The following is a 60,948-nucleotide window of genomic DNA, read 5'->3' on the forward strand; positions in this document are numbered from 1 at the left end:
GAGGAGAGGCATCTTACTGATCTCCAGGTCAGGCTAAACCTGCATTCCCTCATGGCTGACAATGAACTTGAAATTGAAGGTTAACAGCACAGGGCCAAAGCAGGTGCTCCCATACCAGGTTGCCTTATGCATGAGCCAAGAAAGAAAAAACAATCAGGCTACAAAGTACTGCTTTTGTACTTGGGTATCTTCAGTTGCATGTGTGTGACAAAGATGAGTCCTAGATAGAGCGAGAGCAGAGGCCTAATCTGCGGTTTCATTCTCCTGCTAGGGAAGAACCCTGCTTTGATTGGGTGAGGGTTAAATACACCAGAAAACTTAGTCACAGAGACCTACTGTTGAAAACGGGGAAGAAGAATTCTAAGCCTAGAGAAACCAAGAAAAGTATAGCTAGGGAGGTTCCCTTAGATATTTTGATAGTCTGTTGGAAAAAATACTGAGGAAAAAGTCTGAAAGTACTCTAAATAATGGCCCTTGTGTATGTGTGCATGCATGCATGTACATCAGTCCTGGGGCTTGAACTCAGGGCCTGGGAGCTGTCCGTGAACTTTTTGCCCAAAGATAGTGCTTTACCACTTGAGCCACAGCTCCCCTTCTGGCTTTTCTGTGGTTAATTGAAGATAAGAGTCTCACTGACTTTTCTGCCTGAGTTGTTTTGAACTGTGATTCTCAGATCTTAGCCTCCTGAGTAGCTAGGATTATAGATTATATACCAATGGCTGGGCCCAATTTTCAGTTTTTTTTCTTTTTTTTCCCAAAATACATAAAAAGGCTTTATTTGCAGGGAACCAGGAATTTAATCAGGCCAAATCCCATGTCATCATCTGACTCCTGGGATTCTTCCTTCTTCTCTTCTGCTGCAGCAGGGTCAGAACCAGCAGCAGGAGCTGCAGTCTGATGCAGCAGAAGCAACTACAGCCCCACCAGCAGGCATACTGGCAAGCTTGCCAACACTCTGGGCTATGACATCTTCCATGTTCTTCCCATTCAGCTCACTGATTACCTTGTTAAGCCGTTCATCATCCGCCTCAATGCTCACGCTGTCCAGGATCTTCTTCACATCTTTTTCTTCTTCTTCTTCTTCTCATCTTTGGCACTGGGGGAGGGAGGAGTTGCCCCCAAGGGTGGCCCGAAGGTAAAAGGTGAGTAGCGCATGTTGACAGGGACTGGTGGGCCTGAAGAGTGTAACGTGTAACCGAGGCGGAGTCAGAAAACCCTGGCCAGGGGTAAGGTTAACCCCAATTTTCAGTTTTGAGCCTACTTTCTAATCTCACTTTGCATGTCTAAACTAAAACTCATTATATGCGTGTGTTTGTATGTGTGAAAGCATCTTCAGAGTCATGGTATTTTTAATGAAAGTTACTAATTTAAAAAGATGGCTATCAGGGGCTGGGAAGTTGGCTCAGTGGTAGAGCGCTCGCCTTTCGTGCTTAACGCCCTGGGTTCAATTCCTCAGCACCACATAAGCAGAAAAAAAAAAGCCGGAAGTGGCGCTGTGGCTCAAGTGGTAGAGTGCTAGCCTTGAGCTGAAGAGCTGAAGGACAGCGCCCAGGCCAAGAGTTCAGGCCCCACTACCGGACCCAAAAAAAAAAAAAAAAAAAAGATGGCTATCAGGCAGTTATTGGTGGTTCAGGAGGCTGAGATCTGAGGATCCTTGTTCACAGCCAGGTAGCCATGAGACTCTTATCTCTAATTAACTACTCAGAAAAAAAAAAAAAAAGCCATATGTCCCGTTGTTCAAGTGGTAGAGTGGTAGCCTTGAGAAAAAAAAAGAATCTCAGCCAGTGCTCAGGCACTGAGTTCAAGCCCCAGGACCAGTATACACACAATGGCAGTATACAAACAGTGGGAGAGATGACATTAATCAAGATGCATGTCCTGACTTCTGGAATTGTAATGTTTTTGTACAAGTACTTCATGAAAAATTTTACAAAGACAATTATCAGATTTAACCAATACAGATATTCAGGAATTAACTAGCTCAAGCCAAAGGGTAAAAAGGTCAGTTTTAAACTCAAATGCTGACAAGGTCTTGAAATTTGGTTGTTTACAATGTACAGGTCTTAACCAATGTGCTTAATTGTTATTTCACAGAAAAAGTTCTTTTTTTTTTTTTTTGGGGGTCCGGTCGTGGGGCCTGAACTCTGGGTGTGGGCGCTGACCCTCAGCTCTCTAGCACTCTACCACTTGAGCCACAGCGCCACTTCCGGCTTTTTTCTTTTTGCTTATGTGGTGCTGAGGAATCGAACCCAGGGCCTCAGGCATGCGAGGCAAGCACTCTACCACTGAGCCAACTTCCCAGCCCTTCACAGAAAAAGTTTTAAGGTTGCTTTCCTTCCTATGTATTTTATTTTATTTAAAATGTTATCTGTAGATGGGAACCACCTGACCATGGTTGGCAACTTAATCAATCAGCTCAAACCTGCTGTTAACAAGGGTTTATCAATATCAAAAGAAAAGATACTATCATCAAGGAGTTTAGCATTCAAGTCTTGGAAAGTTGCCAGGATTGGCAACTAACTGCTAGGTCTCTCCTATACTTTCTTTGTGTTTTGTTTTGTTTTTTATGGTCAGTTGTGGGGCCTGAACTCTGGGTCTGGGTGCTGTCCCTCAGCTCTTCAGCTCAAGGCTAGCACTCTACCACTTGAGCCACAGCGCCACTTGTGGCTTTTTCTGCTTATGTGGTGCTGAGGAATCAAACCCAGGTCCTCATGCATGCAAGGCAAGCACTCTACCGCTGAGCTACCTTCCCAGTCCCTCTCTCCTATACTTTCTTGGGTTGGGAGGTGTGTGCATGCATGCATGTACCAGTCCTAAGGCTTGGACTCAGGGCTTGGGCACTGTCCCTGAACTTCTTTTGCTCAAGGCTAGTACTCAGTCACTTCAACCACAGTTTCACTTCTGGCTTTTTGGTGGTTAATTGAAAATAGTTTCCTGGACTTTCCTGCCTGGGCTGGCTTTGAACCTCAAACCTCAGATTTCAGCCTCCTGAGTAATTAGAATTACAGGTGTGAGCCACCAGAGCCTGACTAATTCTCTCCTCGAGTTACCACCTCATCTTCACTGACCTGGAAACTGATGTCCTGATAAAAGCCTAGAAGGAATAAACTCCATGCCATCTGGGAAAGATGAAATGTCCTGCTCACGACCAATACAACTGTTTGGCAGTGGAACAAGGTTGGAATCATTACACCTGAGTCAAGGTCGCTCCAGCTTCCTATGAAAAGGAACAATGGCCTATAGTCCTACACTCCAACCCTAAAACCTTCTAGAGGGGTGGTCCTGGTTCCTGTAAGTTACAGGTAAATTAAGGTGACCATCTTGGCTCTGAGACCCTTGATTGAGGCCTTAATCTCCACAGCTGACCTCCTGGGTAGACTCAAAATTCAGTGATAAATCCTATGAATACAACTTCCACCCTTGACTTGATGCTTTCTCCAATGCTCCCTGTTGTGGAGGTAACAGAGACCCAAGAAATTGAGACTGGATACAGGGATATTAATGGAATGGATTAAATATTATGTGTGTACATTAAATGCCCTAATGCCTGTGCATTAGGGCGACTCAATTGGTCCCACGCTCACTGGGATAGACCTCATAACCCTATGGCCATGGAATGCATAAGAGCCAAAAGGAAGATATGGCCTGAGCAAACTCCGACTGCAAGAGTCTGTCTTTGCTCCTCCTGACAACTAAGAACTTAAGACAAACTCTAAAACTGACCAGCCTCCCTTGTCTAAGGCCAACTACAGCCCTTACCTTTTTTGGGGGGGAGGGAAAGGAAAATTGGTGTTTCTGGGAAACTTGTCTGGAAGCAGTGAGGACCAATTTCTTTTTGTTTGAAATTATAAAGGTGATGTATACAGGGGTTACCGTTAACCTAAGTCAGGTTAAGAGTACAGTTCTTTTTGGACAATGTCACCCCTTCACTTGCTCTCTTGAAGTTTTTTCTTCTCACCCACAGGTTGTATAGTTCATTTTCAACATAGCATCCAGGGAGTATCATTGATGCATTTGTTTATTCTTTGTCCCTCCATTTCTGGGCCTCCCAAGAATAAGGAGAACAAACAGAACAAAAATAAAAGAAAAAACAGCAACAAAAACAACAACAAAAAAAACCCTGGTTTCCATTTCCTGGAGTTCATTTCAATATGATCAGATGCACATAAGCATTGAGCCTTTGTGTTTCTTTCAAGAATATCCTTCTTTGGTCTCACTGTGTGCGAATGTCTAGAGTCCTGTATAATTTATCATGTCCCAGAGTATTTTAGATCTAGCTTCTCATGTGAGACAAAACATGTGGCATTTGGAGGACCAATCCTTTGTGATGAACAGCACTAACCATAGCACTAACCAGAGCAGCAGATGGCTGCTAGTATGAAGGAAGATCACTTTTGGGGGGCCTTACTTGCTAACTGGAGTAGAATCTTCACATTGGCTCGATTAACCAGCTCTTTCACTCGTATTTTGTAGACCTGACCAGTCTCAAATGAACAAGGCAGGGTAGGGTAGGGCAAGGCAACTCCACCTGAGAAATTACACATCTTTCAAAATATCCAGTTGGTTTGCTCCCTAAGTATTACTCAGTCTTTTACTTGTCTATTAAGTATAAATGAACGAAACTGAATAAATGAATAAAACTGATGGACTCTGATACTAGCCAAGATTTTTCACTAATCCTCCTTCTTAAAAATTTTTTTAAATCCCTAGATATAACACAAGCTCAGAAAGACTCAGAAAAGTGAACCACTGAAGGACCTTGGGACTATGGAACACTTACTGGGGTTTCATTCATTTCCCAAGGGAAGAGGATAAAGGCAGGCTCAATAGGCCCTGTCTTGGCTACCCTTGAAGCTAGTAACTCTTAATCACAAACATACAGACCATGACAAAATTCCTCCAAATGATTGGCACATTCTTAAATTGCCTTTTTTTTTTTTTTTTTTTCTTTTTTGGGTCCCATCGTGGGGCCTGAACTCTGGGCCTGGGCGCTGTCCCTCAGCTTTTCAGCTCAAGGCTAGCGTTCTACCACTTGAGCCACAGCGCCACTTCCAGCTTTTTTCTTTTTGCTTATGTGGTGCTGAGGAATCAAACCCAGGACCTCATGCATGCAAGGCAAGCGCTCTACCACTGAGCCACCTTCCCATCCCTTAAATTGCCTTTTTGTTGTTGCTGCTGTTTAATCTTTTTTCATCGGTGGGGCTAGCACTTTGGGCCTGGGTGCTGACTCTGAGCTCTTTTGCTCCAGGCTAGTGCTCTAACACTTGGAGACACTTCCAGTTTTTGAGTGAATAATTGGAGAGAAGAGTCTCACAGAGGCTTTCCTGCCTGGGCTGGCTTTGAACCAGGATGCTCAGATCTCAGCCTTCTGAGAAGTTAGGATTATACATGAGCCACTAGTGCCAGGATCAAATTGCTTTTTTTTTTTTTTTTTGTATAATTCAATTTAGGACTATCAAGTGGATAGCCCTAAATGTCCCTAAGTGGATTTCAAAAAATGGAAAATAAGGAACTCTCCAAAAGATTTGAAATGTTAAGGAGGAGATGAAATTGAATACTGACGTTCAAGGCCCTCAGGTCCAGGAAGGAGGGGGTCCTTCCACATAGAAGAGTTGAGCATAATTCCTTCCCAATCCCCCACTGCAAGTGCAGAGCCTGCACCAGTCTTTCAGTAAAAGCCTCAGTCATACCATAAATAAGTCTGGTTTGGTCTGATCCTGTGTCTTAAATTTTTATCCCAAAAGTATAGTTTCCATGTCTCCCTTAATTCTAAGGCTTTTTTGAGGATTTGTTAGGTTGTGTCATGAGTTTAAGGAAAGGATGTTTGGTTCAATGCCAAAATACAGAGGGAAAAACACTTACTGTGGATAGGTCCAGCAGCAACTGCGCAAACGGCACAAGCTCCTGGTGGCCCATGGGATGAGCCTGAGGCTAGTTCTCACCACACTGCCCTTCTCTGGGAGTCAAGGGCTCAGAACTGGGTGGGAGTCAGCTAAACCTGAGAGTAAGGGCCTGCTGTGGATGCTGATTGTGGGTAGGCATAGGACTGCCATAAGGATTCAAGCCTCTCCAGTCTTTTTGCACTGACTGTCCCCTTGGCTCTCACTCCAGGCAGATGCCTAGGCACCCGGGCAGGGTTGCATGTGTACAGAGCAGAAGGGTTATCCAGACTGGGTCACACAAGGCTGGCAGCTGACTGGAAGCCATGCTGGAGATGACAAAGGCAAAATCCAGCTTCCCAAAATCCAATGAAGGCAGGGAGTTCTGGGGGAATCTCAAGAGAGGAAATTGATCTACAGATGCAAGAGTGGCCAACTTCATCCTTGTGAGCCCTCAGTAAGGTTCTGCTACTCTTCTCGTCTTTAAGGTGCACAAGTCTTGCCTTGTACACTATGGCAAGAATTTAGTTGTATCAGGAAATTTGATTGCAACACCATTTGCAGGATTAACACGCCTCTTTAGGTCTTTATTTTTCTGCCAGGTGGTTAAAGTAGGACCTGAATAAGTCATCTTCATACCACAGAGACCTGTCCTTGGATCTCAACCAAATGGGCTTAAAACAAGTACCAGGTCATGCTCCAAAGACAGAATAATAGGTTACACATCCAAATGCTGACACTTGGGGAAATGCATGTAAAATCTAGAACTTGCTTTCAGATATGTGCAGAGCCAGGTCCAGTGGTGTGTGCCTGGAGTCCCAACTACTTGGGAAGTAGAAGCATTAGGTTCCCTGGAACCTAGTAGTTTGAAGACAGTCTGGAAGGGACACAGGGGCGTAGGAACAGGAGGGGAGAGGAGAACACAGCAATCTATAGAATTATTTCCCATATGTTCCAATAGATTCTTAAGATTGAATTTGGGAGTGATACCCAAGAGGCCTTGCCAGGGAGTGGAGAAAGAGCAGGAGAAAACTCTATAGAGAGCGATGTGGAAGGCGGACTGGTAGAGATATATGTTCCATCCCTCAATATCCACCTGCCTCTACCCTTCACGGCCAGGGCCCTTTGCCTAAGCAAAGTGATCCCAGCAGTCTTGTTTAAGGATTTGAGAAGCTGAACTGGATTCTCATCTAGCACTGACACTATTATTTATTTATAGCCCTAACCATGAACCATTTGTTCAGCTCTTGCCATGTGCCATCCGTCATGCATGCTGTACGCATACTATCATTTCAACACTGCAAGCCTTATAAGAACAGAAACTATTATGCACTAGCCGGGCGCTGGTGGCTCACGCCTGTAATCCTAGCTACTCAGGAGGCTGAGATCTGAGGATCGCGGTTCAAAGCCAGCCCGGGCAGGAGAGACCGTGAGACTCCTGTCTCCAATAAACCACCAGAAAACCGGAAGTGGCGCTGTAGCTCAAGTGGTAGAGCGCTCTCCTTGAGCTGAAGAGCTGAGGGACAGCGCCCAGGCCCAGAGTTCAAGCCCCACGACCGACAAAAAAAAAAAAAAAAAAGAAACTATTATGCACATGTGTAACCTGACAAAAGCTGGGAGAGATTCCTTTATAGTCCCAGAGCTACGCTCAAGGCTCAAGACCAATCTACATTTGGTCTTTTTTTCTTTTTGTGCTGGTACTGGGGCTCAAACTCAGGGCCTGGGACCTATCCTTTAGCTTTTTCACTCAAGGCTGTCACTCTATCACTCAAGCCACAGCTCTACTTCAGGCCTTTTGCTAATTGGAGATAAGAGTCTCACAGACTTGCCTGTCTGGGTTGGCTTTGATCCTCAGATGTCAGCCTCCTGCGTAGCTAGGATTACAAGCATGAGCCACCAGTGCCAGGCTTCTTTTTATTTTTCCCTTTACTAGAAAATATATTTTCAGAAGTAGTATATAAAGAATATAAACATTTCTTAAAGAAATATAATTTATTTTATGTAGAAATAGTGTTTTGGCTATAAATGTTAGAAATATATTTATATGTATTTTGATTTATGTTTTTTTTTTTCTTTTAGTACTAAGAACCAGACCCAGAACATGTTAGTAAGGTAGAATACTTCTGAACTATAACTCCAACCCCTCTGTATGGAATCTTTTAGCAAATATTATGTCCTAATTTTTTTGTGTGTATGGCAGTACTAGGGCATGAACACAGATCCTGAGCACTGTCCCGTAGCTTCTTAAGTCAAAGCTAGTACTCTGCTACTTGAGAGTCAGCTCCACTTCCAGCTTTCTGGTGGTCAACTGGAGATAAGAGTCTCATGGACTTTGCTGCCTAGACTAACTTCAAACATGGATCTTTAGATTTCAGCCTCCTATCAAGGATTATAGGAGTTAGCCACAGCACCTAGCTAATGTCCTAATTTTAATGAAATAGAATTTACTAATAGTTTCTTTTATAGTTTGATCTTTTATGTCTGATTTAAAAAATAATATCTAATCCCAAAGTCATCTATGTTTTTCTGTATTGCTTTCCTAAAGGGTTTCTGGTCTGGCCTTTCACATTTATATCCAAAAAGCACCTAAAAGTTTTGTTTTGTTTTGAGATGATGTGTACTCTCATTTGTGAACTCTAAACTCACACAGTATAGCACAAACCAAACTTGCTCCCATCAATTCAATTTTATAAGATTCTAGTATCTACTGCCAATCTAAGAGAGGTCATGCATAAGAAAAACTAAAATAGAAACAAAGGAAATAATAGATTGCTAGTTTGGAATCATTAATGAATGTTCTGTTAAGAAGATCATCATCTCTTTTTTTTTTTTTGGGGGGGGGGTCCAGTTGTGGGGCCTGAACTCTGGGCCTGGGCGCTGTCCCTCAGCTCTTCAACTCAAGGCTAGCGCTCTACCACTTGAGCCACACAGCGCCACTTCCAGCTTTTTTCTTTTTTCTTATGTGGTGCTGAGGAATCGAACCCAGGGCCTCAGGCATGCAAGGCAAGCACTCTACCACTGAACCACCTTCCCAGCCCCATCATCTCTTTTCTTTTCTTTTCCTTTCTTTTTTTTGCCAGGCATAGGGCTTGAACTCAGGGCCTGGGCACTGTCCTTGAGCTTCTTTTGCTTAAGGCTAACACTCTACTATTTGAACCACTTCCAGCTTTTTCTGTTTATGTGGTACTGAGGAATCAAACCCAGAACTTCATGCATGCTAGCAAAGCATTCTACCACTAAGCCACATTCCCAGCCCCTCATCTATTTTCTTTTTCTTTTTTTTTTGTCGGTCGTGGGGCTTGAACTCTGGGCCTGGGCGCTGTCCCTCAGCTCTTCAGCTCAAGGCGAGCGCTCTACCACTTGAGCTACAGTGCCACTTCCGGTTTTCTGGTGGTTATTGGAGATAGGAGTCTCACAGTCTTTCCTGCCCGGGCTGGCTTTGAACTGTGATCCTCAGATCTCAGCCTCCTGAGTAGCTAGGATTACAAGCGTGAGCCACCAGCGCCCGGCCCCTCATCTATTTTCTATCTGATTCATTACTATCATATATAAAGAGACGTTTCTTCCAGGTGCTGGTGGCTCATGCCTGTAATTCTGGGTACTCAAAAGGCTGAGATCTAAGGATCCTGGTTCAAAGCCAGCCAAAAAGTCTATGAGACTCTTCTCTCTAATTAATCAACAAAAAGTCAAAAGTAGAGGTGTAGCTCAGATGGTAGAGTTTCAACCTTGAACGAAAAATAAAAATACAAGGCCCCAAGTTCAAGCCCCAGTACTGGCATGCACTCCCCCCCCCCCTTAAGTTTTTCTTTGTTCTAGGAGCCATGGGGGATTTCCAGACTGGTTTCCTTTGAAATGAGTCTGGTGAATGTGGGTGATTGTGCTGCTGTTGGCCTCACTTCTTCACATTCTATTTCGTGACTACCTTCACCACAGAGACATGCTGTGCTCAGACATTTTTTTTCTCAAGATTCTTCAGCAATCTTCTAGTTTTGAGACAAGAGTGGTGCCCCTGTGGCCAAATAGATCTAAAACTAGGTATGGGTCATATCTAAAACTAGCTGGGGTCATGTCTGAGTTAACAGGCATTAACAGTAGGCAGATAATAGCTTTTTACTGCCACTCCAGAAGAACCACTCAGTGCCAGCTAGTTGGGGACTTTCTGTCTCAGCCAATATGAAGAAATTCTTTTATTTTAAAGATATCATTGCATAGGGTTAAGTAGAGGCTTTGGAAATGCCTTTACAGTCCCAAGAAGCCAGACTCATTGCAATAAAAATGGTATAGCCAGCTATCCAGGCACTGGTGGCTCATGCCTGTAATCCTAGCTACTTAGGAGGCTGAGATCTGAGGATCGAGGTTCAAAGTCAGCCACAGCAGAAAAGTCCCCATGAGACTCTTATCTCCAATTAACCATCAGAAAACCACAAGTGGCACTAGCCTTTGGCTAAAGAGCTAAGGGACAGCACCCAGGCCCAGAGTTCAAGCCCCAGAATTTGTTTTTTGATGGACAAACAAACAAACAAAAAACCAGCCAGGTGCTGGTAGCTCACACCTATGATCCTAACTGTTTAGGAAGCTGAGATCTGAAGATCCTGTTCTGAAGCCAGCCAAGAAACTCTTTTTTTGGTTGGTTGTGGAGCCTGAACTCTGGGCCTGGGCACTGTCCCTCAGCTCTTCAGTGCAAGGCTAGTGCTCTACCACTTGAGCTTCAGCCCTACTTCCAGCTTTTTCTGCTTCTGTCGTGCTGAGGAATCGAACCCAGGGCCCCATGCATGCAAGGCAAGCACTCTACCACTGAGCCACCTTCCCAACCCCTAAAGCCAACCAGGAAACTCTTATCTCCAATTAAGCAACAAAACTCAGAATAGAATAGCTCAGATGCTCTCCAATAGATGAGTGGATCCAAAATGTGGACCTGTACACAGTGGAATTTTACATAGCCCTAGAAAGACCATTATGTCATTTGCAAGGAAATAGATGGACCTAGAATAAATCATAATAAGTGAGGTAAGCCAAGCTCAGAAACACAAATAGCACGTGTTTTCTCTCACACAGAAGCTATATCTAAAATTCATAATAAATTATACAGGACTCTAGGCATTCACATACAGTGAGACCAAAGAAGGATACTCTTAGGAGAAGAACACAAAGGCATATTGCCTATGTGCCTCTGATCATATAAAATAATATTTGTTGAAATGAACTTCAGGGAGGTTTTTTTCCTTTGTTGCTGTTTTTGTTTTCTTTTCTTTTTGTCTCATTTGTTCCTTTATCTGTCTTTGGGAGGGTGAGGGGAGGCACACAAATGGAGGGACAAAGAGTGAACAAATGCAGCAGTGGTACTCATTAGATACTTGTGGGTTGGGATGGAGGAAAAAAACCAGAGAGCAAGAGAAGGGGTGACATTGTCCAAAAAGAAATCTACTCTTTATATGACTTATGTAACTCTAACTTCTCTGTACATCACTTTTATAATAACAATAATTAAAAAAAACAGAAGCAGAGGTATGGCTCAAGTGGTAAAGCACCAGCCTTGAGCAGAAAAACATAATCAGGAACTCAAGGCCTTGAATTCAAGACCCTGTACCAGAATAAAAGAAAGAGAGAGAGAGAAAGAATGAAAGAAAGAACCAAAGGAAGAACGAAAGAAAGAATGAAAGAAAGAAAGAAAGAAAGAAAGAAAGAAAGAAAGAAAGAAAGAAAGAAAGAAAGAGAAAGAAAAGAAAAGAAAGAGAGGGAAAGAAAGAGAAAGAAAGAAGGGAAAGAAAAAGAGAGAGAGTAGCTCGGTGACCTAAATCTCACTCCGCAGAGTTGCCTTTGGTTCAGTATTTTTCATTTCATCTTGTAAGCTACAATTGGTAACTTCAGTGTATGTTCTGTTTTTGCTTAAATACCTGCAGGTAGAGATCTAGTAAGAAACTCATAAATGAAGATTTAGAATCTTGATGAACCTGACTTTTTTTTTTTTTTTGCAGCTTTTCTTAGAGCAAACAGTAAGTTTTTTCCTTTTAGCTTAAATTGAGATTTCAAGATAGAAAACAAAACACAAGGGGAGGTGGCTCAGTGGTAGAGCGCTTGCCTTGCATGCATGAGGCCCTGGGTTCGATTCCTCAGCACCACATAAGCAAAAAAAAAAAAAAAAAAAGAAAACAAAACAAAACACAAAGCCAACTCAGTTTTTATTAACAATCCCCTGACTGTGAAGTAATTTCAATGCCAAGTTCTTCTTTTTTTGGGGGGGGGGGTCCGGTCATGGGGCCTGAACTCTGGGCCTGGGCACTGGCCCTCAGCTCTTCAGCTCAAGGCTAGCACTCTACCACTTTGAGCCACAGCGCTACTTCTGGCTTTTTTCTTTTTGTTTATGTGGTGCTGAGGAATGGAACCCAGGGCCTCATGCATGCAAGGCAAGCGCTCTACCTCTGAGCCACCTTCCCAGCCCAATGCCAAGTTCTTCTAAGAACAATTTGGTTTGTTCCTCTTTTGCGGTTTATGTAAGTGCTTTTTAGCTATTGGAATAACAGAGTAAGAAGTATAGCTTGGAAGAATAGCTTCCTTCCTTCCTTCCTTCCTTCCTTCCATCCTTCCTTTCTCTCCCCCACCCCTCTCTTTCTTTTTGTACTAGTACTGGGGTTTGAACTCAGGACATGGGCACTCTCCCTTAGCTTGTTTTTCTGCTCAACACTGGCACTCTTCCACTTGAAACACAGCTACATTTTCAGCTTTTTGGTGGTTAATTGGAGATAAGACTCTCATGGACTTTTCTGCCTGGGCTGGCCTCAAACAGCAGTCTTCAGATTTCAGCCTTCTGAGTAGGTAGGATTATAGGTATGTGCCACCAGCACCCAGCTAAAGACATTGTCTTACTTAATGGCCTTTGTTTAAACCTGTGAAGTGACCATGTTATTTCCATTTCACAGATTAAAGGTAATCAAGCCTTAGTTTAAGATGTGTACATACAGATCAGGATCTCCAAGGCATTTGAAGAACTTACATTCCTAATGCAGGCTCTTTGGGTTCCAAATCTGCCTTCTTTGGGCCAGTGAGCTGTTTGGAACCATGATCCAATGGAACTCAGACCCACTGGTGGAGAGTCCAAGTCCTCTCAGCCTACCCTGACTTTACCTTCAGGACCCCTCAGATCTCCTTTCCTCCAGGAGTCCCTTGAGATCTTCCTTGTCCCAGTCTTCCCTCTTCTGAACTTCTAGTGCCAGATGTGTTCACCCCAGCAAAAGCGTCTTACCTTGCATCTTTAGGTTTACATCTATTAATCAAAAACCCAGAAGTGGAGCTGTGGCTCAAGTGGTAGAATACCAGCCTTGAGCAAAAAAGCTCAGGGACGGTGCCCAGGTCCTGAATTCAAGCTTCAGGACCAGCACAAAAAAAAAAGGAAAAAAGTTGCAAGGTGTATGTGTGTGTTTCTGTCTCCTTAGTTTAGCCTGAGTCCTACAGAGAGGACCTATCACTGAATACAGGCCCAGTGATGGGAGCCAAGCCAGGGCCAAGTCCTCACTGTTCCCCAGAGCAATGACTTGGAATAAAGCGTCCTTGTAGAAACTTGAAACTCTCTCACAAAATGAGCTTTGACTTAAATTTTTTTAAATGGAGATGTTACTGAGGCTACTGCAATGGTTCACATCTATAATCCTAGGAGATTGACAGCAGAGGATCATGGTTTGAAGTGGCCTGGGAAGACAAATCTTCAAGACTCTTATCTTCAATTAACTAGCGGAAAGCTGGAAACTGAGGTGTGGCTCAAGTGGTAGACCACTAGCCTTGAGCAAAAAAGCTAAGAAAGCATGCAAAGCCCTGAGTTCAAAAGTACCAACACACACACACACACACACACACACACACACACACACACACACACACACACACACACACAAATGCTGGAGTGTGTCCATTGCAGCAGTACCTGGCTTTGTTATCATCTCTAACACCAGGGCAGCTGGTTGGAAAAGTGATGTCCCAATAACTGAGCTCAGGCACAAACTGATACCAAAGGAGCTTCTTTCAGTAAACCTTGAGTCAGTAGCTACCAGGTTATCAGGACTGTCCCAGAATCTGCAAAGCACAGCATCATGATGACAGGGAGAACAAAAGGAGTGGTTTATTCAGATGGAGGTGTCCAGTAAGGCATCAGAGAATTAAATCTGTCATTTAAAAAGAGAGAGGTTACAGGGGCTGGGAAGGTGGCTCAGTGGTAGAGTGCTTGCCTTGCATGCTCAAGGCCCTGGGTTCGATTCCTCAGCACCACATAAGCAAAAAGAAAAAAGCCGGAAGTGGAGCTATGGCTCAAGTGGTAGAGTGCTAGCCTTGAGCTGAAGAGCTGAGGGACAGCGCCCAGGCCCAGAGTTCAGGCCCCACAACTGGACCCAAAAAAAGAGAGAGAGGTTACAAACTGGTCTTTGTACACTAAGCAGAAGGAAAGAGAGTCAGGAAGGATCCATTGACATTGTAGAGATCCAAATAACATTTATTTATCTATTTATTTATTTTTGGTGATGAGAAAAGTCTAGGGCACATAGACATACACCTACATTATATACTATCCCTCAGGTAAGGCATGACATTTATCTGACTTCTAGCAAAATTCTTGGACCTCCATCAATGTACCCACTTTCTTTCAGTACAGGGGTTTGAGTTAGGGATTTCATACTTGCTAGGCAAATGCTATGGCTTGAACCCTGATTTATCTTTTAGATGAGAGTCTCAAGCTTTTTGCTGTAGGCCAGCTTTTGATCACAATTCTGTAACCTAGGCCTTCCAGTAGCTGGGGATGACAGGTGCATATCACCCCACCCAGCTTGTTTGTTGAGATGAGGTCTCATTAACTTTTGCTACATTAGCTTTGAACATTTTTGTTTCTTTTTGTGCCAGTACTGGGGCTTGAACTCTGGGCCTTGTGATCGCCACTTGAGCAAGTCATTACTCCACTCCCAGTGTTTTGCTGGTTAATTGAAGGTAAGAGTCTCCCAGATTTGCTGAGTGAACTGAGATGCTCAGATATCAGATCTACCTCCAGAATAGCTAGAAATATGGCTATGAGCCTCTTCATACAGACTTTCAGTGGAACTTCTGTACTACTTGTCTATGACATTCAAATATGAAACAAGAATGGTCCTCTTGGGCTGGGAAGGTGGCTCAGTGGTAGAGCGCTTGCCTTGCATGCATGAGGCCCTGGGTTCAATTCCTCAGCACCACATAAGCAAAAAGAAAAAAGCCAGAAGTGGTGCTGTGGCTCAAGTGGTACAGCACTAGCCTGGAGCTGAAGAGCTGAGGAACAGCGCCCAGGCCCAGAGTTCAGGCTCCACGACCGGACCCCCCAAAAAAAATTAAAAAAGAAATCTTCTAGGGGCTGGGAAGGTGGCTAGGTGGTAGAGTGCTTGCCTTGCATGCATGAGGATCTGGGTTCGATTCCTCAGCACCACATAAGCAAAAAGAAAAAAAGCTGGAAGTGGCGCTGTGGCTCAAGTGGTAGAGCACTAGCCTTGAGCTGAAGAGCTCAGGGACAGCGCCCAGGCCCAGAAGTTCAGGCCCCACGACCAGACCCCCCTCCCATAAAAAAGGAATGGTCCTCTTAATATTTCAAAGCTTTTGTATGCAGGACAAGCAGCAGGCCCCCAACCCCATGCAGGGCATTTGATGGATGAAGCATTAGAATCCAAGAGTTATCCTAGGACAGCTCTTGACCACAGAGGCTCAACATAACCTGGTGCACAGGAACGACCAGGCAAATGTTGATCAAATACTCCAAGTAGAGCAGCACAGGAACATGAGCTCACCCACAGTGGCTCACTCACTTCCAGACCCAGTCTAGTCATGACCCAGTGGAAAGTCAGAGGCATCCCTCACACAGGAATTGGGACCTTGGTGGATGCCAGAGCCCAAGCAAGCTTCGCTTTATGGAGGCAATGCAGCCTCTCTAGCAGAGGAGTTAATGCAATGCAAGACAGGTACTAGACAGGTGCCCTCTGCCACTTGGTATGGATATGGGCATATGGCCTAGACAAATGACTGTGTTTAATGACTCAAGAGAAATGGGTCAGAGCCAAGGGCTGGCATTCCAAAAGCTAACAGCCCAGAGATAGCCAGACAGGCAGCAGTACTTTCTGAAGGCTTAGACTCTCAGGTGAGCCTGGGGGAGCTGGGAAGCCTCAAATAAGAGCCACTCATTTAGGGATAACCTTGGGAGCCCATTCCCAGGCGCTGTGACAATATCTGCCCTCCAAGTTTGAGTGTCCTTATCTGGAACCCACCTGCTTCAGCCGACTCAGAAAAGTGACAAAGAGGAAGTGGGTCAAGTCTGGTGTCCTATTCTAGCTGACTGGTGTATTTATGTGTATGTGTGTATATATGTATGTGTGTGTGTGTGTGTGTGTGTGTGTGTGTGTATGTGTGTGTGTGTGTGTGTGTGTGTGTGAGAGAGAGAGAGAGAGAGAGAGAGAAAGAGAGAGAAAGAAAGAAAAAAGAGGGAAAGAGAGTGGTGTGTACCAGTCCTAGGGCTTAAACTCAGGACATGGGCACTAGACTTTACTGCCTGGGCTGGTTTTGAACTATGATCCTCAGATCTCAGCCTCCTGAGCAGGTAGGATTATACAGGTATGAACGTGCCCAGCTACAAGCTGATTTTTAATCAGGCTCCAAATCTAGGGTCCCAAGTGCAAATGGTGTGTCTGTTTGCTTCTATCACTTCACAGCTTTCATCAAAACCACAGGTCCTTAAGATCCATGCATAAAAAGCATTTCTCACAAGGTGAAAGTTCCAGAGCAGAGTCTGTGGGGACCAGCCCTTAGGGAAGTTCACAGACAACAAGTCCAGGTTGTTTCTCTGGTTCATACCTTCAAACACTCAATTTTCTCAGTTCACCCAAGATCATTAGGTAAATCTACTACCCAAAGCTACAGAACACTAATTCATAAGGCCAATTTATTAGTTTGTACTGAGCAAAAGAACCACTGTGACTGTGTAGGCCAAGTCTTTAAATTGTGGTGTAGTAATTCTCAGGAGCAAAAATACCCTCAAAAATAAATCCAGGTGACAATGGCTCATGCCTGTAATCCTAACTAGCTACTCAGGAGGCTGAGATCTGAGGGTTATGGTTCAAAACCAGCCCAGACTCTTATCTCCAATAAACTACCAATAAAGCCACAAGTGGAGCTGTGGGTCAAGTGGTAGAGTGCATAGCCTTGAGGAAAAAAAAAAAGCCAAACCCACAAAAAAACCCAACAACTCAGGGACAGTACCCAGGACTTGAGTTCAAGCCTTAAGACTAAGACTGGCGCACACATACACACACACACACACACACACACACACACACACACACACACACACACACGAATAAAGATGAATAAATTGGCAATTGTTGAGTCCCAGAGAAGGCACTGAATGGTTTTTGTTTTTGTTTTTGTTTTGTATGTTTGGTTTGGCCATTCTGGGAATTAAACTCAGGGACTCATGCTTGCTATGCAGATACTATGCCACTTCAGCCAAGTCTCTGGTCCCATTTTACTGTGGCTGTTTATTTGTGCCACTGCTGGGGCTTGAACTCATAGCCTCCTTCTGTTGCTTGGCTCTTTTCTAATCATGGCTGGTACTCTACCAGTTAAGTCACACCTCCACTTCTGGCTTTTTTTCTGGTTAATTGGGGATGAGTCTTTTGGATTTGTCTGCTGGAGCTGGCTTCCAGCCTAGCTCTTCAGATTTCAGCCTGTTGAGTTTCTGGTATTCCAAGTGTGAGACACCAGCACCCAGTTGTAATTATTTTTGAGGTAGGATCTTGTTTTCTGCCTTGGCCAGCCTGGCCTGTGATCCTACCTGTGCTTTCCAGTGTCAATGGAGTTGACATACCTGCTCCACCGAGTCCAGCCATTATGCTTCTTTTGTAGCTGGGATGATAGATGTTCACCACTGTGCCCAGTCGTTGGCTAAGATAGAGTCTCAAGGACTGTTATGTCCAGGATGCCTCAAACAATAATTCTTCCAACTCCTCTATACTAGTAGTTAGGATTAAAGGCTTGAACTAGCCTGCCTAGGCCTGGATGTTTTTAATAGCTGTTTTATTTAAGGTCTGACAGCCCCAGGAATTGCTTCTGTTCACTGAAAATCTTTGTAGAGTAATAAATCACCACAGCAACATAAAAATAGCTACCAAGCAAAACCACTTTAAAGCCAGCTGGTGGCACAGTGCATGCCTTGTGCATGAGGAGGACTGGAGAAACAGCCTTGAGACCTCTCCCTCTTCTGCTATCTACTTGTACGTGTGGAGCTAGGAGCTTGTTAGACACGCAGTGTCTGCTCTGGACCCTCTCACTCAGAGTCTGCCTTTTAAGATCAGCAGCACTCAAGCTTAAGAAGCACAGGGCTAGAGGCCCCTGGGGATCTCAAAGCCAGTTCCAGCTAGACTTCACCTAATACTTGCAGAGTCCCTGCTGTCCTTTAATGAAGTTAAGCTGGGAATGGCTCTGTGTGTGTGTGTGTGTGTGTGTGTGTGTGTGTGTGTGTGTGTGTGTGTGTGTGTGTGTGTGTGTGTGTGTGTGTGTGTGTGTGTGTTCAGTACAAGGGTTTGAATTCAGGCTCTCCCACTTACTAAGCAGGTGGGCAGGTGGTCTAACAAGAGTCAAGCAGCAAGCTCCTGCTTTAGTTTTTAGACTAGATTTTTTTTTTCCCAGGGTCCTTTTTTTTTTTTTTTCCTGTTAGTCATGGGGCTTGAACTCAGCCTGGGTACTGTCCCTCAGCCTTTCAGCTCAAGGCAAGTGCTCTACCACTTGAGCCACAGCGCCACTTCCGGTTTTCTGAGTGGCTTATTGGAAATAAGAGTCTCACGACTTTCCTGCCTGGGTTGGCTTTGAACTTCGATCCTCAGATCTCAACCTCCTGAGTAGCTAGGATTACAGGCCTGAGCCATCAGTGCCCAGCCATCCAGGGTCCATTTTAGACCACGATCCTCCTATCTACACTACTACATAACTGAGATTACAGAAATGAATGTCCAGCTTGTTAGTTGGCATGAGGGTCTTACTTTTTGCCTAGCTAGCCTTGAACGTTAATCCTCCCAAACATTACAGTTGTCAGCTACTCTGCCTCACTGTTCTCAGGATTCTTTTGGCCCTTTGGCCCTATCTAAAATGCCATTATCATTTTTTTTCTGCCTAATACATTTTTTAAAATTTTATTTTATTTTATTTGTGAACATACTGTACAGAGGGGTTACAATTACATGGGCAGGATAATGCGTACATTTCTTACCAAGCATTGCAGCCTCCTCCTTTGGTTTACCCTTCACATCCCTTCCCAGCCTCCCCCCTCCCCCCCAATCCCAATCCTTCTCCTTCCCCCCACTCTCTCCCCCCCCCCCCCCCCCGCACCGACATTGTAAAGTTCGTTTTGGACATGACAACTTGTACTTCTCATTGTTGCAACAGGTCCGCCTGTATCCTTAAACAACTGGTATTTCCCCATCTCCTCCACAAGTTATACTGACATCAAATATAGTGAAAGCAGGGGTTATACTGTGGGGGAGGGACATACAAAGCAACAAAGAGATAATCTTATAAATGCGTTAGAAACACATGCATGAAAGAAAAAAACATTAAAATACATATCTAAGGGTTCATTTTCCTGACATCACATTATCTGACCTTTTCCGCTTGACTCATACATATACTAGATATTGCAAATAGGGGAAACCATGGGACCTATGTTTCTTTGGGCCTGGCTTACTTCACTTAATATAATTTTTTCCAAGTTTTTCCACTTCCTAACAAATGGGGCAATGTCATTCTTTCTGATGGAGGCATAGAATTCCATTGTGTATATATACCACATTTTCTTGATCCATTCATCTACTGAGGGGCATCTGGGTTGGTTCCATATCTTAGCTATGGTAAATAATGCTGCAATAAACATTGTTGGGCTGGTAAGCTTTAGTGTGGTCTTGTTTGTAAACATTTGGGTAAATGCCCAAAAGTGGGATTGCTGGGTCATAGGGGAGTTCTATGTGAAGTCTTTTGAGGAACCTATCTGTGAATCCCGGGTTTTACATTACCACAAAAGCCTATGATTCCCTTCAAATGCTTCCACCCTCACTAATGCTCACTTGAACTCAGTTTTAGAAATACTAATTATTGGGGTTGGGAAGGTGGCTCAGTGGTAGAGCATTTGCCTTGCATGCATGAGGCCCTGGGTTCGATTCCCCAGCACTACATAAGAAAAAAGGAAAAAAGCCGGAAGTGGCGCTGTGGCTCAAGTGGTAGAGCACTAGCCTTGAGCTGAAGAGCTGAGGGACAGTGCCCAGGCCCAGAGTTCAGGCCCCACGACCAGACCCCCCCCCAAAAAAAGATACTAATTATTTCCCTAACCCCGGACTTTTTTCTTTTCATTTTAATTTTTATTTTGTGCTGGTAGTGGGACTTGAACTCAGTGCCTCACACTCTTGCTTTTTCTGTTTAAGGCTGGTACCTTAACATTTGAGCCATGTCTTCACTTCTAGCCTTTTGCTGATTAATTGGATATTAGACTGTCACAGACTTTGCTGACTGGGCTGGATTTGAACCTCAATCCTCAGATTTCAGCCTCCAGAGTAGCTACTGATATTGTCTATTTGTTTATTGACTTATATATTCATTTATTTTGTGTGTGAGTTGGGGGGAGGTGGGGGGAGTAGGGCTTGAACTCTGAGGCCTGGGCTCTATCTCTTACATTTTTTTTTTTCTAGGCTGATGCTATATCACTTGAGCAGCAGTTCCACTTCCAGCTTTTTGGGTGGTTAATTGGAAATAAGAGTTTCATAGATTTTCCTGTCTGAGCTGCTTTGAACTGGGATCCTCAGATCTGACTCCTGCAGAGCTAGGATTACAGGCATGAGCCACTGGAACCAACTTTACTTTTTATTTTAATTTATATTAGCTATACATGATACAAAGGAAGATTTCGTTGTTAAATTTCTACTTATGACAATGTATTCCAATCAACCTACCCCCTCTTGCTGTCTCATTCCCATCTGTGTGTGTGTGTGTGTGTGTGTGTGTGTGTGTGTGTGTGCTGGTATTGGGGCTGAAACTCAAGGCCTCAAGCCCAGCTTTCACTCAGCTTTTTCTCTCATAGCACTCTACCACTTGCACGCCTCCACTTCTGGCTTTCTTTTCTGGTTAATTGCAGATAAATGTCTGTGGAATTTGTCTGCCCAGGCTGGCTTCCAACCATAATTCTCAGATGGCAGCCTCCTGAACAGCTAGGATTACAAGCATGAGCTGCCAGCATCCAGCTCTACATTTGGGGCTTCTTGAACTTCTTTTTTGTATCTCTTTCAGGAAGATGTTCATTTCTCTTTCATAAAGAGCCTTCTCTGCCTTTGCTGTGTCTTCAGATTTTCCGTTCTCTTTAGCAGACACAGTTGTCCATCTTTTTGGGCGCTTCTTAGAAAATTCTAAGTTGACCAGAGCACCCCAGATTCTCTTGCTCCTCCTGGCAAGTCTGCAGAAGAATGCATAAAACATTTGCCTCTAGGCAGAAGCAAGTAAGCTTGGAGATACTTCATCAAGCTTATCTTTTGTGTTAGCTAGGGTTTAGAGGCATTTGCCTCAGCAATGAGTCAATTCTTCTTTTTCTCCTTTTTCTTTTTCTCCTCCTCCTCCTCCTCTTCTTTCTTCTTTTCTTTCTTCCATCATCATCATCATCATCATCATCATCATCATCATCATCATCATCATCATCATCATCATCTTTCCTTCTCTCCCCTCAGTTAAGCAAGTTACTTCTAAGCATTCTGAGACTTACCCGAGGTAGCCTGCATCTTGTGACCTTGTTGGGGTCTTTTATTTAGTATTCCTGGCATCAGATTCAGCTATCAGTTGGACTCAAAGCTTCCTGAGATAAGTATGGCTTAGAAGGTCCAGGTGAAAAGGAGGCTGCAGTAACTGTTCTACCCTAGGATCAGAGTTTCAGCTGCCTATCTTCTAGACCAGTATTCAATATTTCAGTGCCTGAGAAGAAGAAAAAATTGCTTTAAGACAGATGATCTCAAAGACCTGAAGTCAGGCACTACTAAATAAAAGCTATTCTGGCCAATGATCTTGTATGCTTAGCACATCCACTTCTTCATGTAGGAAATTAGTAAGAGCCAGGCATCAATAGCTCATGCCTGTAATCCTGGCTATTCAGGAGGCTGAGATCTGAAGATCAGCATTCAAAACTAGCTCAGGTAGATAAACCCAAGAGATACTCTTATCTTTAAAAAAAAAAGAGGGGGGAGAAGGAAGAAAATGGTTACATAGCCATTTTTTAGAGTAGTGAGGGGTCAAATAAGATGCTACAGCATAAGCATCCACTCTAGTACCTAGACAATGTAGAGGCTCAAGATAGCATTAGATGGCTGGGGCCTGGGAAGAGCACAGGCTGGGCTGGAACTCTTCCCACACTTAGAAGGCTGTGTGATCTGCTCCAGGGGAGGCCAAGCCAGCCTCACAGATGTAACCACCCAAAGTTGCCTCCTTGACCACATTTCCATGTCTGAGTATGGGAAGCTCTGGCAGGATCATTTTCCAAAGTGAGGGAAAATTTGTCGACAGTGCTTAGAAAGCCAAAGAAATCAAAATGTTTCTGACGATTTAGTTGGTTTGGGATTTTTTTCCCCTCCTGCACACTGGATTTGCTGACTTAGGATTTACATTTAATCATTTCTTTGCAAGTGCTTTCTTCACACGTTTGTTCATTTCCCCCATTTTGCATCAATAGTCACGTTGTTCTTTACAAAGGCTTCTTTTTACAGATTTTTTTTTTTTGGTAACTCTTCAACTTTGGCAGTGTTTGGCCATGTAGCCACAGTTTCTTAAAATGCCAGATTTCAACCATAGAGGAAGGGAAACTCAGAAATAAGCAACAGTCACAGATGTCCAAAGAAGGAAGATGAAAATAAGAAAAGTGGCATTTTGAAGACAAGGTAATTTTTTTGATAATGCAATTTTTTTTTTTGTGCCAGTAAGTGGGGCTTGAACTCAGGGCCTCTCGCTCTAGCGTGGCTTTTTCACTCAAGATGGGTAGTTTAACACTTGAGCTATATCTTTACTTTGGGCCTTTTATTGATTAATTGGAGATGGGAGTCTTGCATACTTCCTTTTAGGCTGGCTTTGAACTGAAATCCTTAGATCTCAGCCTCCTGAGTATCTAGGATTACAGGCATGAGCCACCAGCACCCAGCTTAACATAATTATTAAATTATTAAATTTATTAAATACAGATGGAAAAATGTTTAAATAATAATAAACTTATACTGTTGCAGTATAAAAAAAAACAGATGGAAAACTTAAAGAACTCAGCTGGCCTGCTCATACAATAGGAAACCATCACAATTCTGCAGGATGTGCATTTAAGTTTCTGAAATAACAGTTATGTTAGTTGGAGTTTTAGAATTAACTGGGATTTTTCTCCTTAACATGAATGTGAATCCAGGTTTTGCAAGTAAAATTAAACCTGGAGTGAAAAAAAATAATGATTCCCTAAGTGTCATATCTTGTCAAACTGTCCTACCTGGATGGTCCTTGAACCCCTTGAACAGAGATTCTGCCTTTAGAAGTCTGTGAAGCCAAGTATGCAATATGATCATTGTAGGTGATGGTTGGAATGATAAGGGGACAAGATGTAGAGTGAATGCTAGATGGCCTAATTTGAATTCCAGCTGTCACAGGTTAGACAAATGATATTTGTGTGTGTGTGTGTGTGTGTGTGTGTGTATGTTGTGTGTGTGTATGCCACTGCCAGGGCTTGAACTCAGGGCCTCTTGCTCTTGCCTGGCCTTTTCTGCTCAAAGCAGACACTCTATCATTTGAGGCAAAGCTCTACTCCTAACTTTCTGCTGGTTAATTGGAGATAAGAGTCTTATGGATCTGTCTGATCCTGTTGGGTTTAAACCATGATCCTCAAATCTAAGCTTCCTGATTAGCTAGGATTATAGACATGAGCCACCAGTACCTAGCTAATGATTTAAATTGTATATCATATTGGCCACTATTAGAAAATAGGGATAGTATTAATTTTTATTCTTATTAATTTTTTCTGGTCCTGGGGCTTGAACTCTGGGCCTGGGTGATGTCCCTGAGCTTCTTTTGCTCAAGACTAGAGCTCTCTCTACCACTTGAGCCACCTGGCTTTTTCTGAGTAGTTTATTGGAAATAAGAGTCTCATAGACTTTGCTGCCTGAGCTGGCTTCAAACCTTGATCCTCAGATCTCATCCTCGTGAGTAGCTATGATTACAGGTATGAGCCACTTTTGCCCAGCCTTTATTTTTTATTTTTAAGAATAGTTAGGAGGACTACATGAATGAGTAGATTTAAAGGCCTTAGAATAATGCCAGCACATCATATGTGCCCAATAAATCTTAGCTATTATTAATCAGCTCTAAAGATATTCCCAAATAGATGAGATTGTCTTCTTCTTCTTCGTCTTCGTCTTCATCTTTGTCTTCATCTTTTTCTTCGTCTTTGTCTTCCTCCTCCTCCTCTACCTCTTCCTCCTCCTCCTTTTCTTTTTTGGTGTGGGGAGGGGAACATTACTGGAGTATTGCTCCTGGTTTTTCAACTTGTACTCTACCACTTGACCGATGAGTCCAGCCCAGCTTTTTGCTGGTTAATTGGAGATGAAGTCTCATAGACTTTCCTGCCCAGACTGGCTTCAAATTGCAATCTTCTAGATCTTGGGCTCCTGAGTAGCTAGGAGTACAGGTATAAACTACCCAAGTCCACTTAGATAAGCTTCTTTTCCATGTTTGCCTGAATTGCACTGGTGATAATCGGGGCAGATATTCTACATTGCTATGCATATTAGACTGCCACAGAAAAGAACTACACAGCACTAATACAATTAATGAGCACATGGCAAAACTCAAGATTTTTAAACCTAGGTTTCAGTCTGTGGTGACTTTGCTCTGTTGTTTCTGGGCCTATGCTGAAGTATTCCATGGTTGAAAGGGCTTGCTAGAAGAAAGCTAAGCAGCCAGATAGATATAGATATAGATGGTATATAGGTATAGACAGATATAGACATTAACATAAAGACTAGACAGAAAGATAAAGATAGATACGGAGATAGGTATGGAGAAAGAGAGATGGGGGAAAAGGTCTTCATTTGAAGATATAGCCTTCAAACAAAGATCCCCTGCGTGACTTACTTCCTCCAACTTGGCCCTACTTTCTAATGGCAATTCGGCTATGAACTCAGATGGATTAATCCATTGATAAGGTTACTGCCCTTATGAACTAGTCACTTCTCAATAACACCACTAGCTAGTGACCCAGTTCTCGATAAATTAGTCTTTTAGAGGAGCATTTCATACCTAATAACTCTAAGGCTCTCTGTTTTGGGAAATTATAGATTTACTCCCATTGGAAAGGTAAGGAGAAACTAAGCTGGACACTGGTAGCTCACACTTATGATCCTAGCTACTCAGGAGGCTGAGATTTGAGGAATATGGTTGGAAGCTGGCTGGGCAGAAAAGCCCATGAGACTCTTATCTGCAAAGAACCAGCAAAAAGCTGGAAGGGGAGGTGTGATAGAGCACCAACTTGGAGTGAAAAAAGCCAAGAAAGAGCATGAGGTCCTGAGTTCAAGCCCCAGAACTAGCATACCCCCCCACATATATACACAAAAGGAGAAATTAAACAACCACTTGAAATAGAGGTGTTTTGATAATCTAATATACACTTACTGAGCACCTATAATAAGTCAGGGACAGTACATGAGTTAAAATTCTTTCCAAACCTGGAATTCCATGACAAAACCAATTCTATTTTAACCAAAAGGGATAATAGATTCCTAATGATAACATAAAAACATAATAGAATCCTAAATAGAATACTACATCCTATACCCTGACATCACTATAGCATAAATAGCCTTATAACAAATTAAAAATTAACTATTCTCCTTGCCCTAAGTAACTTTTGCTATTGCTATAAAATGAGGTCAGACCCCTCTGTATGAACCTGGATATTGCTCTGTTCATATTCTTCTTGTATGTGCTTTCTCACTGGGGAAACATGAAAATAATTTAGTCAGCATATAAAGACAGGAAGCTGAGGGTTTCTAAGTAGACATTTTAAGTGGAAGAAAAGAGAAATGAAAAATAAAATGGAAAATAGTACGAACCTCAAATCTGGGAGGTGATGGTCCACCAGCAATTCTCTGGAATGCATCCTGTTCCCATGTACAGAGTTGCACATTTTAGTTTTATGATTCTGGATCAAAGGTTATTTCTCTAAGCTTAGGATCCCAAGGAAAACAAAGTAGACATGCCACATTGCAGGATCTGTGGCCAGAGCTGAATGTACTCTAGAGTGCTTTCTGCAATTTTCAATAAAGACCTACTGCCCATCCCAAGTCAAAGTGTGAGTTACTGTTTGAAAGCCTGTGAAAAGATTTCATTTATCTTTGTTTTCTTACTCAGCCTCCCATCTCATAAAACTTCAATCAACATTTGCTGAAGTGTAGGATGGTAGAAAGGTGAAACAGTTGGCAAAGCCCAGGGAGAAACCTTGAAAGTTGAAATTTAACTTTGAGCAAATCATTTATCCTGTTCACTAAAATTGTGCTCTCAGAAAGGAGATGACCTGGGGCAATCTCCTGCAGTTTTTAAACACAGCTCACTTAGTCCACTGGAAAATTAATTCAATAGGTTAAAATCAACTGTACTGGGGTTTGAACTCAGGATTTCACACTTGTCAGACAGGTACTCTACCACTTGAGCCACTCTGTCAACCTTTTTTGCATTGGCTATATTTGAGATTATATTGGTTATATTTTGGACTTGTGTTATGCCCAGGCAGACCTGTATTACAGTTATCTGATTTGAGTAGCCTTGGGTAAGTGGGATAATTGGCACATACCACTGCCCAGCATTTGTGCTTCTGGCTAGATTGACAGGCATGCACCTCTACATCTCATGATTTTTTTTTGCGGGGGGGGGGGGGGGGGAGGCTGGCCTCCAATCTTGATACTCCAATCTCTGCCTCCAAAATAACTAGAATTACATGCTTTGATTATTTTTTTTAAAATAATAAACTAAGGCCTCAAGCTGGGCACTGGTGGCTTACACCTGTAAACCAAGCTATTCAGGAAACTGAGATCTGATGATCATAGTTTGAAGCAAGTCAAGGCAGGAAAGTCCATGAGACTCTTATCGCCAATAAACTACTCAAAAAAGTCAGAAGTGGCACTATGGCTCAAGTGATAGAGTGCCAGCCTGGAGGAAAAAAGCTGACCAACATTATACATACACAAACACACACACACACACACACACACACACACACACACACACACACACACACCATCAAAAATAAAATAAGAATAAAAAACAAAGAAAGCATTGGGTAAAGAAAGCATTGAAAACCCAAACCCACAAGATTATAACAAGTAGAGATAGAGTTTAATATTTTGTCTCTTAAATACATTTATTTATACCACTTGAGCCATGACTCTACTTCTGACATTTTGGTGGTTCATTGGAGATAAGAGTCTCATGGATTTTCCTCCTTGGGTTGGTTTTGAACTGAGATTCTCAGATCTCAGACTCCTGAGTAGCTAAGATCAGTGATAGCCACCAGCTCCTAGCCTTTCTCTGTCTCTCTGTCTCCCTGTCTTTGTCTCTCTGTCTTTGTCTCTCTTTGCTAGTCCTGGGGCTTAACTCAAGGGAACTGTCTTTGAACCTCTTTGCTCAAGGCTAGTGCTCTACCACTTGAGCCACAGTGCCACTTCCGGCTTTTTCTGCTTATGTGGTGCTGAGGAATCGAACCCAGGGCCTCATGCATGCAAGGCAAGCACTCTACCACTGAGTCACCTTCCCAGCCCACTTGTAATTCATTTTTTAAAAATCTAGATTGTGCATGTAAGAGAAACGTGATATTTGTCTTTCTCAGTCTGGTTTATTTGGTTAAATTAAGTAGAATTTTAACACACAATCATTTTTATATCAGAGCTGTTCTTTAATTAAAAAAAAAAAAAAAGCTTTGTCTTTTTCTCCCAGCCTGCCTGCCCCCAGTCCACCCACCTAAAATGATTCCACCAATCACTAAGAATCTACTGAGTGCCCATTCAATGTTCCTAGGAGATTCCATTGCCTTAGCCCATTTAAATTTATAGAAGGGAAAGCTGCGAGGTAGATTTTTGTTGTTGTTGTTTTGTTTCAATATCCATTTAAAAATGGATATAACCTGGCTAAGAAAATTTAAGAATTCTAGGATTTAGATTCTCTAGGATATGTGCTCTCTTGCTTCCCGCACCCATTCTTAAAATAACTTTAACATATTTCATTGTTCCATTTTCATACATGCAAATAAGCTGCCATGTTCATCCTCATTCACCCTACTGTGTTGTTAAGCTCTTCCCCCATTGACTTTCTTCAACAAAGCCAGCTTTAGTTTCCTGTCATTCTTTTTTTTTTTTAGTGTGTGTTAATTGCACCAAGGGATTTCACCAAGGTATTTCAGACATGCATACATTGTATTGACTCAGAATAACCCTCTTTGTTTCTTTCTTTTCCTCTATCCATAAGCAAAATAAGTGTATTTGAATTTACTTAAAATTGCAGAGGTAGATCTTGCAAAGCTTCTAGAGAGAAAGGGTTTTAGCAAAGGGATATTAATTGTATATTGCCGGTTACTGCTAATAAACCATGAAAATAAAAATGAATAACATCCTTTTTAGTGTGGTCTTTCTTGTTTCATTTTTGTGAATATAAAATTTTTATATGGGAAGTGGCGCTGTGGCTCCAGTGGTAGAGCGCTCGCCTTGAGCTGAAGAGCGCAGAGACAGCGCCCAAACCCACAGTTCAAGCCCCACGACTGATCAAAAAAAATTTTTTTTATATGAAATGTAGTAATGAATGGTCTTGACTTCTATATCCTAAGCCCATTTTTCTCCATGATGGTATAAGATAGTCACCTGGAAATACAAGCATTGTTTTGCTTGTTTATTCTGTTTTTTTTTTTTTTTTTTGGGTCTGGTCGTGGGGCCTGAACTCTGGGCCTGGGCGCTGTCCTCAGCTCTTTTAGCTCAAGGCTAGCACTCTACCACTTGAGCCACAGTGCCACTTCTGGCTTTTTTCTTTTTGCTTATGTGGTGCTGTGGAATCGAACCCAGGGCCGCATGCATGCAAGGCAAGCGCTCTACCACTGAGCCACCTCCCCAGCCCTGTTTATTCTGTATTTTTGACACAAGGTCTCATTAAGTATCTCTGGCAATCTTGGAACTGAAATCTAAATCCTCTGGCCTCAGTCTCCAATCTCTGGGAACACACACACACACACACACACACACACACACACACACACACTGTATATATACACACACATATATATATATATGTGTATATATATATGTAGATGAAGGGAGATCTTGGTAAGATCTTAGATCAATAGAACAAGGAATGGAGCGTAAAGAGATTGGTGGTGCACAAATCTTGTACTTAGGAGAAAAGGAAAAGCTGGAGACTCAAAAGGAGATTTGCATTTTAAAGGGCTCTGCCTGGAAAGGGTTTTTCTGCAATCCTTTTTTAGCTATTTCTCAACTTACCTCTCTCCATGTTCTGTTAAGGAGATAAGAGAGTGGATGTGTTTGCAGAACTCTTTAGTGTCAAGAATTACATTTTTCTTTCTCTGTGCATTGCAACAATAAATCCTATTAACAACAATGCAAATAAACAGGAAAGTAAGTCTGCAATTCTGTCACGCTGTTCAATCTCTAGTTTCTACAATCCCTCCCATGTTCTCATGCAGTAAACGTCACACAAAGCATTCTGTCAGTCCTCAGTGCCGCTTTGATTTGCATTTTGCTTTGCATTTCTTTTCCTTTTTTGCTTAAGTATTTCTAAGGCCCAAATACCTATAGTAGAATATGGCTTTAATGGCGGACATACATCGCAGGAACTACTTTCATGGTAAGCGTGCAACATTTTCAAGTCCTCTAACAGATCTGGTCGTGCACCACAGAGCCCCGAGGTCGGGCAAGGTTAGGCGGAGAGCTCCTAGAGAGCGGGGCTGAGTACTGCGGCCCTGGCAGCCGGGAGGACGTGGGAGGAGAAGGGCGCGGAGGGAGGCGACAGTCAGAGAGCCAATCGCGCGTCTCCTCGGGGCACCTGCCGTCTTGGCGCCTTTTCTCTAAACCTCGCCCCGCCGAGCGCACCCGCAACGAAGGGCTCCACCGGGCTGCGCGCGCATCTCACCCGAGGCGGTCTCTATTATTAGAGTACCTCAATAGGTGTACGTGCGGCAGGAAGTGACGTCACACCCGAGGGTCGGAAAGGGGGCGGGACCGAGCTATAAGTCGCCGGTTGGGGGCGAGCGGTCCCTCAGAGGGCGTTCGGATAGCGGGTGGCGGGTGAGCCGTGGCGTGTGGAGGAGGCGCCTGGGTGAGTGACGCGTCTCCCGTGCCTTCCGCTTGACCCTCGTGTTCTCTTAGCCGGCAGGACTGGTGGAGCGCTGCCCAGGCCGGGCCCTCGCAGGGCTGTCCTGCAGCCTGTGTGAGCCGCAGGGTCGGGCGGGCGTGACGGGGGGGGGTCCGCCCGAGTGGGCAGCAGGTGCGGTGCGGTGAGGTCGCGGCCCGTCCCTCCTCCGTCGCGGAGCAGCGAGTGGCTTCTCTGCGGGGACTGCGACGTGGTGACGGGGGTCCCCACTGACCCTCTGTGTCCGCTCTGTTCTGTCGGCGGCTCCTCAGACCCCGCCGCCGCCGCTCCTGAAAACCAGGCCGTGGGTTCGGGGCGCAGGGTAAACCGCGCCGCGGCCGCGCCGGGCTCCGCGGGGAGCACGTGGTGGCCGCTGTCGGAAGTCACCCCAGGGGAATGGCTGGCCGGCGGGGCTCGTGAGTGACCTTGCGCTCGGAACCTCTCGAGGCGCACGCAGTCCCTGGGTCTTCAGGGCGGAAAGGTTCCAGAATTGGATTTAGGCGAGTTTCTGGGAACTGTCCGACTTGTGTGCAAAATCGGACCTGGACACTGCAGGTCATCACCGTAAGGGAATGGCCCGCAATTATCCCTACAAGATGGGAGGCAAGATTGGGAATTAGCACTCGAATGTAGAGGCTGTAGAAAACCTCGTGTTCGCGGTGTGTGTGTGTGTGTGTGTGTGTGTGTGTGTGTGTGTGTGTGTGTGTGTGTGTGTGTGTGTGTTGGAGAGCTCTATAAAGGGGTGTTGTGGAGGGAGTGCTTCTGGCTCATGTAATGACCTTGTTACATCGCTTTTCCTTGGATCTATGGGACTGGATTGCTGTTTCTCCTTCCCCTCTCCCCTCCCTATTTTGTAAGAAGATTGAAGTAGGAAATAGTTGCTCTGATATCAGGTATTTGGCTACCTGATATCTTTATACAAAGCTTATTTGGCATACTAGTTGTTAGTTTGGTTGCTGGTGAGCTGGAAAATTGGGCCTCATTGAAAAAACATTTAAGCTTATTTCCAGAAATCACCACTATGAAAATTGTTTGGGCTCTGAAGTACCTGTAGGCCCTGCTGTTTTTAGCAGCTCCCCTCCCTTTATAATAAATAATTCAATGTGCTTCTCAAGAAAATCCAGTTTATTTAATTTTTCAGCACTGATAGCAAACGCTTTTCCTAAGGGGTTATATATAGCACAGCACACACTTCTCTCCCCCCCCCCCCTTTCTCTTTGTGGGGATGTAATGGTGGCTTTGAACCCAGCCTGTTTGATCTCTGGATAGATTGGTTTGGCAAACTCCACCTAAGGCTAGGCAGTTATTTGTCTCTGATAATGTGCTATCTATAGTGGAGCAAAGTTCCCATCTAAACCTGAATTGAGGCAACATAGAAAGCTGGTGAGAAATGACCCTCTGTGGCCTTATGGATGGAACTGCTGTTCTATATAGATTGTTCCTACTTTCTGTCCTCTCAGATGAGGGCCACAGTGACTTCAAGTGGTTTTGACCTTCAGCTTGGTTAATCTTTTTCTGAAAGCTGTACCTTGTTTTTTATTTCTTCCACTGCTGTTTCATTTCAGGCTCATAAAATAGACTCTAAAAGGCAGAAAGACATCAGCAATCTCTTTTCAAGTCATTTTAGTATGTTACAAGTATAAACGTTCTGAGAACCTTGCAAACATTTTGTAAGTTTATGTTCATTTGAAACCTGGAAAATGTCTAGGGAAGTAGTTTGCATAACACCCACAACCACTTGCTTGAGAATTTAGAGCTCTACCAAGTAAAATTTTGCTTTAAAATTTTTTCCTCCTTTTTTTTTTTTTGGCCCATCCTGGGGCTTGAACTAAGGGGCGTGGGCACTGTCCCTGAGCTGCTGTTGCTCAAGGCTACCAACTACAGCAGCACTTCCATGTTTTTCTGTGTATGTGGTACTAAGGATTTGTTAGGCAAACCCAGGACTTGCTAGGCCAACACTACCACTAAGCCACATTCCCAGCCCTTTCCTACCAAAATTTGACCAGTGATTTTATGATTAAAACAGTAGCAGAATGTTTTGGAAAGATCCAAGATACTCATTATATTCTTTTTTGTAACAGTTGGAACTCTGCATCAAGCATGCCCTAGTACTATTAAATAAAATATCTTCACATTCTCTGAATTGCCACATAATTCAATATCAGTGTCACAGGAAAATTCAGTTAAAGACTTCAGAGATGGCCTTTGGGCTGAGTCTGGAAGAAATGAGTGGAGGAACAAGAAGAATATTAGTGGCTTTAGTCTCTGGATTTTCGTTTTGGAGATTATAGAAGTTATGACATCCTTATGTCACAATTTTTTTTCTCTAACTCTTGCTATTTTAATTTCATATCCTTGGGTTGAAATAGAAATAACATCTGTTTCTCAGAAAAAAACTACTAGGCAATGAAGATCTGGAACAGAGCCTTAAGCAGGTAGAGGAACTTCCTTTTACATGAGCTCCAAGGTCTTGAAACAGTAACATGTTTTCCAAGTTGAATTAGGCTTGTCCATATTAGCATGGGTGTTTGGTTGAGTTAGAAATCACTTTTGGGGGGCTGAAAATGTGGCTTAGTGGTAAAGTGCTTGCCAAGCATGCATGAGGCCCTAGGATCAATTCCTTCATACCACATAAATTAAAAGTAAATTATTTTTTTATTTTTTTTAACATTTTTTTATTTAAAAAAATAAACTTAATATTAAAGAAATGTTGCAAAAAAGTGTACTTAAAGTATAATTATACATAGTCATAATTGTATATTAATATATGTTCCTGCAGACAATCTCATTTAAATTCTTAATTTTCCTTTAATAGTACTTGATAGGCAAGTATGCTATCATTTGCCTAATGTTTTTTAACAGTGTTACCACTTTGGATATAAAATTAGTTTAGCTGGGTGCTGGTGGCTCACGCCTGTAATTCTAGCTACTCAGAAGGCTGAGATCTGAGAGGATCATGGTTCAAGTCCAGCCAGGGCAGGCTTATCTCTAATAAACCACCAGAAAACTGGAAGTGGCACTGTCGCTCAAGCGGTAGAGTACTCGCCTTGAGCTGAAGAGCTGAGGGACAGTGCCCAGGCCCAGAATTCAAGCCCCACGTCCAATATAAATAAATAAAATAGAATTAAAGACCAGGAGTGTAGCTCAGTAAGGGCGAGGTCCTGTGTCTCCCAACTACCACTAAATTAATTAACTAATTAAAAATTAGACAGTCTGGGGGGGGTTGGCTGGTTAGATGAGTGATAGATTTATAAGCTGTTTTTTTTTCCTAGAAAAGGATGATTAAAATTGGCTGAGGGTGGGCCTCTCTGGCTCTGGTTCTTGGTGATTGGGTCTGTACAGTTCTAGTGCAGTGGTGATGATAAACTTTGTACCAGAAGGAGCAAAAGATTGTGCTTCTGACAGTGCCTTCTATTGCTTGGGATTGAAAAATATTGTTTGGTTAATATGTTTTAGAAAGGAGCCTTTTTGTAAAGCTAATTTATAATGTCCTTTGTTTTGTAACCCTTATATAACTTCATTGTGCTTTATGATACTGTACTTGTTTAGGAAGTTTTAAAGTATGCAAAAATGGCCATTTTATAAATCTGAATGTAATTTTGATTTCAATCATCGAGGTGCATCCAAGTCAAGAAACTTTAGAATTCAGGTGACTTAACATTCGGCTCTCTGCTAGCCATAGAAGTTTATTTTACTTTGAACATAATTGAAATTAATTTTTATTTATTTATTTTTTGACTTTTCTTTTTTGGTACTGGGGATCGAACCCAGGACGTTGCACTTGCAGGTAAACGCTTTGCCACTGAGCTACATCCCAGCCCATGAAATTAATTTTTAAATTCTAGATAGAATTCAATTTCTACAACCCTGTAACCTGTTGAATTTTTTTCAGATGACCAGTTTTCAGCCTTGAACAAATTGATTAGCCTTTCAGCCAATTGACCTCAATTATCTATAAAAATGCATAACCTATATTTTTCTTTTGTCTTTTTTTGTCAGAGATCTCAACTATTCACTTAATCAGAATTAGGATTCTTTTGGGGCTGGGAGAGTTGAGACATGGATTTCAGATATATTTGGAATCAATCAAACTAGTTCTGCTTCAGCATTCTGGGATTCCAGGCCTGCACTATTAGACCTGGATGCTTTACCCTTTCTCTTTCTCCTCCTCTCCCCTTAACTCTTCCACTCAAGGCTGGCATTATATCACTTTAGACACAGCTTCCCTTTTGACTCTTTCTGGTTGATTGGAAATAAGAAAATCTCACTGCCTTTCCTGCATTTTCCCGCACGGACTGGCTTCAGACCATGATCTTCAGATTGCAGACTTCTTTGTAGCTAAGATTATAGGCCTGAGCCATTGGTTCCAGGCTGAGTTTTGACTTTTGCTTTATTTGTAGATTTTTTTTTTTGTTTTTTGTTTTTGTTTGTTTTTTGGGTCCCATCATGGGGCTTGACCTCTGGGCCTGGGCGCTGTCCCTCAGCTCTTCAGCTCCAGGCTAGCACTCTACCACTTGAGCCACAGCGCCACTTCTGGCTTTTTTCTTTTTGCTTATGTGGTGCTGAGGACTGGAACCCAGGGCCTCAGGCATGCAAGGCAAGCACTCTACCACTGAGCCACCTTCCCAGCCCTATTTGTGGATTTTTTAAAGATGATAATTTATTGATACCTTTTTTGGCTACTAGATTTGATTGCTTAAATCTCTTTAGCATGGATGATATTTTAACTTTTTTCTTACATTATAATTTTCAAAATTTCGAGCCTTAAAGAAAACGGAATAGTTATGCTAGCCATGAACCTTTTAACTAGATTCAACAACTGTTTGCTTTTTAAAATATTTTAAAAACTGGACTACTAGCCTGGCTCCATACCTGTATCCTAGCCACTCAGGAGACTGGATCTGGAGATCCAATTCAAAGCCAGCCTAGGAAGGAAAGTCTGTGAGATTAACTCCAATTAACCACCAGAAAACAGGAAGGGTCACTGTGGCTCAAAGTGGTAAATTGTTAGCCTTGAGCAAAAAAGCTCAGGGACAGTACCCAGACCCTGAGTTCAAGCCCCAAGACTGACAAAAACAAACAAACTAAACTAATAGTAAGTTATGGTACTTCATCTTTAATTCTTCAGCATTAATCCAAGAACAAAAAAACAACCTGATATTTATGTAGTGACATTACCCGGTGTATAGTCCCTTTTCAGGATTTTTATGTGCTTCGCTGTTGTCCAATTACTATCTCACCTCTGGTCAGGATTCAATAGTTATCATGAGAAAAAAGGTATTGGTTAAAGTATAGTGGTCCATATTTGTAATTCCAACACTGAGGAATTCAGAGTCCAGGGCCCACTTGATGCCACAGCGAATTCAGAGACAGCCTATATTGTGCAATCTAGTCTTAAATATCTGGACACCAGTAGCTGACATCTGTTGATCCTAACTACTGATGAGGCTGAAATCTGGAGGATCACAGTTCCAGGCCAGGCCAGGTAAAAAGTTTGAGATGCCCAGAAGGTGGGCTGTGATGGCACATGCCTGTTATCTCAGCTACAGGGATTTTAGATAGAAAGCCTAAAATGGGCAAATGATGTGGCTGAGCAGGAGAGTGCCTATCTAGCAAGTATGAAGCCCTAAGTACAAAACCCTAGTGCCACCACAAAAGGGGAAAAAAGGCTTTTCTAGAGTGGTATTAACGTATTTAACAATAAATTTGATAAGTAATAATCTAGCCTTGTAATTAAGAGTTCATACTGATAATCTAATACAGTGTCATCTATCTCATTATTCTTTATTCTAGCTTTAGGTTCTTCCTGGTGGCAACTCAAAATGATGGATCAAGCCAGATCAGCATTCTCTAACTTGGTGAGATATTTTCAGTAATATTTCATATAGACATGGCTTTTACTGAGTAAGCATGAAATAATATCCCAAACTATCAACAAGCATTCTTTACATTTGAACTGGTAGTATTGAGGCATAACAGATCCCATAACGAAGAGTATATTCACGGTTTGTAGTATTGAGGCATAACGGATCCAATAAAGAAGAGTATATTCACAGTCTTTATTTTTATGTTTTGCTATATTGCCCTTGCTGGCCCTGAATTCCCAGCCTCCAGAGTGCTAAATTTATGGAGATGTGCCATCATGCCTGGCTTATGGCTATATGTAGGTGTGTGCTAGTACTAGAGCTTGAATTTGGGACCTCCTTGCTAGGCAGGCACTGTACTACAAAGTGACACCTCCAGCCTCCAGCCTGAAGGTCTCTTTTAATAAAAAGTTAAAAACTAGAAAATATAATAGGAGACATACAAAACAGAAATCATGAATGAGAAAGCTGAATAAGCTGGGAACCAGTGGTTCATGCTTATAACTACTAAAGAGGCAGCAACCTAGAGAAGCCCAGTTTGAAGCCAGCCCAGGCCCACTATCTCCAAAATAGCCAAAAGCCTGCCCTGGAAGCATGGCTTCAGAGCACCCGCTGTGAGAAAGAAAGTGAAACAAGAGGATGAGGTGGAGTTCAAGCCCTTGTACCTACATACAAAAGGGAAAATTTTAAAGAAAAAAAAGGCAGGCCCCAAGGCTCATTATCCATTCTAGCTATTCAGGAGTCTGAGCTCTGAACTCAACCAGGAGGAAGATTGGAGATTCTTATCTCTAATTAACTGTCAAACTGGAAGTGCAGCTGTGGCTCACAAGGTAGAGCATTAGCCTTAAGCAAAAACGCTCAGGGGCAGTGCCCAAGCCTGAGTTGAAGCCCCAAGACTGGCACCAAAAAAAAACAAAAAGAGAAGAGAAGAAAACCCTGAAAAGACTTAGTATGCTTGTTATAGCCCTCAGCTGCCATTTTCAGAGCTGGCAACAGGGAAGAATGTTGATTTGGAAGGATAACTTGTTTTACCTTAAATGTGTATCAAGTCATATTACTGGTCCAGTAAGAAGTACAGTGCATAACCAACTTGTCAATGTCTATAATTCCCTTTTGTGTTCTTAATCTCAGTTTGGTGGAGAACCGATGTCATATACTCGGTTTAGCCTGGCTCGGCAGGTAGATGGAGATAACAGTCATGTGGAGATGAAACTTGCTGTAGATGAGGAAGAAAGTACTGATAATAACATGAGGACCAATGTCACAAAACCTAAAAGGTTTAATGGAAGAATCTGCTATGGGACGATTGCTGTAATCATCTTTTTCTTGATTGGTAAGAACAACTGTTCAAAAACTTATAAATAAGTCTTGAAAGTCTTGTTTCAGTTTAGAAGATGCTGATTTTGTACCTTTTTAAGCATCACTGCTAGGATTATGAATACAATGATTTAAGATTCTGTGCCTGCCATTTGCATATATAATAACAGGAAATTTTGATAAACTCAGCCTGAGATTTCAAGGAAGGCTTCTAGTAAATAACTATTTTGAATGGTAACCGTGTAATTTATTGGACTAAAACCTAAAAACATTGGTTTGCAGAATTTAATTAAAACCACTATTTTTAGGCTTAACTGACTATAATGAATTAAGTTCAGCTCTAAACTTTTTATCCTTAGGATTTATGATTGGCTACCTGGGCTACTGTAAACGTGTAGAACCAAAAGCTGATTGTAATAAAGTGGCAGAAGCAGGAACGACAGAGAATGCAGAAAATACATTCCCTGAGCAAGAGGCAGAAGACGTATTCCCTGAGCTGTCACCTCATTTGTATTGGGAAGACCTCAAAAACATGTTGTCAGAGAAACTGAATACCATAGACTTTCTCAACACCATCAAGTAAGCTTAGGCTCCTTCACAAGTTCAACCTCAGTATATAAACAAATTGTTTTATCAGATTAACTAAAACAAAGGTAATAGTCTTGAAGACAGGCTTTTCAGAGAGGCAGAGCTTTCTCATGTTTAACCAGAGAGATTAAACAATAAAAAATTCAAGTATTTCCCATTTAACTACAACATTTTCTTCTAAAAATAGATTTTAGTGGCTATGCTTATGGGATAAATTAAAGTTTCCATGATCTGAAGGGAAAGAGTTTAAAAAGTGCCCTCCTTCTATATAAAATGGCTGAACAGAAGAAAAGAAAAAAAATTGAAGTGATTCTGGTAGGGAAAAATGTTAAGAACTTTCTTTGAGATTCTTGTTTTTCATCAATAGTTGACTAGATCTTATTTCTTTGCCATCAGACTGGATTTTGCCCTGATGTTCCCTCTGAAGCTCTTGTAATGTCATGCTGAGCTTTTTTTTTGGTTGGTCATGGGGCTTGAACTCTAGGCCTGGGTGCTGTTTCTGAGTTCTTCAGCTCAAGGCTAACACTCTGCCACTTGAGCCACAGCGCCACTTCCGGCTTTTTTCTTATGTGGTGCTGAGGAATCGAACCCAGGGCCTCGAGCATTCAAGGCAAGTGCTCTACCACTGAGCCACCTTCCCAGCCCCGGCTTCTTTCAGTTTTGAACTAGACATTTTACCATTTTTATTTACAGTGAATATACTTACAGTGTATATACAAGAAGCATTTATGGATAAGGTGAAAATAATACACACAGAAAGAACTTGCTTGAGTATATTTAGAAAGAGCCATTGGGGTTAATAACTGAGTTTATTTTGAAACAATTTACTTAATCCTTGGGTTATATGTTTGTGTTACTGTGGATAGAACACAGGGCTTTGAGCATGCTAAGAAAGCTCTACCACTTGAGCCATACCTGGAAGTCCTAAAGGATTATTTAATAATCATTGTTATGTTAATAAGCACTTTAACAAATCTTTTTTCCTCCAGGCAGTTGAGTCAAGATATATATGTGCCTCGTGAGGCTGGATCTCCTAAAGATGAAAGTCTTGGTTATTTTGTTGAAAATCAATTCAGTGAATTTAAATTCAGCAAAGTTTGGCGAGATGAACATTATGTTAAGATTCAGGTCAAGGGCAGGTATGTTGAAAGATGATAAATGTTGCAACTTTTTTTTTTTTTAACTACTTTGGTATACAAATTGGTAGACTAAAAGCAAAGATTTTCAAAATAAAAAAATTAAGCTTAAGATTTATAACTACATTTCAAGCCAAATAATGCAAATGCTGAGTATTCTAAAGCTATTTTTTTGGTATTTTTTTATGGTAAAAATATTGTACAGAGGGGTTACAGTTACATGAGTAAGGTAATAAGTACATTTCCTATTGAGCATTGTTACCTCCTCCTTTGTTTTTCCCCTACCATCCCTTCCTTCACCAACTCATCATCCCTACCCCCTCATTTAATTTTTTTTTGCCCAGGATGGCCTTAGTTTAATTTTAACTTAATCTTTTTAGCAGTGCTCAAAACTCTGTGACTCTAATGACAAATGGTGCTATGGCATACCTGGTGGAGAATCCTGAGGGTTACGTGGCATATAGTAAGGCTACAACAGTTACTGTAAGTAAGACAAAAAAAGGGCATGAGACTTCACTGAAGAGTTGAATTCATTGTGTTTGCTGTCCTTAGAACTGTAGATACACTAGTTTAAATTTACTTTTTGAGCTGGGTGCCCATGCTTTATGCCTGTAATCCTGTCTACTTTCGAGACTGAGATCTGAGGATCACAGTTCAAAGCTATTTCAGACAGAAAAGCCTGCAAGACTTATCTCTCTATTCACTAGCAAAAACTAGAAGTGAAAGTGTGACTCAAGTGGTAGAATGCCAACTTTGAACAAAAAGAACCAAGCAGTAGTGCTAGTCCCTGAGTTCAATTCTGATACTGACAACAAAATAATATCTTAAATAATTAACTTCTAAGATTTAAATTGTTAGATATTATTCTCAACCCTCCAGTGCCTTAGTCAAAATAAATTGCAAGGTCCTAATGTTTTTCTACAAAGCCTTACTCTTACTGTTGTCCTTTTCATTCATTTTGGCTACTCAGACCACCTTAGTGACGTTCAAGCATGTGCCACCTCTTTATGGAACTTGCCTTGCTAGTCTTTCCTAAACATTAACATGACTTGTCTGACTTGTCTCTTCTCAAACATTATCTTATTAAGGACTTCCTTATTTTTTTCAAAAAATAGCTTCCCACTTATCCCTTTACCCTATCCTGCTTTTTTTTCATAGTACTTTTTCCACCAGATTCTTATTCATTTGTTTCCATTAAAATGTAAGCTACATGAGTTTATTGCATTTTTCAGACATGACTTAGAGCCTTGGAGAGTACCTGACACATGGTAGTATTTGTTAAGTAAAGTGCATATATAAAGTTCCTTCTTACCTGGGGACCAATCTCGAGCTGCAAGTGTAGCTCAGAAATAGCATTAAAAAAATGTTCAGATAATTAATTTGATCTTGGCTGGGTGGGGAACTAGTTTCAACTTGATTCTTCTTTTGTCATTTGTGGACTTGAACTCAGGGCTTGGGCACTGTCCCTTAGCACTTTTTAGTTCAAGGCTAGTACTCTTATCACTCTGAGCCCCAGTGCCACTTTCAGCTTTTTCTCAGTATCAATTTGATTTTTCTTAATGCTTGATCTTTTCAAACAGACAAAATGATGAAAAGTAGAAATAGATAGACGGAATGAATTATTTTCAGGTTAAAAGTGTGTTTGTGCCAGTGGCTCATGCCTGTAATTCTAGCTACTCAGGAGGCCAGGAACTGAGGATCACAGGAAGGGTCAGTGAGATTCTTATTTTCAATAAACTACTCAGAAAAAGGGCAGAAGTGGCGCTGTGGCTCAAGTGATAGAGCCTTGAGCACAAAGAAGCTCAGGGATAGCTCCCAGGCCCTAATTTCAAGCCCCAGGACTGGCAGAAAAATAATTTTTTGTGAGGTGTGTCTGTCTGCTTAGTTTAAGCCTGAGTCCTCCAGAGAGGAATATGGATAGTTTGGATTGTTACAGAATAGTTCTGAATTGCTGGTATTACTCTTAATGACTTAATCATTCATTATCCTTTCTCTTTCTAAAACAATGTAAAATAGCCTTCAGAGGGCAACCTAGGATAAGGAAAGACATGAGACCATTCCTGATGATTTTGATCTTTTATATCAGATTCTATAGCTGCTTTTATACCATATCTCTCATTAAACCTATGTTTTTGTTCTAGGGGAAACTTATCCATGCTAATTTTGGCACTAGAAAAGACTTTGAGGATTTAAAAACTTCTGTGAATGGATCTATAGTGATTGTTAGAGCAGGGAAAATCACTGTTGCAGAAAAGGTATGTGTAATTAAATACATAGATTTTTTTTCTTCAGTTAAATGATATTTCTTGTTAATTTTCTTATATTTTGAAAAACCAACAGTTAAATTATCATAGCTGAAAAGTTAATTTATTGAAGTGGTCGATAAATCAAACAGATCCCAATTACATGTTATAAGGATACTTCAAATGATAGCTTATTCACTTGGAACATTTTGCAGTTATTGGCTTTCAGTGAAAATAAAGTAAAATCCCTGGTTTTGGTTGTCACAGGTTTGTAATATAGAAGGATCATGAATCCTGGGCCAGTCTGGGCTGAATAGTGGGACCCTGCCTTAAAAAAACAGAAAGGAACTACCTGGCTGTGGTTGGCTCTTTACTGTAATCCCAGCTATTGTAGAGGTAGAGATTTAAGAGGAGGAAGAACTCAATTCTATACAACTTGATCTATGCTGGTCCTGACATAAACATGAGGCCCTATTTGAGAAGTAACTAATGCAAAATGGACCATGGCATGGCTCAGGTGATAGAGAACCTGTCTAGCAGAGGAAAAATTTAGTACCACTAAAAAAAGAGAAAACAAAGTAATTTTTTGGGGGGTCTGGTTGTGGGGCCTGAACTCTGGGCCTGGGCACTGTCCCTCAGCTCTTCAGCCCAAGGCTAGGGCTCTACCACTTGAGCCACAGCACCACTCCCGGCTTTTTTCTTTTTGCTTATGTGGTGCTGAGGAATCGAACCCAGGGCCTCATGTATGCAAGGCAAGCACTCTAACACTGAGCCACATTCCCAGCCCCCAAAGTAATTTTATTTTTTATTTTATTTTTTTGGGGGGGTCCGGTTGTGGGGCCTGAACTCTGGGCCTGGGCGCTGTCCCTCAGCTCTTCAGCTTAAGGCTAGCACTCTACCACTTGAGCCACAGCACCACTTCCGCCTTTTTTCTTTTTTGCTTATGTGGTGCTGAGGAATCAAACCCAGGGCCTCAGGCATGCAAGGCAAGTGCTCTACCACTGAGCCACCTTCCCAGCCCCCCAAAGTAATTTTAAAATGATTTACTTAAAAGCAGTTATAGTCTGTGTAACCCAGATTTGTTTGTATGGAGTTCAGTTCTAATTGACTAAAAAAAGCAAAGGATAATGGTAGATTTCACTTTTCCTTTTCCATTAGAGAAGTTCCTTAATGACTTTTAAAAACAGGTATCTAAACAATATACAAGACAACCAACTATCAACAACAAAATAGCCCTATGAAGCTACAATTTCGCTTCCCCATACCACGCCTCAGTTCTGTTTCCTGTTGATTCTTCTATCATTGTCCTTTCTTCTGTGCAGTCTTTTCTTTGCTCCATATTTCTAAAGGATAATTTTATATTTATATCACTCTCCCCCCCCTTTCTGTTTTTTTGTTTTGTTTTGTTTTTGGTCATGTGGCTTGAACTCTGGGCCTGATACTGTCCCTCAGCTCTCCTCAAGGCGAGCGCTCTACCACTTGAGCCACAGCACCACTTCTGGCTTTCTGATGGTTAATTGGTTTCACAGACTTTACTGGTTGGGCTGGCTTTAAACTGTGATCCTCAGATCTCAGCCTCCTGAGTAGCTAGGATTACAGGCGTGAGCCACTGGTACCCAGCTATATCACCTTTATTAACTTAAATTATAAAAGTATAAATTTAGCATTTAGAATCCTTCTCTGATATACTTCTCTCACTCAATGCAATTTTATCATAACTTTTTAGAGAAATGAGCATTTTTTGTAACTATTACCTTGTATATATTCATCTGAACTAATTTTTTTAGTACATTAATTAAATTAGTCCTTTTTGATTCCTTTTTTGGTATGACTAGTTCTTCCTAAAGTATTGTAATACAAATAATCTATAGATGTTTTGGGGAGCTTAGGAGGGTTGGAGATTCTCCGGAAATTCTTTTGTAGGCAAATTATGTTGGTTTTTGTTTGTTTGGTTTTGTTTTTTTTTTTTTTTGAACATTCTGAGCCCTAACTGCTTTGTCTTATAAATAAGTTTAATGAATTTGTTTGAAGATAAGGTTTTGTTTTTCCTAGATATTTCTTTAAAATATTTGGGAGTATTGGCCTAGTCCTTTGTTAAATTTTGTGCTTGAGCATGAAGTCCAGTATGTTTTATTTTCTGTTCTGTTCTTTTCTTTTTTTGGGGCGGGGGGGAGCTTGGGCACAGTCCCTGCACTCTTCAGCTCAAGGCGAGCGCTCTACCATTTGAACCACAGCACCACTTCTCAGTATGTTATTTTCATTTTCCATGATCAACTCTTCACTTCTGAGTTTTTGTGTGTGTGTTTTTTTTTTTAGGTTTCAAATGCTGAAAGATTAAACGCAATTGGTGTCATAATATACATGGACAATACTAACTATCCCATAGTTAGTGCAAATGTTCCATTCTTTGGACATGTGAGTTCTTATTTCTTTAGTCAGTAATTTTTGAATTCTTTAAATTGATGTGATTCCAGATTTACTTAAAGTAGAATTTGTCTTAATTATTCTGTTGAAAGAGTTGTAGCAGGTACTGTGAAGGTGAATTTCTTTGATTTTGGAAATCTTACTAATAAAAATACCAAATCAGTAGTGCCTTAAATTGAAAATTGCTAACAATACTTGTTAAATACTTCTCAGAACCTTAAATTGAGAATTTTGCACAGACAATATTTAAAAAGTCATAGAGCCATTTAGAATTTCAGGCTTCATGATGCTAAATAAAGCTTAAATGTGAATCTTTTAGTGACCTTCTTGGACTTCTAAAGTGCAAGATAAAGATAATTGTTATTTTGTTTACTAGGCTCATCTGGGAACAGGCGACCCTTATACACCTGGATTCCCTTCTTTCAATCATACTCAGTTTCCACCATCTCAATCATCAGGATTGCCAAATATACCTGTCCAAACAATTTCCAGACAGGGTGCAGAACAGCTCTTTGGGTAAGTTCTTATTTGGGTAAGGGGCAAATACAGTAATAAGCTTAAATTAATAAACTCTTAAAGACTGCAATCCTAGCTACTCAGGAGGTCGAGATATGAAGATCGTAGTTCAAAGCCAGCCTGGGCTGGAAGTCTGAGACCTTATCTCCAGTTAACCACCAGAAAACCAGAAATGGCTCTGTGGCTCAAAGTGGTAGAGCACTAGCCTTGAGCAAAAAGAGCTCAGGGACAGCATCCAGGCCCAGAGTTTAAACATAATGACTGACCAAAAAATAAAAACTCTTAAAAACAACTAATTTTCCCCATTTGAATATTTGGGGGATGTTTAACTATCACCTTGGTATAGATGAATGAAATTTTTTTTTCATACAGATATTTTATTCTTTTGCAAGTCCTGGGGCTTGAACTTAGGGCCTGGGCACTGTCCCTGAGCTTTTTGTTCAAGGCTAGCACTCTACCATTTGAGCAACAGGGCCACTTCCAGCCTTCTCTGTTTATGTTATATTGAAGAATCAAACTCAGGGCTTCATGCATGCTAGGCAAGCACTTTAATTCTAGCAGCACGGAAGATGTGTTTCCTTGTTTATAGTTGAATGTCTTCAGTTCTTAAGGTAGTTTCCTGATTTTTTTTTTTTTTTTTTTTTTTGGTCATGGGGCTTGAACTCTGGGTCTGGGCTCTTCAGCTTAAGGCAAGTGCTCTCTACCACTTGAGCCACAGCACCACTTCTGGCTTTTTCTGCTTAAAGTTTAAAAAAAAATAAGAGGCTGAGATCTGAGGATCTTGCTGAGACTAATCTGGGGGTAGGGTGAGGGGGGTGCTGGTTAATTGGAGATGTGAGAATCTGTTTTCCCAGGCTAGCTTCACCTAAAATCTCAGATTCAGCCCCCTGAGTAGCTAGGATTATAGACTTGAGCCTTGGGAACCCAGTGGCCCCACCTTTAAAAGAAAGGAAAAGAAAACCAATGTGATTGAAGTATCTATCATTAATTTTTATCTTGATATAGATATTATTACACTTGGCATCATAGGATGAATATCTAATTTCAGGCTTTATTCAAGGATTTGTTTACTTTGTAATATAGAAAAAATTATTCTAGCCGGGCGCTGGTGGCTCACGCCTGTAATCCTAGCTACTCAGGAGGCTGAGATCTGAGGATCGCGGTTCAAAGCCAGCCTGGGCAGGAGAGACCGTGAGACTCCTATCTCCAATAAACCACCAGAAAACCGGAAGTGGCGCTGTGGCTCAAGTGGTGGAGCGCTCGCCTTGAGCTGAAGAGCTGAGGGACAGCGCCCAGGCTCAGAGTTCAAGCCCCACGACCGACAAAAGAAAAAAGAAAAAATTATTCTAAACCCTCTGAACCTGTTTCTTCAATTTAATTAAGTAACTATAATACATCTTGTTTAGTATAGCATTTTTTAAATGAAAAGCTTTATAAAGTAGTGTGACAATTCTGCATAAGAGGCATTTGTGGGCTGGGAAGGTGGCTCAGTGGTAGAGCGCTTGCCTTGCATGCCTGAGGCCCTGGGTTCGATTCCTCAGCACCACATAAGCAAGGCATTTGTTAGGTGGTTCTTGTTTTTTTGTTTTGGTTTGGTTTGTTTTATTGTCAGTTGTGGGACTTGAACTTGGCCTGGGTTCTGTCCCTCAGCTCTTAAGCTCAAGGCTAGCGCTCTTCCACTTGAGTCACAGTGCCCCTTCTGGTTTTCTAGTGGTTAATTGGTTACATCAGTTCCTTATTATAACATAGGAACAATTTTTCCAGTTATTTTCAGGATGATGCATAGGAATTAGTCATATTTTTACAATAGAGATAAAAGTGTGCATTACACTTGTTAGTAGGGAGGTAGGGAAATCCAAAATGTATTAACAGACTTTCACATGAGACCATTCTGAGTCTATCCTGGTATGTGTTTCAGATGTCAGCTACAGTTTTGTCTCTGGCAAAAAGGCAGAAATCACGAGGTTTTTTTTGTTTTGTTTTTTTTTAAGGAATTCTAGTCTAGGGGCCTGGGTACTATCCCTGAACTTTTTTCTCAAGACTAGTGCTCTACCACCTGAGCCATAGCTCTGCTTCCAGCTTCTTCCTGGTGGTTAATTGGAGATAAAAGTTTCGTGGACTTGCAAAGCCAACCAGGGCTGGCTGTGATCCCCAGATCTCAGCCTCCCAAGTAGCTATGAATAAGTAGCTATGATTCCAGGCATGAGCCACTGGTAACTGGCAAGATTTAAAAAAAAATAAATAAACTAGGAAGTAACTCATGGTTACTGCCTAAACATTAGAGTAAAACAAAAATGGTTAAGCACTAAAGAGTAGATTTTCTGTTCTCTGATTTTGATCTTATAAACTTGAGGAAAGTAATACTAACTGATGCCTGTTTTCTGCTTCTAGAAATATGGTAGATGAATGTCCTGATAACTGGAGAACAGACCCTTCATGCAGAATGCAGTCTGCAGAAAACCGCACTGTGAAGCTCACTGTGAACAATATGCTAAAAGAGATCAAAATTTCTAACGTCTTTGGAGTTATTAAAGGCTTCGAAGAACCAGGTTAGGAATTTTGATATGTGGGTTTTTTTATTCCTTGTTTTTCCTTTGAATTGTGTATTCTTACTATTAAGGATATTGTCAGAAGCCAGGAATAGCTTGGTTTTGTGAAGTGCTTGTCTTATCTCAGCAAAACAAATTGTTTAGGTATACCAGCTTTATTGGGAGAAAAGAGGTCCCTGAGAAATTGACATGTTAAAAACTGATTATTACAACTAGAAAAAAATTTTGTTATTGACTGAACCATAGGTGTAAGCATAGGGGACAGATAAACATTCTTTTACTTGTAACTGTTTGAGTTCAAGAAGTCATACAAAGCCGGGTGCTGGTGGCTCACGCCTGTAATCCTAGCTACTCAGGAGGCTGAGATCTGAGGATCGCGGTTCAAAGCCAGCCCGGGCAAGAAAGACCGTGAGACTCCTATCTCCAATAAACCACCAGAAAACCAGAAGTGGCGCTGTGGCTCAAGTGGTAGAGCGCTCGCCTTGAGCTGAAGAGCTGAGGGACAACACCCAGGCCCAGAGTTCAAGCCCCACGACCGACAAAAAAAAAAAAAAGAAGTCATACAAGCCGGGCGCCGGTGGCTCATGCCTGTAATCCTAGCTACTCAGGAGGCTGAGATCTGAGGATCGCTGTTCAAACCCCGGGCAGGAAAGTCCATGAGACTCTTATCTCCAATAAATAACTAGAAAACCAGAAGTGGTGCTGTGGCTCAGGCTGTGGCTTGAGCTGAAGAACACCCCATGACAGACCAAAAAAAAAAAGTCATGCTGTTTTAATGCCTGGTTTCATAAAACAGATCTGAAGTTAGGCTTTTCTATCTTCAGTTCATACCCTCCTACTTATGTGCTTATTCTAGGCTTAAGTATTAGATAGTAAGATTTTAAAGTTGTATATGTGATCATTTTCCTTTTTTCCTTCTAAGATCGATACGTTGTAGTAGGAGCCCAGAGAGATGCCTGGGGTCCTGGAGTTGCAAAGTCCAGTGTAGGAACAGCTCTTTTGTTGGAACTGGCCCGGATATTCTCAGATATGGTCTTAAATGGTGAGTATAAATTAAAGGCCTTTGACAATTAGCTCTGTGCTATATTTAATTGTATTGCTTTGCTTACTTTATGTTAGGTATTTTATTTATTTATTTTTTGGGGGGGTCCGGTCATGAGGCCTGAACTCTGGGCCTGGGCGCTGTCCCTCAGCTCTTCAGCTCAAGGATAGCGCTCTACCACTTATGCCACAGTGCCACTTCCAGCTTTTTTCTTTTTGCTTATGTGGCGCTGAGGAATCGAACCCAGGGCCTCAAGCATGCAAAGCAAGCGCTCTACCACTGAGCCACCTTCCCAGCCCCTGTTAGGTCTTTTAATACAAGGCAGATTAGATTGCCTTTTGACTTTGAAATGACTCCTCCCAAGAAGTGTCATTGTATTACAATGCATCTTGAGATACTGGAAAGGATTTAATACTGAGTCATTGAATCTAAATGGTCCTTAAGTAATCTTTTTTTCTTTTTTTTTTTGGTTGGTCAAAGGTGCTGACCTTTGCTCTTCAGCTCAAGGTGAGCACTCTACTGTTTGAGCCACAGCGCCACTTCTGTTTTTCTGGTGGTTTATTGGAGAAAGGAGTCTCAAGGACTTTCTTGCCCAGGCTGGCTTTGAACAGCGATCCTCAGATCTCAGCCTCCTGAGTAGCTAGGATTACAGTCGTAAGTCACCTGCGCCCAGCTGGTCCTTAAGCAATCTTGCTGTAAGTAGTGGCATAGTTCTATAGATAAAGCCAAAGCCTGACAATTACTATAATTTTGTTCTGCCTATTTTCAAGTCTTTCTGTCCAGTAATTATTGCTCCTAAAAACCTTGTCCACATACCACATTTTTAAAGCATAATTCTTTTTGCAAATTTTAGTGCTTTTACAGAAAGCACAGGAGTACAGAAAAATACATATTTAGGGCAGCTGCACAGGTAGCCTAAAAAGTGGTGGTCTGAACCAGGTGCTGGTGGCTCATGCCTATAATCCTAGCTACTCAGGAGTCTGAGATCTGAGGATCGAGGTTCAAAGCTAGCCTGAGCAGGAAACTCCGTGAGACTCCCATTTCTAATAAACCACTCAGAAAACCAGAAGTTGCGCTGTGGCTCAAGTGGTAGAGCTCTCACCTTGACCTGAAGAGCTGAGGGATAGCCCCCAGGCCCAGACAGAGTTCAAGCCCTGCAAATGACCAAAAAACAAAACAAAAAAAAGTAGTGTTCTGTACTTGTCAGTCAACACCTGTGATCCCAGCTACCAGCAGAGGGCAGAGATTGGAGGATTATGGAAGAAGACAGCCTAGGCAGAGAAGAAAGGGAGACTCCAGTTCCAATTAAGTAGTAGACCCAGGCAAGCTGAATGAGAATGAAGAGCTAAAAATGCAGTGGCCACAAATTTAATTTCTCTGGAAGCTTACTGTCAATAGAATTTGCAAATGATATTTCATAAACAGAATAAACATGTTCAGCCAGATGTGGTATTATTCCCAATAGGGAGGCTGAGAAAGCAGGATACTTAAACCCATGTGTTTTGAGGCCAGTCTGGGCAACATAACAAGAACCTATATATCAAAAACAAAAATCTTGGGGAATGTGGCTTAGTGGTTGAATACTTGTCTAGCATGCATGAAGCCCTGGGTTCAATTCCTCAATACCACATAAACAAAAAAAGTAAGAAGTGGCACTGTGGCTCAAGTAGGAGAGTGATAGCCTTGAGCACAGAGAGGCTTAGGGACAGAACCCAGGCCCTGAGTTCAAGCCCCAGGACCAGCAAAAAAGAAAAGAAAAAAAAGACAACTGGGAAGGTGGCTCAGGTGGAGTGCATGCATGAAGCCCTGGGTTCAATTCCTCAGCACCACATAAGCAGAAAAAGCCAGAAGTGGCGCTGTGGCTCAAGTGGTAGAGCGCTAGCCTTGAGTTGAAGAGCTGAGGGACAGTGCCCAGGCCCAGAGTTCAGGCCCATGACTGACAAAATACAAAAAAAAAGAAAGAAAAGAAAAAAAAAAAACCCAAACTCTATGATTTCCAATACCTCCTGGTCTAGAGGTTAAAGGGTTTAAGATTGGAGTTGTAAAGGAGTGACTATCATTAAGTTGGTCCCTGTCATATACTGGAAATTAGTGTTCTTTCACCTGAGGAAGGAAAAGAAAAGAATTAGAAGTTTCTGAACCATCTCTTTCCTAACTGCATATAAAAAATATTAACTGTAAAGTTTTTTGTTTTCTTTCAGGTGGCTTTAAACCTATTAGAAGCATTATTTTTGCCAGCTGGAGTGCTGGTGACTTTGGAGCTGTTGGTGCCACTGAATGGCTAGAGGTATTTATAATATATCCTTCCTGCCCAGAATGAGTTTCTGAACTCTTTAGGTTTCATTCAACTATTTCTGTCTTTGTGTAGTAGATCCTAGTAGATTCCAGATTTCAAAACTAGTAGAGTAGCTACTAGTAGTCAATGCTTATTAGATGATGATTACCTATTTTCTCTTCTAGGGATACCTTGCCTCTTTGCATTTAAAGGCTTTCACTTACATTAATCTGGATAAAGCTGTAGTAGGTAAGAATCCTTTTCACTAGCTATTTATGAAGTCAAGTAAACTACTTATGAAAATAGTGGTGCTGAACCTTGAACTCAACCTCCCAACATCTCATTGGGCTACATAATGAGACCCTATCTCATAAAAACAATGACTGCTTTACTAGAAAGAGGGTAATGTTAAAATTTTTTGCAGGTACCAAAAACTTCAAGGTTTCTGCCAGTCCACTGTTGTATAAACTTATTGAGAAGACAATGCAAAATGTGAGTTGAGTACATACCTAATTACAAATTGTCAAATTAAATCAGATGGAAATTTCATGGAAACCATTATCAGTTATCAATAACAAATTATGGGTAAATTCTAAAGCAGTTTTAAGTAATACTCAGCTTACTGCTCTCTAGTTAGTGGAGTCATGTGAGATGAAGGTACTGGTATATAAAGGGCTCTAATCTCAGAATATATAGTGTGTTTAAGAATATGTAAAAATGCAGGAGGCCACAGGGAATTGTCTAAATCAGTAGGGATGATAAGAAAGGTTTAAATGGACTTGAATAGGGCCAGAGGATATATTTATTGAGGAAACACAAACATGAATGACCATAGTTTGAGGGAGGTGTGAATGAAAGAATATTTGCTTCATGAGGTTAGAGGCATATATAATATAGATATTAAAGTTGGAGTAAAACAAAGGCACTAAATGTTGGATTTTATCCCATAGGATAGTTAGTCTGACAATGTAAGGTGGGCTACAAGGAAGGGAATAGTAACAAGATAAGTGTCTCATGTAGACTATAGAAGCTTTTAAAAATGTTCTTCGGCCTACTTGTAAGATGTAGGATTACCTAGCATAGGAAAGACACTGGATTCCATCCCACTGCTGTGATGGAACAAAAGAAATACTTTTATAGATATTTATAGAGAAAAGCAATAACTAGCTTGAATTATGAATACAGGAAAAATTTGTTTTAATGATATATATATTTTTTAATTTACCAGGTGAGACATCCAGTTAATGGGAAGTATTTATACCAGGACAGCAATTGGGTCAACAAAGTGTAAGTTGAAAAAAGCAAATGAACAAGCTTGATAGAAAAGCAGAATTATCCAGTTAGATCTACTGCATTAGATAACCTAACTATGCAGTGAGCTATAGATTCTGTTTCAAAATTTAGTAGGAGCAAAGGGGAGGAGGATTACATGGTAGCATGTCTTTTTAAGAAAATTTCTTGGGGGACTGGGAAGGTGGCTCAGTGGTAGAGCACTTGCCTTGCATGCCTGAGGCCCTGGGTTTCGATTCCTCAGCACCACATAAGCAAAAAGGAAAAAAGCCGGAAGTGGTGCTGTGCCTCAAGTGGTAGGGCACTAACCTTGAGCTGAAGAGCTGAGGGACAGCACCCAGTCCCAGAGTTCAGGCCCTACGACCGGACCCCAAAAAATTTTTTTCTTGGGTTGGTGGTGGGTCGGAGGGGAATGAGATAGGAAGGGGAAACAAAGGAGGAAGCTACAATGCTTGATAAGAAATGTACTCATTATCTTGCCCATGTAATTGTAACCCCTCTGTACAGTATTTTCACAATAAAAATAAATAAATAAAATTTCTTTTTCTTTTTTTTGGGGGGGAGGGCCCTCTGGTTGTGGGGCTTGAACTCTGGGCCTGAACGCTGTCCCTCAGCTCTTCAGCTCAAGGCTAGCGCTCTACCACTTGAACCACAGTGCCACTTCCGGCTTTTTTTTCTTTTTGCTTATGTGGTGCTGAGGAGTGGAACCCAGGGCCTCATGCAAGCAAGGCAAGCGCTCTACCATTGAGCCACCTTCCCAGCACTTTCTTTTTCTTTTTTTCTGGTCATGGGGCTTGAACTCTGGGCCTGGATGCTGTTCTGAGCTCTTCAGCTCAAGACAAGCGCTGTACCACTTGAGCCACAGCACAACTTCCAGTATTCTGGTAGTTTTGGAGATAAGAGTCAACTTTCCTGCCCGAGCTGGCTTTGAACCATGATTCTTAGATCTCAGCCTTCCTGAGTAGCTAGGATTACAGGCGTGAGCCACTAGCACCTGGCAAGAAAGATTCTAAAGATACATTTCCCTTTCCTTGCAGGGAGAAATTTTCTTATGATAATGCTGCTTTCCCTTTCCTTGCATATTCTGGAATTCCAGCAGTTTCTTTCTGTTTTTGTGAGGTAAGTTTAAAGAACAAGAGCTCTGGAGCATTATGCATTATATCATCTTTTATTTGGGAGCAAGTAACAGACTTAGCTTAATTGCATTCAAATTTATTTCTAAAACTTTAGTGAATTTTAATAAGCAAAATTGCTTTAAAAAATGAGGGCTGGCAAGGTGGCTAGTGGTAGAGTGCTTGCTTCACATGCATGAGGACCTGGGTTTAATTCCTCAGTACACATCAGCAGAAAAAGCTGGAAGTGGTGCTGTGGCTCAAGCGGTAGAGCGCTAGCCTTGAGTTGAAGAGCTGAGGGACAGTGCCCAGGCCCAGAGTTCAGGCCCCATGACCTGTCAAAAAAAAAATTATCTTACATTATCTTGCCCATGTAATTGTAACCCCTCTATATGGTATTTTCACAATTAAAAAAAATTATCTTATATCTGGGCAGAAAAGTCCATGCGACTTATCTCCAGTTAAATAGACACACACATATGCTGGAAGCAGAGCTGTATGACTCAATTGGTAAAGTACTAGTCTTAAAGGGAACAAAAGAAGCTCAAGGGGCAGCACTCAGGCCCTAAGTTCAAGTCCTGGAACTGGTGCTTGTGTGCACACACAAAATTAGCTTACATAGTTACACAGATTTTCTTCCTGTGGTACTAGACTTTGATAGTGTAGGTATAGAATATTTCCATCAAAGAAGTTCTAGGTACCTGTTCAAAATATTCTAGTATTTGTCTAAAAATGTTCTTAAGCAGTAATTAAGTAAAAGTACAAAAATCAAATAATTGTAGGGTTGTCATGAGAGAAAACTTTGAGCTGACTACATTGTAGTAAATAAGATCAACTTGACATGAAAACCCATTAGAAAGCATATGTCTATTTTAATATTCTTTATACTACTGCTCTAGCAGAAGGTCAAGATAATTCCATCCATGCTAATCTCCAAATCCAGACTTTTCATCCCTTTATACTCTTCTTCTTTTCTTAGCCAAAGCACCCAGTGATTAAAAAGGGTTTGGCCTCCACTGGACTGACAATTTGATGCCAAGTCAACAGCTTCCATGCTACTCCCTAACTCTAATGCTATGATCTCTCCCCATCAAGATCTCGTGTAAGGGACAGCATACTAACTTGAGCATTTTTTTTTTTTTTACTTGTCCTAAGGCTTAAACTCAGGACCTAGGCACTGTTCCTTAGCTTCTTTTGTACTCAAGGCTAGTGCTCTACCACTTGAGCCACAGCACCACTTCTGGCTTTTGTTGAGTAGTTTATTGGAGATAAGAGTCTTATGGACTTTCTTGCCCTGGCTGGCTTCAAACCTGGATCCTCAAATCTCAGCCTCCTGAGTAGCTAGGATTATAGGCATGAGCGCTGTGAGGTACTGGTGAACACCCAGCTCACTTGAGCTTTTCAGTATATAAAGTTTCATCATTCTGTTTGATTTCTGTGATCATTGGAAATCATGTTTTTTTGAAACATTTAAATGTAGTTTGAGATGTCAGAAATCTAATAGTACTGGTTAAGAGATGCAGTCAGAAGTATACAATGTTAATGAGATTCACAAGAACAATAGTAGGGTATAGAGCTAGAGTAAAAAACAGTTACTAAAGTTGCCTAAAGAAACATCAGTGTATTGAAAAGTAACATGTATGGATGGCCCAAGTGCTTCATGATTATTGAATCATTACACTGGATACATTCTCTTCTTTACTATTAAAATAAGCCAAATTTGGGCTGGGAAGGTGGCTCAGTGATAGAGCCGCTTGCCTTGCATGCTCGAGGCCCTGGGTTTGATTCCTCAGCACCACATAAGCAAAAAGAAAAAAGCCGGAAGTGGCGCTGTGGCTCAAGTGGTAGAGCGCTAGCCTTGAGCTGAAGAGCTGAGGGACAGCGTCCAGGCCCAGAGTTCAGGCCCCACAACTGGACACCCCCCCCCCCAAAAAAAAATGAGCCAAATTTCCCAGAGAAAACAAGGGATACAGCTTCAAGGTATTTGGCTAGAAATCTTTTGAGGATACAGAAGTGGATTAGAGAGATGATGTCATCTTAAAGCAGCAGATAGGAAATAAAAGTGGGATGAGATATTACTAGAAATACGGGAGGAGTGTAGTATCTTACTTTGATGAAGCCAGAATAGAGCTTCTACTCTGCTAACCATGAGTACAGTAGTGTCTCTTTGTTTTCCAGGACAATGATTACCCTTATTTGAATACTAAATTGGATACCTTAGAGATGTTGACTCAGAGTGTTCCTCAGCTGACCGCCTTGATGCATGTTGCAGCAGAAGTGGCTGGTCAGTTCATGATTAAACTCACCCATGATATTGAATTGGACCTGGATTATGAGATGTATAACAACAGACTACTTTCATACATGAAGGATCTGAACCAATTCCAAGCAGACATAAAGGTGAGTACTAATTGAAATGGATTTAAGTTAAATTATCTTTAATTTGATTTAAATTAAAATGACATAAGAAAACTGTACATTCTCACCATTTATCATTGCTTATAATAGTGAAAGTGTAAAATTCCTTTATGCTACTTTTAAATGTTATCTGGAGTCACCTCATTCTATAGCAGCAGACCAGAATCTCTTTTATCTTTTCTAAAACTGTTATCTCCCAATTTTTTCCTCCCTTTTTTTAGTCTTTCTAGCCTTATGTAACTACCGTTACTATTCCACTACTATGAAAACCAACTTTTTCTTTTGCTTGTCAGAACCTTGAATTCGTAATTTTTTACCTTAGCCTCTTCTGTACTATGATGATAGGCATGTACTGCTATGCCCCAATAGATCATGTATCTTGCACATATAAGTGAGATACAATGTACTTGTCTTTGTGTGCCTGGCATATTTGCTAAAGACATAATTATCTCTAGTTACTCATATTGTGGCACATGTATGTACCAGCCACAGTTTCTTTATACATTCTTTAAGGGTAAGAAATATGAAAGTACAGGTTATCTTTTTGACCCACGAATGGGATTGTTGTGATTTTGGTGTTTGTTTTTGTTTTGCATAGCAGAGGATTGAACTGTGATGTGCCCAAAGTAGATTTCAAAGTTAACTGAAGTATTGCCTTGCTTAGATCCATAACATTCTTTAAGTTGTTACTGTAAAGGTGATGTACAGCATGGTTACAGTTACATAAATCAGGTTAGAATCCATAATATTTGAAAAGAAATTGGTAGGCTGTGGGTTACAGATTAAAGAGACCATAGCAGGTATACAGGGGGATTTCATCGTTACACTTCCACACATGTTCACACTATATTCCAATTTTACCTCTTCTATTACCTTCCTTGCCCTTTCCCCACAAAAAAAAAAAAAAAAATTTTCCGACAGGTTTCATTGTTCCATTTTCATAGTTGTAGTATTAAACCACTTTTAGTTACTTTATGTGTGCACACGCACATGTGTGTGTCAGTGTGTCAGTTCTGGGGCTTGAACTCTGGGTCCGGGCACTATCTCTGAGCTCAGATCTCAGCTTCCTGAATAGCTAGGACCTGTGAGTCCAATAAAACAATATGTGCTTTGCCTAAATATTTTGATGATTTGTTTATTTATTTTTGGTTGATCATGGGGCTTGAACTCTAAGCACTGTCTCTCAGCTCTTCAGCTCAAGGCAAAGAGCCACAGCACCAATTCCATTATTTTGATTTTTTAAATAATTGTTTTGGCCTCTGCTACAGGGTGCTTAGGCCTAGCTTTTCAACTTTGTGAGTCACTTCTTTCATTAGTATTCTAATTGTCACATCTGAATTAAAATGGCATATAAAATAGTATCTTAATAGTGAATTTAATATCTTCCTGTATCAGGAGATGGGCCTGAGTCTACAGTGGTTGTATTCAGCTCGTGGAGACTTTTACCGTGCTACTTCCAGACTAACAGCAGATTTCCATAATGCTGAGAAAACAAACCGATTTGTCATGAGGGAAATCAATAATCGAATCATGAAAGTAAGTAAACTCATGGAAAAGAACGAACTACTGGGCATCAGTAGCTATAACCTTAGCTACCGCTAGTTTCTGTTGCCTAAGGTCTTTTAAGTACTTTATCCTCATTTGCTTGGAGAAACAAAGGCTATGTTAAAACTTTTCATATCTGTTCCAACCAAATATTTCAATAATTAAAACCATTTAAACTTCATTTAACAAAGGAATTGATGGTTTGCTTTAGAGTTTTTAACTTAGAGGATTAATAGCTTGGTTCTCAATGTTCTCAGATTCAGGGGGATTGTAACAGTTGAAGGGACAGTAACATCTGTCTTAATGTATTGGGCCCTTCCCCAGGCTACAGCACACTACAAGCTGTCTTGTCTGTCTGTGTCTTCATAGGTGGAGTACCACTTCCTGTCACCGTATGTATCTCCCAAAGATACCCCCTTCCGACACATCTTCTGGGGTTCTGGCTCTCACACTCTCTCAGCTTTACTGGAGCACTTGAAGTTGCGTCAGAAAAATAACGGTGCTTTTAATGAAACGCTGTTCAAAAACCAGTTGGCTCTAGCTACATGGACTATTCAAGGAGCTGCAAATGCCCTGGCTGGTGACATTTGGGATATTGACAATGCATTTTAAAGGTGATCCCAATAGCTTAAGTATGAATAGGATAGTCTATTTCAAGACTTGTTTTGGTTGTACTAAATTTTCTGTAGAGCTACAAAACCTGTTAAAATTCTACCCAGTCATCTTGAATACTACTAGATGTCTTTAGGCAGCAGCTTTTAATACAGGGTAGGTACCTGCACTTCTAAGTTAAAGTGAATAACCACTAGGTTCATGACAGAATATCTTCTCAGATTTTCTCTAGAATCTTAAGTGCTTTGTAATTCTATCTGCCTCTTTGCGTCATACTTACAAAAAATGTTAGAACCGGTTACATGTACTATTGCTCTAATTTCTAAGGACATGAGCTGGTATCTTTTTAGGTGGGAAGAAGAACATAGTATCTCTTGAACATTGAAAGTGGTATATTAGTGTGGTCCTCCATCTTCAATTAATGCTAAAGGAGATGTCAGGTTGTTAAGACCTTATTCTCCAAATGAAATATATGCCCTTTCATAAGAATTTAGCTGGTTTCCACATCCCTGAATGAAACAGTTACCTTACAGAAGAGAGAGGACCTGTTTTCTTGCCATTGAGGTCCTTTCCACTGGTTGAAATGAGGTTCCACATGCGGGAATAAGGCCTCAATGTGCTAACCTCCATGTTATTTATGAAAAGAGGAGACCAGAAGCCAAAGACTTAGTGTATTTTCTCTTCCAGTGACCTCTGCACCATAGCCTTTATTTAGCTCTTTTTTTTCCCCCAAGTATTCTGAAAAAGAACCAGCTATAGGCATTTAATTTCAGGCTCAGTTTGTCATACTTTAAAGAACACAATGCCAAATTTGGCCAAAGTGTTAATCTTCTGGAAAAGCTTTCTATCGTTTTGGCACTGAGATATTTATTGTTTATTTATCAGTGACAGAGTTCACTATAAATGGTGTTTTTTTTTTAATAGAAGATAATTATCGGAAGCAGTGCCTTCCATAATTATGACAGTTATACTGTCGTTTTTTTTTTAATAAAAGCAGCATCTGCTAATAAAACCCAACAGATACTGGAAGTTTTGCACTTATGGTCAATATTCGAGAGTTTTAGAAAACAGCCACAAGCCAAATAAAATGAGAAGCAAAAGAATTAAATTATTTAAATTGGGAAGTATATATAGGGATTGCCCATGAAGTGAGACTTCTGTTTAGCTTGTCAGATAAAATGATAATTCTTCTAGATGCAATGAATTGTGACCAAGTTATAAATAAAAGGCTGTGGTAGAACTTATGATACAAAATTTTATATCTCAATTTATTCAAGGTGTAACAAATTCTAGTTTTGCAAAATTTCCAGTACCTTTGTCACAAACCTAACTGACATTATCGGGAGCAGTGTCTTCCATAATGTATAAAGAACAAGGTAGTTTTTGCCTACCACAGTGTCTATATCGGAGACAGTGATCTCCATATGTTACACTAAGGGTGTACGTAATTATCGGGGACAGTGTTTCCCATAATTTTCTTCATGCAATGACATCTTCAAAGCTTGAAGATCGTTAGTATCTAACATGTATTCCCAACTCCCTAGAACTCTTAGTTTTAGTTGCAGAAACATTGTGGTCATTAAACATTTGATGGGTAAAGTTAACTGCTGTAAAGTAGAATTATTACTTCCTTCGAGATCCTTTTTTATTTAACTTAATAAGGGTGTTTTGTTATCTTTGTGGTTTCTCCAGGTCTTCTGTTTAGTGGGAAAGCAGCATACGTTTATAATGTTTGCTACTGATAAATGAATTTAACCCTATCCCGTTTTTGCATGTTATCTTCTATAAACTTAGTTCAGGCAAGTTTGAGTCCAGCATTGATCTTTTAGCTTAAAGCAGGGGAAGAAGGTATATAGGTTTGAGGTAGCAGGAGAGAAGGGTATGGGAAAGCAAACCTTGCAAAAGGATCTTGCCCGTTACTGTGGTAGGTATAAATTAGGAAAGGTACAAACAAGTAAGTTGGAAGTTACCAGTTTTACTTTCTCACCAGCCATCCTTATAAACCTGCTAATGAGCAATGTTTGTCATAAGGCAGTTCAAAACTGCCAGTGAAAAGTCATTTGGGCCTCTAACGTTCCTAAGACCATTTTGGAACCTTAGATTATTCTATAGCCTCACCACGTTGTGCTTCTCAGTGTCTTTAATCTTCACAATGTTTTACCTTATACTACTGTACCCAAGTGGAAAGGTCAGGCTAGGATTCCTGGTTGGGTATCATGCACACATGCTCAGTGACTTCAGCATAATAAAAACACATATTACCATAATAAAGCCTCTTCAAGAACCCCTAACTCCTGAAATGTGGTTCAAGTGGTAGAGCATTTACCTAACAAATGCTGAGTTCGAACCTAGTACCACCCAAAATAACTAACTCTTGGTGAAAGTTGAGTTATTTTCAGTCAAACAAGACAGAAAGTAATTAGAGGCTTAATATTCCTGAATGAAATATGTATCTGACCGTGGACAATCTGTTCATCTTCAGATTTTTCTCTTGTTAAAAACGTTGTTTTTAAAGGTAAAGGATAAATTGAATGAGCCGTGTCATGATTCATTGTTTCATTGCTCTAGAACTTGCTTCACTGTGTTCTTTGAATTTTCGATTTGTCAACTTAATGCTCAACTGTGTCTTTGTAAACAGGAGACATGCCCTTATTATTGTATACAAGCCTGTATGTGCAACAATGTGGAGATTCCTTATCTGATTTAATAAAATGCTTGAACACTGAGGTACCGTATTTTAAAGACTTTTCTGTCTGAGACCAGGTCTCTTCATCTGATGCATTTGTTGTCTGGCATCTGACCACCTGAGCCATGCCTCTAACCCTGGAGCTTTTTTTCTTTTTAAGTTCCTACTATAGAAACTACCAACTCTCCAGTCTTTCAATATAGTTAGTGAATAGATGTGCTATACAGTGAACTTCAGTTACATCTCTGTGTTTGTGCATGTTTGTGTGCTTTTTGCCTATAAGCTTGTGCTTTTTGCCCAAGTAGCCTGTGAGCCCTCCTACCTATATCTCCTGGGATTACAGGCCTTTTCAACTCTTCAGAAAATGTAGAACAATTGGATACCAGTGATTCACACCTATAATCTTAGCTACTGGGACAGATTAGATAGATAGTGGTTCAAAGTCAGCCTGGGCAAACCAAGTTGTAGAACAGCAAGATCCAAAGCCAATCCCTGATAGCTTACTTCTGTAGTCTTACTCAGAAGGCTGAGTTCTGAGGATCACTGTTCAAAGACACCCTGGGAACACAAATCCAAGAAATGTTATTGCCAATAAACAAGCAAAAAGCCAGAAATATGTCTCAGGTAATAGAGTGCCAGCTTTGAGTGGAACAAAGAGGCAGTGAGTTCAAGCCCCACTTCTGGGGTTTGAAAATTGACACACACACACACACACACACACACACACACACACACACACACACACACACACACACACACACACACACACACACACACACACACACACACACACACACACAAAAGGATCTAACCATTTGTTACCTATAAGAAACATCTTGCTGACAAAGATGAACACAAGTTAGGGTAAAAGTGTGGATACAGATCTTCCATGAAAATGGATCCTAAAAGATTTAAAATTAAAACCAGGCTCATACCTGTAATCCTACCTACTCAGGAGGCTGAGATCTGATGATTTCAGTTCAAAGCCAGCCTAGACAGGAAAGTGTGAGACTCGTC

At 41.3% G+C, this 60,948-nt stretch overlaps 1 protein-coding gene and 1 non-coding gene across 4 annotated transcripts; both read left to right on the top strand.

The window, feature by feature from the left end:
- Positions 1–30,176: 30,176 nt before the first annotated feature.
- Tfrc (transferrin receptor) lies at positions 30,177–59,971 on the top strand. Of its 3 annotated transcripts, none has more exons than XM_070029953.1 (19): positions 30,177–30,281; positions 36,108–36,172; positions 37,310–37,511; positions 37,855–38,074; positions 39,073–39,222; positions 39,600–39,702; positions 41,361–41,474; positions 43,779–43,877; positions 44,263–44,402; positions 46,794–46,951; positions 47,874–47,993; positions 50,195–50,280; positions 50,454–50,517; positions 50,693–50,760; positions 51,497–51,555; positions 52,596–52,677; positions 54,849–55,070; positions 56,484–56,624; positions 57,003–59,971. In XM_070029953.1, exons 2-19 carry the CDS (start codon positions 36,137–36,139, stop codon positions 57,243–57,245), a joined length of 2,307 nt encoding a protein of 768 aa, XP_069886054.1. In that variant the 5' UTR covers positions 30,177–30,281; positions 36,108–36,136; the 3' UTR covers positions 57,246–59,971. The 3 variants fall into 3 exon arrangements, with proteins under 3 accessions (XP_069886054.1, XP_069886055.1, XP_069886053.1); XM_070029954.1 differs by having other exon boundaries at positions 39,603–39,702; XM_070029952.1 differs by lacking the exon at positions 30,177–30,281 and adding an exon at positions 30,370–30,392.
- Positions 38,234–38,374, top strand: LOC138832682 (small nucleolar RNA SNORA29). Its single transcript, XR_011373629.1, has one exon. It is a non-coding gene; the product is annotated as a small nucleolar RNA SNORA29 (small nucleolar RNA).
- Positions 59,972–60,948: the final 977 nt, after the last annotated feature.

The sequence above is a fragment of the Dipodomys merriami genome, unplaced genomic scaffold, assembly GCF_024711535.1.
Source record: "Dipodomys merriami isolate MVZ:Mamm:240054 unplaced genomic scaffold, mDipMer1.0.p SCAF_2, whole genome shotgun sequence".
Taxonomy (NCBI): domain Eukaryota; kingdom Metazoa; phylum Chordata; class Mammalia; order Rodentia; family Heteromyidae; genus Dipodomys; species Dipodomys merriami.

Excerpts from the sequence above, each read along its gene's own strand:
- Tfrc (XM_070029953.1), top strand. The coding sequence starts at position 36,137 with ATGATGGATCAAGCCAGATCAGCATTCTCTAACTTG. Across the intron at positions 43,878-44,262 it reads ATGTTCCATTCTTTGGACAT|GCTCATCTGGGAACAGGCGA; the intron begins GTGAGTTCTTAT and ends TTTGTTTACTAG. Across the intron at positions 50,761-51,496 it reads TTGAGAAGACAATGCAAAAT|GTGAGACATCCAGTTAATGG; the intron begins GTGAGTTGAGTA and ends TTAATTTACCAG.